General features: G+C 46.4%; 4 protein-coding genes across 4 annotated transcripts; 1 reads left to right on the forward strand and 3 right to left on the reverse strand.

Annotated features, from left to right (window-relative positions):
• Positions 1–8,136: 8,136 nt before the first annotated feature.
• Positions 8,137–31,097, reverse strand: LOC310809759 (vesicle-fusing ATPase-like; the record flags this gene model as incomplete). The annotated part of the gene is given in 22 exon segments (XM_083677193.1): positions 8,137–8,196; positions 8,569–8,682; positions 8,777–8,911; positions 9,267–9,346; positions 9,881–9,947; positions 10,275–10,408; positions 10,729–10,885; positions 11,311–11,406; positions 12,057–12,244; positions 12,448–12,522; positions 12,837–13,002; positions 13,261–13,460; positions 13,820–13,975; positions 14,428–14,503; positions 15,324–15,431; positions 15,667–15,833; positions 15,994–16,033; positions 16,269–16,368; positions 19,775–19,860; positions 24,080–24,097; positions 31,036–31,071; positions 31,074–31,097. Coding segments are annotated over 22 exon segments (2,283 nt in total).
• Positions 31,098–36,422: 5,325 nt separating this feature from the next.
• LOC310809761 (cyclin-dependent kinase 5 activator 1-like) lies at positions 36,423–37,385 on the reverse strand (the record flags this gene model as incomplete). Its single annotated transcript, XM_083677195.1, has 1 exon — positions 36,423–37,385. One exon carries the CDS (start codon positions 37,383–37,385, stop codon positions 36,423–36,425), a length of 963 nt encoding a protein of 320 aa, XP_083533321.1.
• Positions 37,386–40,802: 3,417 nt separating this feature from the next.
• Positions 40,803–48,509, forward strand: LOC310809760 (26S proteasome non-ATPase regulatory subunit 11-like). Its single transcript, XM_083677194.1, has 13 exons — positions 40,803–40,906; positions 41,996–42,097; positions 42,718–42,914; positions 43,091–43,148; positions 43,482–43,676; positions 43,830–43,974; positions 44,627–44,687; positions 44,939–45,001; positions 45,167–45,292; positions 45,681–45,716; positions 46,296–46,347; positions 46,698–46,840; positions 47,050–48,509. Exons 1-12 carry the CDS (start codon positions 40,816–40,818, stop codon positions 46,838–46,840), a joined length of 1,269 nt encoding a protein of 422 aa, XP_083533320.1. The 5' UTR covers positions 40,803–40,815; the 3' UTR covers positions 47,050–48,509.
• A 4,029-nt stretch (positions 48,510–52,538) lies between these two features.
• On the reverse strand, positions 52,539–54,877 carry prl (prolactin; the record flags this gene model as incomplete). The annotated part of the gene is made up of 5 exons (XM_083677201.1): positions 52,539–52,727; positions 53,126–53,308; positions 53,724–53,831; positions 54,156–54,268; positions 54,838–54,877. The coding sequence occupies 5 exons, from the start codon at positions 54,875–54,877 to the stop codon at positions 52,539–52,541; spliced, it is 633 nt and encodes a 210-aa protein (XP_083533327.1).
• Positions 54,878–72,089: the final 17,212 nt, after the last annotated feature.

Raw genomic sequence — 72,089 nt, forward strand, 5'->3', positions numbered from 1 at the left:
CAGAAACAGTATCACAGTGAAAAATAAAACTCACGAATACACACACATAAAATGCTGTTATGAAAGAAATATGGTCTATGTCAGACAAAGAAAACGACAGAATATTGCATGGGCATTCTGTCCCCAGATCACACCAATAAACGCTTACACGTGTTGCCTAGCCGACTATATAACCGTGTAAATGTCTGCTCTTGTCTGCAGCAGCCTCCGCCCGTGCACAGAACACGACTAACCTCTCCTCTCTGCCCTGCAGCCTCTGACGTAACCGGCGCAATGAATTCAGACAGGGACATCAGCGGCGCAGTCGAGTTATGTAACTGAACTCTTTCAGTTTATCGCTGGAGTTGGCTCTCTTTTTTTCTTTCTTCCCTCTCCCTCTCTACCCCCAGCCGCTCCCCCCGGAGAGCAGGCCACGGCCCTAACCGCTGCCTGGGTAACGCTGGAGGAGGTCATGCCTGGCCGCCGAACAAACTCCAGTCGTGACGAGAGAGACGGAGAGAGGAAGGGAGAAAGTGAGAGTAAAAGTGGGAGAGAGAGAGAGGCAGTAGGAATTTTAAGGGTGTTCTGCAAGTGTGACTTCTTTACGAAGCTGTGATGTTTCTGAAAGCACTTCTCTCTCTCTCTTTCTCTCTTGTTCACTGGTTTTAAATAGCCTAGTGTTTTTTTCTCTCTCATTGAACTCATTCATTTGGGTACACTCCCCTCTCATTCACAAGCCTAGCAGGCTATTCTCTCATTGAAGAAGGCAAAATCAACTTTTTATGGCAGAATATTACCATATATGGCCGTTATTACGGAATCAGACCGTTTGGAGAAGCGCCAATGACAATACCAGAAGTCGAATGTATCGGCTGTATTGTTGTTTTCAAAATTCTGTTCAGATCAATAAATGTATTTACCCACGAGGGACAATTGCTTAATTCTGGTACTAAAAAGTGACCAGCGAACACCAGGCATCTGACAGGCCTACAGTGTTATCGATCATGTATAATAATTAGCCCACACTCACTGTTACACTGTGGCAGCGACGTGGGGGGGGGGGGGGGGGGGGGTATACTCAAGATATAACCACCATTGTATTTGTTATGAATAGGGTTTACCCATCAAATCAGATCAAAGTGCATTAATCATATACTGAGGATAGAGCGGGGTGTAAACGGTGCAATAAAATGCTTACTCGCAAACTACCTATTATGCTACGTGAGTGTTTTTTGCCGCCTATTATTGTTTACTGCTATAGATCCCTGACCTACTTAAAACCACCCTAAACCATAATATATCAGAGTGCCGCTTCAATAGTAACACGTAACGTAATTAGTAACAAACATAGTTTAGTGGTATCACTTCCCCTTTGTATACTAGCTAGGTCATGTGTTTATTTTTGTCCAATGAAAACCATGGGGCTGTATACAGTAGCCTATTATCCAATTCCAACAGATCCAAGCGAAGTCCATTCGGCAAGTCTTTGGAAAGACATCAAACAGCCTAACCTTAACCCTAACCATGGGAAATGCATCAACATAGCGCTAAAGAACCCTAGGCTAAGACTCTGTGGTAGTAGCCATATCGGTTCATGAATTCATACCGCAACTGGTTGAGTTATTATGCAAATCCATAACCACCTTTATATGGTGGCATACATCATCCACGTGTGAAGCAATTCTAGGTCAGCTACTTAAAAGATTAATTTGTTAAAGCTACAATTGAATAGGCTAGTCTTCCATTTTGCTATAGCATAATGATGACAATGACATTTGTTGAAAGTGAAATATGAGTTGTGAATGGTGCGAGACCATTTCGTTATATCACCAATACACTCAACTAACACTTTATTAGGAACACTATACTAATACTGGGTAGGGCCTCCTTTTGCTCTCAAAACAGCCTCAATTCTTCGTGGCATTGATTCCACAAGATGTTGGAAACATTCCTTTGAGATTCTGGTCCATGATGACATGACTGCATCACACAATTCCTGCAGATTTTTCAGGTGCACTTTCAAGCTGTGAATCTCCCGTTCCACTACATCCGAAAGGTGTTCTATTGGATTCCGATCCGGTGAATGGGAAGGCCACTAAAGAACACTGAACTTATTGTCATGTTAAAGAAACCAGTTTGAGACGACTTTTGCTTTGGGACATGGTGCATTATCATGCTAGAAGTAGCCATTAGAAGATGGATAAATTGTGACCATGAAGGTATGCACAATACTCAAATAGGCTGTGGCATTCAAGCGATGATTAATTGGTATTAACCGGCCAAAAGTGTGCCAAGAAAACATTCCCCATACCATTACACCACCTCCACAATGAGAAAGTGTACAGGTGTTCCTAATAAAGTGCTCCGTGAGTGTATATCCTCCTATGGAGCATTTCCACGTAGCTTGCAACCCCATGACAAGCTGGATATGTCATTACAAAGGAATGTTTACTGTCACCGCGCAAACCCGCCGCACATTTCAAGGCAAGGGGCAGACATTGGCCTAATAATAATGAAAATATTGCATCACAAATACTACGTGCCCATTAAAAAAAGGTTTTGGCAGGTCAGCTACACACGCCCCCTGTGACAAGACAGTTTCACAATGTTTCTACAGTGTTGCCACGCTGCAACAACAGTATCACTTAAAAAGTGACCACAGACATTATCCTTGGCTAATATTTTCACACGGCGCGCAAACGCACACGCGCGCACACACACACACACACACACACACACACACACACACACACACAACATACACAACACACCGACACCGACACCGACCTTGCTAGTGAGAGCATTCAGAGTCTACGGTGAGAACTCAAGTGAGTTGCTTCTAATGGGTTGACATGAGGACACCGCTCACCTTGCCGGAGATGTGTAGCCTCGGCGCCTTCTCGGTGACAGCACCGCACATATAAAAGTCCAGTTACGTTCCCTCGCTTGCTACGTACCGATGGGGGTCGGAGCCGATAATGTTGCTTGCGGATATCAATTTTATGCACAGTACAGTAGCCTTCTGGGCTATAAGAGATGAGCACAACGTTCAAGACATCTCCAAACGCAAGCCGACCTCCCGAAATATTGCTGCGTAACGTACACTGCCGCTTAAACGGTATAAACGCGCGCTTATTACTTGTTTTGTCCAGAGTATGTGGAAATATTTTCACGGTTCATGATCGGCTGCCACGATGGGAGATGGGAAACAGCATTAGCTTCTACAGTAGCTCCACCCCCTTTACAGTATGGGCGCGTGCGGGTCAGATCAGGAGGTCGGAGAGAGAGAGAGAGTGAAGCCGTATACTGCACTCTACGGGAGGAATCACGCTATTGCATAGGCACGCTGCTGTACTGTATATATAGGCAGGCCTAATAGTCGATAGCGAGGGCTTGGCGCGCAAAGGGCCTCAGTGACGTCTCCAAATTGGACAAGAAAGTCAAAACAAAAAAAAGGATTCTGAGCCGATTGTAATTGTGATGAGTCGTTGTTTATACACTCCATTCCAGTGCCGTTAAGGATCTCAGTTAGCTCCTTTCACAACTTAATAGATCTCACCCAAGAGCCTTCTATTGATATTTACACAACTCATTTTAGCCCAAATTGCCACTCACTACTATAGACCCTTTGCGTGCTGATGGCCTTGATAGGGTCTCTGCAGCCTGGGTTTACTGCACAATCTTAAAAGTGGGCCCGATATATATTCCATTCTGCACTTCTATTGTATTGGGTATTGACTAACATGCTTAGACAAGGCTGTTCTATTCAATTATATTGGGTATGGAAGTCTCAGAAAAGCCTATTCTATTATTCTATTCTATTCGGTTTGGACGTATAGTCCCAGACAAGGCTATTCTATGCTGTTCTGTTCTGTTCTGTTCTGTTCTGTTCTATTCTATTCTATTCTATTCTATGCTGTTCTGTGCTGTTCTGTTCTATTCTATTCTATTCTATTCTGCTCTGTTCTGTTCTATTCTATTCTATTCTGCTCTGTTCTGTTCTATTCTATTCTACTCTATTCTATTCTGCTCTGTTCTGTTCTATTCTGTTCTATGCTATTGGGTTATCGGGTCAATGGACTAATAGTCGAAAAGGCCCCAGTGAGCTCCCTCCACCTCTTCCTGTCCTTGGTTACCTTCTGCATCTCACTCCAGGGGAACGATTAGATTAGGTCTGGAATAATAGTTCCAGACAGGCCCATGGTGCTGGTAGTCTGGCAAGGTGCACACGTGGCTGTTACCTTTCCTCATTCCATTCCATGCATTACAATGAGCCTGTCCTCTGATGTCTATCTCCACCAGCCTCCCCCTAGCCGGTATACCATCGGGAGGTCATTGTGACCTTCGACCCAGAGTCTTGATCCAGATCAAGGAAGAACAACATCACACTTTCTAAAAGTTGTTTTATACTTGATGCATGTGTAGCGGAGGTGGTTTGGAATCAGGTAGCCCTGCCTGAGATGTACTGTAGCCCTTATTCCACGAGGATGTCCTCTTGGTGTAACGGTTTACGTCTGTGGCATCCATGTGCACGGCCCTTGGTTTAAACCCTGCCGGTTAAACATGTAATAGAGGCTATAGATGTATTTGGATTGGCTAACAGTTGCACCCCATTTACACCAGCAAGTAAGAAAACTCAAAATAAGATGAGAGAGTTAGAGAGAGAGAGGGTGTGTGTGTTTTCTTTTACCTGTGTATCTGTGCTTTTATTGCAATAATACATATGCATGTTAACACACATTGTCAATGGTCAGAAACATAAAAAGAACTTTGGACAACAAGCACTGGTCACATGACGCGATAAATCAACAAAATGCATTATCACACCAACAAACTGGTCACATTTGGATTCAGTTGCAAATTATACACACACACACACACACACACACACACACACACACACTCTTATAGACACATACAGACACAAACCGCAAACATACTCAACACCCATTTTCTCACATTTTCACACACACACACACACACACACACACACAAGACTGAAATGTAGAACTGATTTGATTAGTAATAAAAATTTCTCATGATAACATTTTAATCCATTCAAAAGTGCTGTATTGTTTAACACTGGTTTCATACACACACAGCAGTTATACCTTACCGTACTGTACTGTACTTTATATAGACAGAAACAACCAAGCAACTCCACCACGACAACCTGCTGCCAAACAGAACCTCCGGACCAAGGGAGGAACAAATGTTGGCGGTAGAAATCGGAGGAAACGCATGCGATGGACACTACTCCTCATTCCATTCCAGGCATTACAATATGCCCGTCCTCCCGATTTCTACCCCCACCAGCCTCCCCTGATCTGGAGAAATATGAACAACGATACTGATATATTAATTCAATAGTCAATAGAACGATTTGAAATGAGTCATACTGTATTTTATATATACTATATACAGAAAAGAAATAAAAATGCACACGTCAGGAAGGAAACACATTTGCACATTAAACAGCACGACGTGTGTCCACTAAACACTTACTAAGAGCCTTTCATTTTTCACATCAGAATATTCAAACGGCTTGTTGACTTGGGTTTCATATGTATACTGTATGTTTGTGTATTATATGTAATAAAGCATACATATTATGTTTAGATTTCTATACTGGTGTGGACTCTGTAAATACAGCTAGCAAGACAAAGATATACTACAGTTACATGAAGCTTAAAACATACATGGGTTAATATATATATACGCACGATGCACTAGACAACACTCTGCAATCCATATTGCATTGATACAATCAACAAATTGGAACAGTACGACTTGCAGGTTTCTGTGATATGTCGAGAGTGACTGATGTTGGATGGATGATGATGCTGATGCAACGGTGGTTGTTGTTGCCAGTGAAACATGCGTGGATGAGCAGGGGGATACTTCTGTCTTCTCCCTCTCTGGATGGACGGATGATGAACGGAGGACGTCTTGCTCCCCTCCCCTCCTCTCCTCTCCTGGCCCGCCACGGCCCTCTGTTCTACTCAAAGAAGTTGCGTTCACTGCGGTTACTGCGTTCACTGGAGAGAAACAAGAGGGAAAGAGGGAAAGAGGGACTCAGCCTCTTTTAGGGAGACAATGCTTCACCCTCCCCTCCTTCAACACTCATGGTAAGCCACATCCGGCCCTGAGTCAAGGACATATTGGACCTGTTTCCCAGACACAGATTAAGCCTAGTCCAGGACTAAATCACACTTTCAATAAAGATTCTTCTATCTATTGAGTTGCTTTTTTAAATCTGGGATTAGTCTTAATCTGTGTCTGTGAAACCAGCCTGTGGTGCGCTTGATTTAGCTTGCAGTTTGCAGTGCTGTTTTGGGACTATTCTACTCAATCAAGCGCACCTCTAGTATTGTGATGTTTTGACTCAGGTGGGACAGTACCCAGCCTAGTGGACTGTACTCACACAACACCAACAATAGGTAGCATGGTGTTCAGGGTTTAAATGTGCTCTATAAAACAAGGACAGAACCATCATGTTGATGTTATAGAATATTAATTATAGTAATTATATTATAGTAATAAGAATGGTGAATAATCACTCTCTGTTTTTAACTGTAACTGTAGAACAATCACTCTCAGAGTTGAATTGTAGAATTAGCACTCATTCAGGGTGGGATCCTAATTTGAGATCCACACACGTAACTCAATATTCAACATAAATCTCAATGTTTGACTGACGTGAAAGTCAGAGTTATGCACACAGACCTCAAGTGAGGGTTTCGACCTTAACCTTTAACTAGCAGGTTAAATGCATATACAGTAGACCCCATAACCAAATGAACAAACCCAATTCTATTCAGGACATTTAGGAAGGGGATATTATATAGAATAGAATAGAATAGAATAGAATAGAATAGAATAGAATAGAATAGAATAGAATCAGGCTTATGAAGCATGATCATAATGCGTTATAGCAGAGGCAGTGATGTAAGATCCTCCTATGTCATGTTGTTATAACATGGACATGAGGCACAGGGGTGGCAGGTATCATGTCATGCATGTGAATCTTTGGTAACACCCTCACAATGACTGTGTCATGACAACATCAACAACCATGACATCTTGTAATGTCTGTGTATGGCAACCGACTTTGCAACACATTACATTAACATGAACACATTCTGTTAAACGTTTGAACATATTCCATTTACTTATGTTTTCCAGATATGCCGTCTTGTTTGTTAGTAATTTGGTGTCCTAACTTGATGTCTGCTATGTCATGGTTATGACTGTGCAGTAATGGTTACTTATGTACAGTAGGGCTTCTAACAGAGAGTTCAAGTGTTACCAAGTCTTCATTCATGAATGGTAATGGAGGAGTATGCTTGATAAGTAGTTGGCCTGTTTATACCAGGAAAACATATCTACTGTTTTTAAGTTAAATGATCGAGAATTTGCTCTCTCATTGCATAAAGGTAGAGCTGAGGTGGTTTTCTAATAAAGGAGGTCTACTACATTGGTGTCTATGCCTATGGCTGACTGTAGGGTACCCTTGGGTGCTACCCTAGCTAGTCTGGTAGCTAAACCTCTGGGTGCTAACCTAGCTAGTCTGGTAGCTAAACCTCTGGGTGCTAACCTAGCTAGTCTGGTAGCTAAACCTCTGGGTGCTAACCTAGCTAGCTTACCATCAGTAACAGCTTAAACTTTGATGTGATTGGCGTCTCCCAACCTGGTGATTACAAGATGAAACCAACGGTCAACGGTCAACGGTTAACGGTCAACTCAAAACAAAACCAGAAGTGGTGAAGTCCTAGTGATCTTGCTACATTGGGGGTTTAGTGTGTGATAGTTGAATTCCGACAATTCTTCTATAGGCGCTCTTTACAGACACAACCATGTGATATCTACTGTATTGTGTCTGCCATGTACCAATCAAGTAAGAAACATACTTTGATATGAAATGTGATATAATGACATTTATTTATATTATTTATGTGATTATATCATTATGTTTTCATTACATTTTACACAATCGGTATCACGTTTTAGCGTAGTATCCTGGATGGCTTTGTTGTCATGGCTCTACGTAATCAAGGCGGAGAGGGTGGGGTCTAAAGTGAATGTGAGGCGGTGATTGGGTGATTGAGGTTGAGTGGCATGCAGGGCGGCGTTGGCCATTGGTGCTAGGTACTGTACTCACGCCCCCTCATCTCTGAGGAGAGACAGGAACTTGGTGACTCTGTGCTGCACTTCCATCTGAGGGAGGAGAAGAAGAAACGAAAACAATGAGTTACAGTGACACAGTATGACCCTTGAACCCCTTCAGGGTTAAGTATGTAGTTTGCTGCCCCCGCTGGCCACACTGAAACATTTAAAACGTGTATATACTACATTTTCGAATAGCGCGAAACTTATACATATTCTTCTAAACAAACCAAACGTGAAATAAGCCCGTAAAGGCCAGTGTCCTATCCGACACCAAATTTTAGAAAACGCTTTGTTCGGACTCGGGTTCGTCGTGTGAGCTCATTCCTTGATGACTACCCCTAACCCTTACCCTTTATCATGGCCATTTAAAATGAGACAGGAGGTTGAATAATGGTCTCTGATTGGCTGTGTGCGACTGACCTGCAGAGACATCTCGATTAACATGAGGAGCTTCTTGATGCCGATCCAGACCCTCTTGCCCTTGATCTGCTGACTGATGGTGGATCTCTCTGCCTCGGTGAAGCTTCCCAGCAGCTAACACACATGGGATAGAGCTCCATTAGTGTGTGTGTGTGTATGTGTGTGTGTGTGTGTGTGTGTGTGTGTGTGTGTCTGTGTGTGTGTATACCTCCAGTGCCTCCACCAGGTGTTCTCCAGTGGCGATGTTTGGTATGTGGATGGTTGTACTGAAGGCATCCAGCATCTCCATCTCCTGCAGCACGTCCTTACGGCTGGTGGTGCCGATGATCAGCAGCTTACGGCCCTGCAGGGGAACACAGGGTTATACACACACACATAGTATACACACACACACCCACACCCACACCCACACCCACACACACACACACACACACACACACACACACACACACACAACCCCTGCACCAGTAAACACATACACACACCCACCCACACACACACACAACGCCGCATGCGCACGCACGCACACACGCACACACACACACTCACACACACACACACACACACACACACACACACACACACACACACACACACGCACACACACTCACACATACACACAGACATGCCTACGTACACACACACACACACACACACACACACAGACACACACACACACACACACCACTATAGCTCACTTTGGGTGGGGCCTTCTTCAGCAGCACCAGCAGAGCCTGGAGAACCAGGTTGGAGAAGCGAGGTCCAATGGGCACATAGTCTACAGGAGGAGAGGACAACACATTTAGACCACAGACCCCAAGGGTACAGCATATAAGCTAGGGGAGGCTGGTGGAGGTAGTAATCGGAGGACGGTCTCATTGTAATGCGTGGACCGGAATGAGGAATGGTATCAAACACGAATACGTGCCCAGCTGACGTATTCGTGTTTGATACCATTCCTCATTCCGGTCCACGCATTACAATGAGACCGTCCTCCGATTTCTACCTCCACCAGCCTCCCCTAACACAGGCGTACACAAAGCATTTAGCCTATAGGAGGCAGGGTCCTCCCCAGGGTTTTTGAACAGCGTGGCCGTTGGATCACAAGCCCGACTCGCGTTTTATTTCACGTCAAATTGCGGGGGAAAATACAGCTAAAACGCTGAAGTCGCTGAGGAACATCCTCACGCTTTTACTCTTCGCTTTTAAACAACGATGTCATCGCGGCGCCGCTCGGACATTCTTTGGGGAGAGCCCTGGAAGGCCACGGTCAGGGTTAGGGTTAAAGGTCTACAGGAGGTGGAGTACTGACCCAGCAGACGCTCGATGTCGTCCACAACTACACAGCTCAGCTGGGACTTGTACGCATCGTCAAAGATCTGTGAAGGGAGAGTGAAGGGATGAGAGAGGAGGAGAGAGGGGGAGAGGGGGGTGGGGGCACAGAGAGACAGAGAGAGACAGAGAGAGAGACAGAAGGGTGTGGTACAGAGGGAGAGAGAGAGAAAGAGAGAGAGAGACAGAAGGGTGTGGTACAGAGGGAGAGAGAGAGAGAGAGAGAGAGACAGAAGGGTGTGGTACAGAGGGAGAGAGAGAGAGAGAGAGAGAGAGAGAGAGCATGTTGTGTGTATGTTCTCAGTCAACACATTGGTATAGCAACGGCTAAACTGACTGAACTGTGTGAATGCTGTAACCATGGAGACTGTTACCTTCTTGATGGCCTGACACTTGGAGATCTCAGAGTGGCCGATCATCTTGTCTGGGGAGCAGATCTTAATGAAGGGGAACTCAGAGTCTTCAGAGATCTTGGCTGCAAGGGCGGTCTTACCACTGTGTGGGGGTCCTGGGGGGGGGGGACAAGGTTAAAGTAAGTCGCTTTGGATAAAGGCGTCTGCTAAATGCCATAAATGTAAATGTAAATGTAAGCAGAGAGCGCAGTGTGTGTGTGTGTGTGTGTGTGTGTGTGTGTTTATGTGCCAGCGTGTGTGTGTGTTTGCGTGCATGCCTGCGTGTGTGTATGTGCCTGCGCGTGTGTGTGTTTGTGTGCATGCTTGTGTATGTATGTGTCTGTGTGTGTGTGTGTGTGTGTGTGTGTGTGTGTGTGTGTGTGTGTGTCTGTGTGTGTTTGTGTGCATGCTCGTGTGTGTGTGTGTCCTGCCCTACCCTCCAGCAGCACAGCCACCAGCGGGGTGCGGTCGCTGTTCTTGGTCTGCTGGACCAGCAGCTCCCCGTCGCCCAGGACCGCGGTCACTGGGTCGCCCCACTTTATGATGCCGTTCATGATGTAGCTGGCGTAGTCCTCCTGGTTGGTACCAAATGCCTGAGGGAGGAAGAGGAGGAAGAGGAGGAGGAGGAGGAGGAGGAGGAGGGAGAGGAGGAGAGGAGGGGGGGAAGGAGGAAGAGGAGGTGGGGGAGGGAGAAGATGAGGAGGAGGAGGAGGAGGAGGGGGAAGAGGAGGGGGAGGAGGAGGAGGAGTGGGAGGAGGAGGAGGAGGGAGAGGAGGAGGAGGGGGGAAGAGGAAAAGGAGGAGGAGGAGAGGAGGTGGGGGAGGGAGAAGATGAGGAAGAGGAGGAGGAGGGGGAGGAGGAGGAGGAGGGGGGGGAGGAGGAGGCGGAGGAGGAGGGAGAGGAGGGGGAGGAGGAGGAAGCAGGGGAGGAGGGAGAGGAGGAGTAGAGTGGTCACTTCTTGGTCTGTCTGATAGAAGCACTATCTTGATTGTCTGATATATATAGACTGGTTACTTACAGGTTTGATGTCATTGTTGAGGGAGCCCATGAAGTCACTTCTGGTCACCTGCAGTTTCTCTGCTCTCTCTGTGTCTACCTCCACTGTGGCTGTAGCCTGGACAGAGACATCAACGGAGATAGCAATAGAGATATCAACAGACACATCAACAGAGATATCAACAGACAGAGATATCAACAGACAGAGATATCAATAGAGATATCAACAGAGATAGCAATAGAGATATCAACAGAGACATCAACAGAGATATCAACAGACAGAGATATCAACAGACAGAGATATCAACAGACAGAGATATCAATAGAGATATCAACAGCGATATCATTCGAGATATCAGCAGAGATATGGCTGTGGCCTGGATGGTAGGAGAGATATCATCCTGTGTGACGGTTCATGGCAATTGATTGGCCAGTCTAACCTTGATGTGACGGTTCTTGGCAATTGATTGGCCAGTCTAACCTTGATGTGGCGGTTCTTGGCAGTTGATTGGCCAGTCTAACCTTGATGTGACGGCTCATGGCAGTTGATTGGCCAGTCTAACCTTGATGTGACGGTTCTTGGCAGTTGATTGGCCAGTCTAACCTTGATGTGGCGGTTCATGGCAGTTGATTAGCCAGTCTAACCTTGATGTGGCGGTTCATGGCAGTTGATTGGCCAGTCTAACCTTGATGTGGCGGTTCATGGCAGTTGATTGGCCAGTCTAACCTTGATGTGACGGTTCATGGCAGTTGATTGGCCAGTCTAACCTTGATGTGACGGTTCATGGCAGTTGATTGGGCGGCTCTGACCAGGCCCTCCAGTTCGGCTCCACTGTAGTTCTTTGTCTCTGCTGCCAGCTCCTTCACGTCCACGTCAGGGGACAGCAGGCCAAAACCACGCATCTTATTGGTGTGGATGTTCAGGATCTGGACACGCCCCTTCTCATCAGGAAGACCTGGAGAGGGGGGGGGGGGGGGGGGGGGGGGGATAAACAAAGAGAGAGAGAGTGAGAAAGGGAAAGTGGAATTAAGTACAGTTATACAGTCAGGGAGGTGGAGAGGGTCAACATGATGGGTGAGGGGGGGTAGTGAAAGAGTGTGTGTGTGTGTGTGTGTGTGTGTGTGTGTGTGTGTGTGTATGTGTGTATGTGTGTCTTACCGATCTCCATCTTGACCTCAAACCTGCCAGGCCTCATCAGAGCATCATCTATCAGATCAGGCCTGTTGGTCATTCCTGTGAGGAGGAGAGGAGAGAGGGAAGAGAGGAGAGGAGAGAGGGAAGGGAGGAGAGGAGAGAGGGAAGAGAGGAGAGGAGAGAGGGAAGGGAGGAGAGGAGAGAGGGAAGAGAGGAGAGGAGAGAGGGAAGGGAGGAGAGGAGAGAGGGAAGGGAGGAGAGGAGACAGGGAAGAGAAAAAAGGGAGGAGATGAAAGACAGAGAAGGGAATAAAGGAGAGAAAGAAAGTGGTTAAAGAGTAGCATGAAGCAGTAGCTTGTCTCTGTTTGCGTGTGTGTGCGTGTGTGTGTGCGTGTGTGCGTGCGTGTGCCTACCTATGACCAGGATGTTATTGAGCTCATCAACTCCATCTATCTTGGACAGCAGCTGGTTGACCACTGTGTCATGGACGCCTGTGCTGCTGGCCCCCGTCCCTCTCTGCTTACAGATGGCATCCAACTCATCAAAGATAATGATGTGCAGCCCACTGTTGGCACCCAGCTATGAGGGGGGAGGGGGGAGGGGGGAGGGGGGACGGGACGGTGGGGGGGAGGGCGAGGGGGGGGGGTGGGAGGAAGGGGAGAGAAAGATGGACATAAATCATTTCTTTCAACATTAAAACATCAACAACAACATCCTAAAAACTAAGGGGCGAGATTTCATATGTTTATGATTGTATTTCTCAACATGACCAGTAGATACGGTACAGCCTCTATACAGTTGTCCTCCATAAAAAAAAAAAAGATGTCCGCCCCTCACCCTTTTCTGCTCTTCCTCTGCGTCGGCGAACAGCTTCCTGATGTTGGCCTCAGACTCTCCAACGTATTTGTTGAGGATCTCGGGGCCGTTGACGATCTTGGGCTCGCGGGCGTTCAGCATCTTACCGATCTGCCTGGCCATCAGGGTCTTACCACAGCCCGGGGGTCCGAACAGCAGGATGCCCTTCACGTGCTTACAGCCTGGGAGGAGAGAGAGCCAGGTCAAGTCAGTCAGACAGTCACACGATAATGGATAGTTTGGAAAGTAATAGAAGTAATGGAATGGAAATGGAGTAACGGAAAGTTTCGCAACTCAACATTTTACAACGTCATTTCTCAGGACGCAACAGCTGAGATAGCAGTGTGAAATAGAGCATTTTTTAAACTTTATCCTTTTTTTGTTAGAATAAAATAAAAAATAAAGAGACTAAGAATAGAGGTAAAATAACAGACATAGGATAAGAATAAGAGATATTAAAAATAAATTAATTAATAAATAAAAAAAAGAGCCTTCTATGGTAGTGCGGTAGTGAGGATGTTTAGGGTGTGGTTAGTCTCACCCATCTGCTCCACGATGTCTGGAGGGAAGACGCGGGAGGCGAAGGCTCGACGGAAGATGTCAGAGAACTCCTTGTCCAGACCACCGATGCCCATACGCTCAAAGTTCCAATCAGGGTTGATGATGCTCTGTCTCTGCTCTTTGGTCTTGGCCTTCCCTGTAGGTCAGAGAGGGATGTAAGAGGAGTCCATTCTTTTGCTTTGACCTATAGGTTTGTGCTGCCCTCTTGTGGAGTAATACGGCCACTACATCACACCACACTGGAAACTACAACATAGTCTCCAAATTATTACGTTCTGGGGGATCCCAGGACCAAGGAAATAAGATCTAGGGGATCGTATTATATGGCTATACCAGCATTTGACCACCTGTTTTGACGTAACATACGTAAGAGTTATGTGAATTACAACTTGCATGGCAGTTAGGCAGTATTAGGCATTAACTTCAAGTGGTTAAGGTTAGGGTAAGTTGTCAGGGGAAGCAAATATTAGCATAAGCAACAACAATTAGCAAGAATTAGCACAAGCGTGATTCGAACCAGCAACGTTCGGGCAATGTTCGGGTTACAAGTCGGGCAGTTTCTGGACTGAGGGAGGAGGTGGAACGTACCAACTAGTGTGAGGGAGGAGCTCTCAGCCTTCTCGAAGACCACCTGGCTGTTCCCCACCAGCAGTCCAATGTCAATCTGGAGGAGAGAAAACAAGATACCCCCACAGAGGCTCAGTGGAACAGTCCAGAGAGGTGAAGACAACACACCCCGACAGAGGCACAGTGGAACGGTCCAGAGAGAGGTACACACGTAGAAATAGAAAGAGTAGAACAGACATTCCCATTCAAATCAACATTCCATGGTGGGTGTACCGGCGGCCATCTTTTGGTGTACCATTTGGTGGTTTTAGCTTACAGCTTTATTAACAAACAACTCAGCTCAACTTCGATTGAAATGTTCAGTCGAATGATGGTGCGGCCTCTCTGTGTTCTACACATGCAATAACAATGATTACCATGGCAATAATGTATTACAATTCCGTGGCGGCCATCTTTTGGTGTGCTAGCATAGATTACCATGGTCTGAGGGATCATGTCCGCTCTGCTTATTCTATTTCTATGGGTACAATCCCTCAGGACTCAGGATAGATCTGTCCATAGACAGGCTTTAAACACCGGTGTAGATCTGAAAGAACTGGATTGGTTTAAGCAAGATGATAGCAGCCCTTCTTTTCCCTCTGCTAGGTTACTCTTTCACCTATCCAGTCCTTTTATATCCACACACACGTGTCAAGCAGGTGCGGTCTAGAGCAGTGGAGGCTGGTGGAGGTAGCTAAATGGCATATATATTATATTATATTTTATAATATATATTATTATTATATATATTATTTGTAAAATGCATTATCAGATCATTCTTAAACGCACATTCTGGAAATCCAGACAGTTATAATGTGTTTATCATAGCCTAGTCAAGGTTATGAACTGTAGCATGCCGTGATGTTATCTCCTAGTACCTTCTGCTTCTTGGTTAAGGCCGGCTCCCCCTTCAGGATGCTGGCGTCCATGGCCTCAATGTCTTTGATCACCAGACCAAACAGCTTGTCACAGAAACTGAACACCATCTGTGGAGCAGGCAGAGGAGGACATGGATTACTTTCAACATGAAACCATTGTTGTGGTATGGTATCATATCTGAACGAAGCATCACTTCAAAGGTGCATTGAAAATGCTACACCTGGATGGATCCGAAGGAGAGGGTATTGGTGTGTGTGTGTGTGTGTGTGTGCGCGCGTGCGTGCGTGCGTGTGTGCTTGCATGTGGTGTGTTTGCGTGCGTTTGTGTGTGTTGACCTCTGACCTGCTGGGTGATGGAGAAGCCCTGGTTGTTGAACTGCTGTATGAACTCGCTGGCCATCTTGTCTGAGTCGTACGGGCTGGTGTCAGTACTCTTCTTCTGGAGGAAGTCGATCTCTATGGTCATGGCCCCCACACACTGCTTGGACTTGTCAAAGTTGTAGTTGGCCACTAGGGGGGAGAAGAGAGTTTGGTTTAGAGATGTGGGTGTAGTCTCGTCCATGTTTGGGTTGGAAGACACTGTTCCATCTAAATCTTCATGAGAGAGTATGTTTGCGCTGTAACAATCGTTTTCTCTTCTCAAACTCATCAAAAAAGAACAGAACTTTACCTTCAACCTCCTGTCCGATGGAGAGACCTGCCCATTTCCTCTACGAGACGGGGTGGGAGGGAAAGAGAGAAAAAGAGGGGAGGGGGGAGAGATAGAGATAGAGAGAGATAGAGAGAGAGAGAAAGAGAGGAAAACAAGAGTAAGCAATGAGCCAAGACCCAGGTGTTTGTACTCCTGAGGTATACATTTTTACAGGTGTGTATCATTATTTACCTGCGGCAGGCAGGTGTGTATCATTATTTACCTGTGGCAGGCAGGTGTGTATCATTATTTACCTGTGGCAGGCTGAAGGCGATGGTGCCTGGGACGACAGAGTGGTGGCTTTTTACGGTGAAGACGTACTTGTGAGTGGGCGTGGTCTTCACAGTCACATGTCTAAGGAGAGGGATAGAGAGACGCATGGGCACCTATTACACACAGACACACACACACACACACACACACACACACACACACACACACACACACAAACACACACACTGGTGTTGCTGGCCACACACGCACGCACGTGCACACACACTCACACACACTGGTCTTGCTGGCCAAGACTCATGGGCTCCACACACACACACACACACACACACACACACACACACACACACACACACACACACACACACACACACACAAACTACCTCAAGACATACTGTATATAGTATCACATTAGGAACTGGTATCTTGATACTCTAGACAGTCATAATGCAGGGGATGTTGACCTAGATTATTCAGATGGAATAATCGGCACAAACTGTCGGCAAAAAAAGACACTGAATTACAGTAAAAATAGCCACAGTCTCAAAGAAGAGAAGAGACTTTACATGAAGTTACCATTTTTAAAGGGTTCATAAATGGGTTAGTTCACGAATAATTTACAACAAGTTTATAGACCAGTTATAAACCATTCACAAAGTTATAACTCAGTAGTTCAGATTATTCTATATTCACTTGGTGCTTGTAATCAAGCGCCAGTAATGTTGTTGTTTTTATGCCTTGATGTTGTAACATGATTTCTATAACTGAGTTTGAAAGCACTTTGATCCTGAAGACGGTATCTCAGTAAATGGGCTTGTTGTTAGGACAGGGCACCATTGCTGTGCTTTGTCATGTTTTCATGATAAGCTGCAACTGTCTTTGTTTGATGTTGTAGCAGGATTTCATGAATAAATGGTTAACAGTGTTTCACTTAACATTAAGGTGGCACTTAATTAGTTACAAATGTTGTTAACTCATTAATATATGTTTGTAAGTCATTAGAAAATGATTAATGGTGTTACAGTTCACATTAAGGTAACATTTCATCAGTTATAAAATGCTGGTAACTCAGGTAAATGTTCAGAATTGTTAAACTTTACATTTAGGTGGTATTCATTAGTTATAACTAATTGGTAACTCATTAATAAATGATTAGATTTTCTAAATAAGCACAGAAGATTGAAGAGTACTCACATGACGTAATTATTATTCCCACTGGGACCATACATACTGAAAAATGTATGCACTCACTGCAATGTAAATTGCTTTGGATAAAAGCGTCAGCTAATTAGCATATATATTATATATACATTATTAATTATCATTGTTGGCTTCTTATTACTTGACCCAAATGGGGTGAACACAGAGGGTGTAAGGGTGAACATAGAGGTGGTAAGGGGTAAGTAGTGGATAGATAAATCAAAAAGTAAAATCTGGGAACCTCCATGGTGAACATGTTTAAATGAGGATTATGTTGACAGGATTAGGAGTGTGGGCCATTGGGCAAAAAAAGATGGTGACAGCTGTACTGTACTTTGGGAGATTGGATGTAAAGATGCAGAGATGTGTTGAATCTGTTTGGTGTAAGCCAAATCATCCCCAAAAGTCAGGAAATAACTGTTTCCCAAATGTGTTTCCCACCATTAAAAACAGTGTTGCATAATGAAACATCAGGCTTAATTTTCGAAGCATTGATAAGTCCTGATTGCATGCACCCTATTTGGCAAGCACCAAGTGAAAATCGAACAATCTAACGATTGTTATAGCTCATTAGATTCGATTCTAATCTAATGAGCTAGAACTGTTTGTAAATGGGTTATAAATGATTTATGAACTGATTATAAACCGTGTAGAAACCCTTTACAAATGGTACCTAAAGTGTTACCGAAAGGCTATATCAAATACACAAGTACACACATTTAGATAGCTGTGTACAAGTGAATAAAGCACTGTAGACCACTCCCTCCCCTGCACTGAAAACACTGACTGGTGCTGCTGCTCCCCCCTACCCCCTACCCCCTACCCCCTACCCCCTACCCCCCCCCCCCCCCCCCCCCCTACCCCTACACACAGATGAAAAACTGTGGAGAAACAACTGACACTCAGCGCCTGTCCCCACTGCCGGGGGCTCGACGCATCGCATTAATATTTATTGACTAAGAGGATAATTTTACAGTGGGAAAAACAGCTCTGACAGGAATACAATCATTCTAGTTTTCCACGAACAGAGGAGGGGTTGGGTGAGATGGGGGGGAGGGGGGGTGTGTGTGTGTGTGGGGGGGGGGGGGGGTGTGGGGGGGGGGGGGGGGGGGGTGAGGGGGGGAGGAGGAGGGGTGGGTGTGAGGGGGAGTGGGGGGTGGGGGGGTAGGTCTTATAGAGCCAAGTAAACAAGGCCTTCACTAAACAACATCCTTTCCCCCTTTCCCCCTCCCCCCTCCCTGACAATCCAAGAGGATTCCATGCGAGGCTAATCTGAAATTAGCCTGGGATTACGCTTTATATGCTCTCCCTCAATGGGCAGGAGAGAGACAGTAATCCCACAGTAGGGAAAAGATGGCACTGGATTAATCCGGCGCTACAGAGTGATTAATCTGGGTTCGTGGTGCGTATCTGGTGTACTGTAGAATGACTGGACATACTCTGGGCAGTTTGAAGCAAACGCTCAAAGCATTTTAGGGGATTTCAGACCCAAGTCTGTGACAGATGGATTACTCTGGCCTTCCAGTAAAAACAAACGACTTTTCACTTTATATAATATGTCTGTGTTTGGTCCCTCACTGATGACTGGGTTTGTGGTGCGTGTGTGGCAGGGGAGGCTGGTGGAGGTAGAAGACGGGCTCACAAAGCATGCTTGGTACCATTCCTCATTCCATTCCACGCGTTACAATGGTAAGTGGCGTAGAATGACCGGAACCAGAATCGTTAGCAGTTCTGTATTGCATGTCTGTGGCGTTCTAGCCTCTTCTCCAAGATCAGGAGAATAGGTCAGGCTTTAGGAGACTACAGTAAGTGTGTACGTCTGGTGTTGGGGTGTGTGCGGTGTGGACAGAGCCTTGCTGTTGAGGTGTTGAGGTGTGTGCGGTGTGAACAGAGCCTTGCTGTTGAGGTGTTGAGGTGTGTGCGGTGTGGACAGAGCCTTGCTGTTGAGGTGTTGAGGCGTGTGCGGTGTGGACAGAGCCTTGCTGTTGAGGTGTTGAGGCGTGTGCGGTGTGGACAGAGCCTTGCTGTTGAGGTGTTGGAGCGTGGGCGGTGTGGACAGAGCCTTATGGTGGAGGTGTCTGTTGGTGTTGGGGCGAGGGAGAGGTGGAGGAGAGGTGGAGGTGGAGAGGTGGAGAGGTGGAGGTGTTGGCTGGTGTTGGGGCGAGGGAGAGTTGGAGGAGAGGTGGAGAGGTGGAGGAGAGGTGGAGGAGTGGAGGAGAGGTGGAGGACAGGTGGAGAGGTAGAGGTCTCTCCAGGGTGGAGAGGTGGAGGTCTCTCCAGGGTGGAGAGGTGGAGGAGAGGTGGAGGTCTCTCCAGGGTGGTTACTTACTGGCCAGACTGCAGGTCCTTCTCGCTCACAACGGCACAGTTTGTCAACGACAGGTCGTCTGTCGGGCATCGCGCCGCTTGCATTGTCTGCAGAGGAGGAGAGAGAGAGGGAGAGAGAGAGAGGGAGAGAGAGAGAGAGAGAGGCGAAGAGGAGAGAGAGGGGGGAGAGAGAGGCAAAGAGGAGAGAGAGAGGGAGAGAGGTAAGAGAAAGAGAGAGAGGGTGGCGAAGGGGAGAGAGAGGAAGAGAGATGAGAGAGAGAGAGAGAGAGAGAGAGGGAGAGAGAGAGGGGGGGGGGGGTCGCGAAGGGGAGAGAGAGAGAGGTGAGAAAAAACAGAGAGGGAGGGGGGGGGAGAAGAGAAGAGGGAGAGGTTGAGGGGAGATATTGCAGCGGAAGAATGACCCAGCATTTTGTTTTCCTCATCCACTGAGCATTCAGCACACCAAGGAGCCCAGTTTAATCCTCGCAATCGATCCTCCTTTAGAAGGACGACTAGAATGTCACAACTAGAATGTCACACCTGCTTAGGAGCTCACGTCACCCTTCTCAAAGTCGCTTTCACGTAAAAACCACTCGGACAGAATGTCAGACCAAAGTCTGTCAGCTCATTCATGAGGAGTGAGAGGCAGTCATGTTTTAAGAGATACAGCTGTTATATAGTACACACATGCCTGTGAGGCAGGTGCTGGGCCAACGAGAACACCAGGAAAGGACCAGAAAAACCTGCACACTTATGCATCATTTAACACCGGGTGGATTTGGGTTTGTTGTTTTCCTCACACGAAAAAAAGAGATTTTGAAAAAATTGCGTGCTGTCTTTTTTGGGTTTTCTTTTCCATGATCTATTAGCAAAGCACTGCAGCAAAGGATCTCAGCCTTCTAGAACCGCTCATTAGAATAGAGCCCCATCATGCAGGGTTCCGCTTGTTCCATTAGCCTGTTCGGAAGCCGAGTCACATGTACGGACAGTTTCTGTCTGACACCAGGCTGTTCTCAAGATTCTGTGGAAGATTTTAACCCCCAATCAGAGAGTAGGAACTCCAAATGATTGAATCTATGGCACATCGCAAGAGTTATAGAAAGCAAGTTGCTACCATACAAATCAGCCTTTATAGGCATATACTGTATGTGTATATATATATATATATATATATATATATATAGAGAGAGAGAGAGAGAGATAAAGAGAGCAAGAGAGAGAGAGAGAGAGAGAGAGAGAGAGAAAGAGAGAGAAAGAGGGAGAGACAGAGAGAGATAGAGAGAGACAGACAGAGAGAGACAGACACACAGAGAGAGAGAGAGAGAGACAGATAAAGAGAGAGAGAGAGAGCAAGAGAGAGAGAGAGAGACAGACAGAGAGAGAGGGAGAGAGAGAGAGAGAGAGACTATAACAGCTGGTTTGTATGCTACTACTTTACTGACTAATATATATAGTCACATATATACAGTATACAGTATGTCAGCCATTCACCACCAAAACAGATCGATGTGAATGTCAGACTGCAACTTTTGTACACAACTCCTTCATACAGCATGTCAAACCAGCCTGCCTTTCATACATAACAGCCAAGGACGCTGCGATCCATTGGGTACACAATACAAAGGCCAACGCTCCCTTTCAGTATGAGAGAAAAGGGGTAGAAGATGAAAGAGAATGTTCTGCTGATGGAAAAAAGTCTCGCGAAAAGCAGCGCAGCAGTGAATCCGCAGAAGACGGGTTGTCATGACAACAACACTTTTTTTCAACATGGACGGTCTTCTGTGGTGAATCCTTTTTTTGTTTGTTTCAGCTCTGGAGTAAACTCGGCGTTTCGTGTTTTTGAGCCTCAGTCTGGACACCACTTAAGAACACATGAGACCATGAGAAGGCATGAGAACGCATGAGAAGGCATGAGAACGCATCAGACCATGAGAACACATGAGAACACATGAGAAGACATGAGAACACATGAGAACACATGAGAGTGGTTTGTGTCTGTGACCATAGTCTTGGTCTGGGTTACAGATAATGGTCTTGGACAAAACCACCAGTACAGGAAGACAATGCCTTATTTTGCTGGCTTTTAAAATGTTAGGTCTTGGTTTCATTTCCCATGTTTTTGAGGGCCAGGGTCTGGGGCTGGGGCTGGGGCAGGGGCTGGGTCAGGGGCTGGGTCAGGGGCTGGGGCTGGGGCTGGGTCAGGGGCTGGGGCTGGGGCTGGGCCTCTAGGTCTGCGTCTGGGTCTTGAAGGCAGCTGTCTTGACTCCATTATGCAAATTGTTAATTTCTACAAAGATAGAGACATTTTCAAAATCAGACAAAACATTTTTGACATGTATTGTGTGATGATGATTTGCACAATCAAAATGGTGATTTGGCACAATCAGTCTCCCATACAGTATGTTGGCCCACTCACAGCTGTATCCTGTCATGCCAGGTACAGAACACACTCCTGTCTGATTTGCGAGGAGTCGGGCTAGAGATGAAGGGCCGGGCCGGGGTTCGAACCTGGGTCTCCTAAACGGAGGACACAAACGTCTACCATTAGACCAAAAGGACATCCTCAAGGTCAGAGGGTGACACTTGAGCTCAAATGTCTCAGACACAAGAGCGTGATCCCAAACCACCTCTGCTACGTAGGGTCACGAGCAGACAGCGGGTGTTGCTGGCCACCTCCATGTCTGGGTGCGACCGGGGGACTCTTGGCCTGTGTGTGTGACGAGGAGAATGTGCCGCCCTGGCCCACTGCAGTCCTGGCACGCTGCCCTGTCTCGGCTATAAAACCGTCACATGACTGCCCAGACTGACTCTTAATCTACCGACACTGGCCGACGCTCAGCTAGGGCAGAAAACACATACAGTACCAGTCAAAAGTTTGGACACACCTTGCCAAGACTGTGCAAAGCTGTCATCAAAGCAAAAGGTGGCTACTTTGAAGAATCTAAAATATAAACCATATTCTGGTTTGTTTAACACTTTTTTGTTTACTACATAATTCCATATGTGCTCCTTCATAGTTTCCATGTCTTCAATATTAATCTACAATGTAGAAAATAATACAAAATAAAGAAAAACCATTGAATGAGAAGGTGTGTCCAAACGTTTGACTGGTACTGTACTTCTCGGTTGGACCACAGTCCAAACAACGTAGCTCTGTAGCGTAGCGCCCTCAGTGGACTGCAGTGCGGGGGGGAGTTGGATGCTAATGAATTGTTCCGGGAGGTCGATCTCTGTCTCGTGTTCCCCCTCTGTGGATGGATTGCAATGGAGAGAAACGGAACTAGTGTACACTCTCAGAAAACAAAATGGTGGGGCGCTTAGTGGCGTAGCACACAAACACGCATACCACGGAATCGCAAGGTTCCTGGTTCGATTCCGACCCTCTTGACACGTCTTGCATGTCATCCCTCCTCTCTCTCCCATCCTTCCTGTCAATCTCTATTGTCTATCCCAAAAAAAGCAGAAATGCCCGAAAAACATTAAAACAAAATGGTTCCCCAGCTAGTCCCTGTAAGAGAACAACCATCTGAGGAACCTTTCTATGGTTTCATGAATAGTAGAACCCCTTTCATGAAAAGAGGGTTCCCGGGTTCTCCCCAGGGGTTTTTGAACGGTTTGAACATCAAAAACCGACCCGCGTTTTTTCATGTCAAAATGTATGCAAAAAATACTGCTAAAACACTGAATTCACTGAGGAACATCCTAACGCTTTCACTTCCGCGTTCGTTTTTAACAACGATGTCGTTGGCGATCAAAGACAGTTACCCTGTCATTACTAAATATATAGTTTAATTTGCCTTGAGTTGTTTATATCGTGGCGCCGCCAAGTCCACAGCATGGCACAGCGCCACTCTTACGTTCTTTGGGGAGAACCCTGGGGTTCTAGGCCAACATGGCACCAAAACAAGGGTTTTCTTCCAACTAAGAGTTCCCCTACAGGGACAAGCCTTTAGAACCCTTTTTTCTAGGTGAAACCTTAGTAGCTACCGGGGGGGGGGACCGGGGGGGTGAGAGAGCCACACTGGGGAAGCTCACAGGCCTGGCCCGGGGGGGGGGGGGGGGGGGGGGTTATATACATGAGAAGGGGGCGATGCAGAGACAGCAACAGATAGAAGCTACTTTCAGTTAAGCCGACTGCCCAATTATGCTAACAAGTTTAGCGGTGGGTGGCGGGGGGTGCCGGGGAGAACGGGACGGGGGACAGGGACGGGGGGTGGGACGGGGGGGACGGGGGTTGGGGGGAGACGGGGGTTATATACATGAGAAGAAATATATACTGAAATGACTCATAGAGTCATAGAGTCATAGAGAGAATATCCATACATACCTTGAAAAATATTACCACCTGGGGGGGGCCGGCGCAGGGGGGGGGGGAGTTGGGGGGGGGGAAGAGGACAGAAGACAGAGAGTTGAGACGGCCAGGACCACTGTCATAGCATGGGGCAGCATGGGGCAGCATGGGGCAGCATGGGGGGGCATTCACAGTCAGAGGTGGAGCACAGTGACAGTGGTGGAAAGATGAGCATGCAGGGCAGAGTTGGGGTCTTTTTTTATTTTTTATTCACAAAGCTGACAGCAGCCTCATCTGAATTCAATTCACACTACTAAGACACGCTGGTGTGTGTCTATGGTTGGCAGAATTAGATTTTTTGCTGAATGTGAATTTTGTATTTGTTAGCTACTACTGTATGTCAATGTCCAGTAATAAGACACCGTATATTTGAGTTTTTAGTCATAAATTATACATACCCCAAATCTGACAGAAGGATGATATGTCGGCCGTATAGGCTCAACAGTGTGATATCCATCTTACACACAAGTTTACATTCATTCTTCACATTATAAACAGATGATTGTGTCTTTAATGTGAGAACAAATATGAATAGATGAATGCAAAGACAACAAGGTGTATTTGAGTGGTTAATGCATGCATGTATGTATATATGTGTGTGTGTATGTATGTATGTATGTATGTATGTATGTATGTATGTATGTATCTATGTATCTATGTAAGTATTGTGAACAACTGAGAAATGAAATCATATTTTTTCCTGTCAAGCGATAACTTTGGTTATCATACAGGATACATACTAACCCCGTATATGTGTCATGAGCTTGAAAATAATTCCCCAACCACCACACTGCAAGGTGTCCATCAAATATGGCTGTTCAAGGGGATCATACTGTATATACAGTAGGAGCTGCAGTAAGTAGCATGCACAGACAGGCATACATACAGTACAGACATTACAACGTTTGGAGAACGTAAGAGGAAAACGCACTGGAACCTTTTCTGACCGTTATGGCCATGACCACACCAGATATACTGACACAGCCCCTGTTATCTGTCTGTCTAGCAGTGTACTAACACTCTGTACTCTGGTGCATCTAATCTGGGACAGATGATACTTAGGGAATTCACTGCTTCATATCCTGGTGACACACACACACACACACACACACACACACACATACGCACAGACGCAAGCACCTATGCACGAATGCTCACACACACACACACACACACACACACACACACACACACACACACACACACACACACACACAAACACACACACACACACACACACACACACACACACACACACACACACACTGGCTGCCCTCTCCCCGTCAAGTCAAAAATACAGAAAGCACCTGAACCTCTCTCCTGCTGGCGTTAAATAAAACAGTTTTTCCTTTCTTGGCGATGCAACAATCTCTATTCTAAGGCCACCTAATTAATATTTAATGAGGCGGAATCCCGGGAAAGGTATCCATTGAGTTGTCTCTGCTGCCGATCAATACAGCAGTGTTTATGTGTGTGTTTGTGTGTGTGTGTGTGTGTGTGTGTGCGTGCGTACGTGAGTGTGCGCGCGTGCTCTCTACATAAACCTTACGACTTCAATTATCAGAAGATAACAAAATTAAATATATAGTAAATATATTTCAAAACCACCAAATACACTCACTGAATACTTTATTAGGAACGCCTGTACACCTTCTCATGGTGGAGGTGGTGGAATGCTGTGGGGAATGTTTTCTTGGCACACTTTGGGCCTGTTAATAGCAATCTATCATGGCTTGAATGCCACAGCCTATTTGAGTATTGTTGCTGACCATGTGCATCCCTTCATGGCCACAATTTACCCATCTTCTAATGGCTACTTCCAGCATGATAATGCACCATGTCACAAAAGTAATCTCAAACTGGTTTCTTTAACATGACAATGAGTTAAGTGTTCTTCAGTGGCCTTCCCAGTCACCAGATCTGAATCTAATAGAACACCTTTGGGATGTGGTGGAACGGGAGATTCACAGCTTGAAATTGCACCTGAAATTGCGTTATGCAATTGCCTTACGCAACCATGTCATCATGGACCAGAATCTCAAAGGAATGTTTCCAACATCTTGTGGAATCCATGCCACGAAGAACTGAGGCTGCTTTGAGAGCAGGAGGTATTAGTATAGTGTTCCTAATAAAGTGTTTCGTGAGTGTATATGTATCTTGCTGTATACCAGTGGCCTACTTACAACTCCTCATTTCCAAAACTGAACCCACGTGAGTGTATTTAATGCTCAACTCACATTGGTCGATTTAACACCATGGCTCCTTCTCTGGCCACGCCCCCCCCCCCAGCCCAGGCTAACGAATCACCAGCGTGCCGAGCGGTGTGTGTGTGTGTGTGTGTTACGACTGGGCAAGAGGACAACATCTGAAGGTCACTCACTTCCCGTCCAGCAACCAATTAAAGTAGAACCTGGGGGAACACCTTCGGTCGACGATGAAGAATTCTTCTTCCCCCGGCCTCGACACAACCTTGTTAATCTGTCACATTGTCAGTCGGTTAGATTGGGAGGAGTGTTTGAGCTGTCCCTGACTGCACTGCCACCCCCCAGGGTTCTGTGGTCTCTAAATATAGCCGCAGCTCAAAGCTCACCATCAGGGAGGCACGGGCCCTGCACTGGCACACAGATTACTGATGAGAGGATACACTCCCACACAAGCACATACAGTACATATGCATACAGTACACACACATGCGCGCACACGCACACACACACACACACACACACACACACACACGCGCATCCACATACATGTACAGTATGCACACACACACACACACGCACATCCACATACATGTACAGTATGTACACACACACACACACACACACACACACACACACACACACACACGTATGAGCATACAGACAGAACTAATTCGTCAACATGATAAATACAGAGAGACATCCGTACAAACACGTAACAGCGCTGCAAGCTCGACTGTTATGGGATTTGTAATTGGTGGAGATATTGTACAAATATTGGCCTATTGGCTGTGTATTTCTCAACCTGGGACCAGAAGAGTTATTACAGCCTGATATTTGATGTAGAGCTCCTCTGAGATAGAAGACTAGTCTGCTGGAGTCACCGATTCTGTTTGAGAAGGACAGTCTTGAGAGAGCTCAATTATTTCAGCGTTACATAAAACCCCTCTCTGAGTCCTTAATTATAGATATCATCTAAATTTTAAATGTTAAATGTTAACGCTATACCCAAACATCTTTTTTGTATTCGTAATACTAGGAATAACACCAGGATAATTTCGAAAGCCTTTCATACAAGAGTCACTACATAAATCATGATCTATCAAAAACCCCATATCTCTCATTTGATTGACACAGTGCCATATCAGGCTAGTTAAGCTTCCACCTCGAACTGGCCCTCCTGAGCCTCCTAAACAGAGTTGGACAACTGTTTGAGATGAAGGATTACACGGGGTATCATGTTCCATTGTTCTATTGCTATTGGAATTAGAATGCTATTACTATTGGAATTAGAATGCTATTGCTATTGGAATTAGAATGCTATTGCTATTGGAATTAGAATGCTATTGCTATTGGAATTGGAATGCTATTGTCAGAAGGCCAAGATGGATGTTTATATATACGGCTCTGTATCAATCTGTTGTCCAACTGTCTGAGGTTTACCTTTGGACTAAGGGCCTGAGGAACATGCCAAGGACTTGGCCAAGGTAGGAGCCAAACAGTGTGTTGTTCGGTGTGAGGGCTTTTACCATGGACATCAGGACACACTCCCAGACCTTCACCTTACTGGATGTAGCTTAGGCTAACTGTTTGTGTCATAACTGTATAGAATGTGTTGCCATTTAGCTAGCATTAGCTGTTATCAACATTATTCACCTGTTTACGCTTTGACAGTGTTACAGTACAGTATGTATTGTATGGTTTTATGACCAACGGTTCATTCATATTCAAATAGCTAGTTAATCTAACCTGAACTAGAATGTCAAACAGAGGACTGCAGAGTCTGTTTACTCCTAGAATGCATAACACAGGTCTCAGGGAGAACAACAACCATTTGAAGCTGATCTGAGAGGATGAGGATTATATAACTATGGAATATTCTACTTTTACAAAATTGTGTGCTGTTTTCAAATTACACAAAACACAGAATCGATTTCTTTGTTTCAAGCAATATGGCCTCTCAGATCGGCAGGAGTGGCTAGGCCATAGGGGCTAGGGGCTAGGGGCTAGGGGCTATGGACTAAGGGCTAGGGTCTAGGGTCTAGGACTAGGGCTTAGGTGCTAGGGCATACAGGCCAAGAACTAGAGGCTAGGGACTAGGGGCTAGGGCATAGGGGATAAGAATTAATTTGGAATTCAGTGTTATACTGATTTGGAATTCAGTGTTATAATAGTAGGGATGGATGCTGCTTCAGCCTAGGGACAAATAGTATTTTACGCCTACCCGTGCAGGCGCAGACCAGATCAACAAACACATCCTCCACACTAATTAATAGCCCTGGGACTGCAGGGAAAATTAGCCGTCGAGCTATATCCGGTACAGTGGGTTAGACTTCAGCTTCTGAAATGTATGTTTGTTTCCAACTGTGCATAATCCCTGTCAGATTAATATAATAAATAAAGAAGTCATGTGTTGTTACATGTGTCCTATTGGTCAGGGGTTTCATTCTGGATTCGCCTCAGGTGGGGGGGTAAGGTCAAAACCTGACAGCCAGGCTAGGTCAAATAATAAAACTGAGCTGAAAATGTGTTCTCAGTTGTTTCCCCTGGTTGGGCAGAGTGTGTTCTGTCAGTGTCTGTTACGATCAATGTTCCTCCAAGTGCCTCTGACAGTCTGTGGGCAACAACAATGTGGAAACTCTGCCGGGGTGATGGAGGGTGAGAGGGAGGGATGGAGGGGGAGGGATGGAGGGGGGGGGGGATGGAGGGGGAGGGGGGAGGGGGAGGGGGGATGGAGGGGGAGGGTGGAGGGGGAGGGATGGAGGCGGAGGGATGGAGGGGGAGGGCTGGAGGGGGAGGGATGGAGGGGGAGGGATGGAGGTGGAGGGGGGAGAGATGGAGGGGCGATGCCAGTGAACACGGTTGACTCATGTCAGTGACCAAGAGAACATGTATTATCAGTCTCTCTCTCTCTTTCTCTCTCTCTCTCTCTCTCTCTCTCTCTGTCTCTCTCTCTCTGTGTCTCTCTCTCTCTCTCACACACACACACACACACTTTGGCTCGGGCACATATTTCAGCGTTCGTCTAATGGCTGTTATACAAGCCTGCGGGGACAGAAACAAATGCACCTTGTTGACTGTATTGGTGATACTAAATAGCTACAAGCGTGTCTGTTAATAACACCACAGGCCACCTTTCCAACAGAGAGGAGTCGAAACCCACGTACAGCTACATATTCCTATTCCATTATTGTGTAATAATAACAATATACAAAAGAATGCCATTTATATTAGGCTATATTCATACTGCAAAGAATCATGGCCTGCTGTCTAATTGTGGCTCTTATGATAGAGCACTGGAGGGGAACATGTTTGGTTTGACCGAAAAGTGCTTTGTCACGTAGCTAGGCTAACCAGGGGAGGCTGGTGGAGGTAGAAATCGGAGGTCAGGTTCATTGTAATGCATGGAATGGAATGAAGAATGGTATCAGACCATTCCTCACTCCATCCCATGCATTACAAAGAGCCCGGCCTCCGATTTCTACCTCCACCAGCCTCCTCTGGCATTAGTGGCAGGCACACAGCTGAAAGGTGTCGAATAGAACAGCTCCAATCAGACTTGGCTGCTCAGGTCCTGTCTGTGCCTTGCTTTGGGCGGGGGCTGTTCTGCTACTGCTGACAGCTCAGCGCTGTCTCGTTACATGCATCTCAGTAGAGACTCTTAGACCCTGTGGGAGAACCCTTTGAAGAACCCTTTTGGTTCTAGGCAGAATCTTTTTCTCGAAGAGTAGGCCTACAAAGTAGTTCCAACAATTCATGTATTGGCTGAAGGAAAAACTGCATGACAAGCTTGTGTCTCCATGTTTCATCATGGCTTCAAGCTGGGAGAGACAGGAAAGAGTTTACTCAGCATTAGGGATAGGCGTGCATTACAATGCAATGCATCACACTGTTTAAGTGGTGCTCTCTCCAGAGCCTAAATTGCCTACAGTTTGGTAGATATGGAAAATATTGTCCATGATTCAATCTGACTGCGTGTGTGCAATAGCAAAGCCTACCACCAACACAGCCTGGGCATGTGATGCCAAGTGTTGCCTGACGAAATTGAGAGTAGGTTTGTGGCGGAAGACTGGCATTTACACCCCCGCTGACAGCTTGCAGGCTACCTTGTAGGTTTAAAGCACTGCATACGTGCGTCTTGGTAGCGCAGGAACAGTTTGTCAACACAAAGAACCACAGATTATAGACAGGTTTATAGCATAATCCACACACGTCAGAGGTGTTAGAATGGACACGGTGTTCTCCGTTAGTTTTTCCGTTTGTTTATAATAACTGAATTATAACGAGCACGATTTATAGAGACATAAAATGTTTCTATAGCCCTTTTAGGCGCAGTACATCGGCTCAAGGGCATGTGAAATCCAGGATTAGCCACGAATTCATCTCAGCTAATGCAGAGGCTATAGGCTAGCTGGCTAGCGACTGTGAACTGAATATACAAGATCTGAGACATTGTCCACTACTAAAACACTATTGTCCTATGTTGCCAACAATACGAGTAACCACCGTCGGATATGAACTTGTATGGCCAATATTCTGCATTGAGAGCGAGACGTTGTCTTGCTCTGACATTCAGATGCGACGTTACAGCAGCTAAATCGCTTGCCATTTCAAGCCAGTCAAAACCCTTCGAGTAAACAGGCACCCGACATATTTTACGTTCATAATTTCTCAAATTTTACAACAATTTATTCTAAAACAAGGGACTTGAATGAACGTCAAATATCTTACCCGGGCCGCCATTTTCGCGTTTGGTGATGCCCTCAGAGATGCAGTTGTGGGTGGTAGTTCATACGGCAGCACTAACAGTGAACGGACAGCAGCAGACTGGCTTTCAACCTGCGCAGGGAGGATTCAACGCTATACAGGCAATGCGTCCAACTATGCAGCCTAGCCGACTTGTGCAACGCAGACCTTTTTGATTGGCCAATAGCAGAAGGCGCTAGAGCAAAATATCGTCGATTTTCGCGTTTGTCGTGCAATGTACACCCCTCATGTTAGATGGAGATGGGGCAACGGTTTTAGAATGCAATCTTTATTCATTTCAATTGCAATAATAGTTTTCATTGCAATAGTGGCGCTAAGCATTTTCAAAACAACGGTGAGTTTCCCAAAAGCGGCGTTGAACCAAGATCATCTTAAATCCAATCTAGGTAATGGAGGAAAGATGATCGCAGTGTAATGAAGGTTTCGGGAAACTCGTTGTTTATAGACAAACACCCCCGGAGCTGTCCGTTCAGCACCCCGGTTTAGAACAGCAACGTCGGGCAGGGCCGTGGACAGCGACGACTCCTGTCGGTTCAGTGTCACTCCGTTTCATCACCATGGACAGCTCCTCCTCATCACCTCTTCCGCCTTGTTTTACTGTTGAATACTTTTACACCTAGGTCTGCCTTTCTATGCCACAATAGAGAATGCATTGGCATAAATGTGCTATATGTGCTTCTAAGTGTTCTCCAAATGTAGCCTAATCTTTTGCAGGTTTAAATCTGCACTGTGGGTCACACTCTGAAAACAGATGTGATTTTGCTATGATATCCAATGGGCATGTCTCCAAGCGGAATACCTTGCCATGTGTTTCGGTTTTACCCCACTGCGGGTTGCCTTTACCTGCATTTGATTGAATTAGGTCAGACTATAGCCGGGCAAATCCGTTTCACCGACAGCCGCTATAAGCTGGTCAAAGGCCGCGGCCCTCATGACAGAACAGCAACTCTCTGCTGCCGTGCTGTGGCAAGAGTTGGGATGTGCAGTTTATAGGTTTTTGAGCCTCTTGTGCCAGTGGTGAGTCTATATGCACAATCTATGAGTGGCCCTAGCTCACCTTGGCCTAAACAATATTATTGAGGTGAAAGCTAGACAAGCCTCTACAATTGCCATAGCTTATGAAATCTACGAAGTCTATTTTGGCTGTATTGTCTTTGTTGCTACGTTGTAAACTAATTACTAAAAATTTTCAAAAGGTGAAATACGTACAGTAACTCATAATGTTAAAGTACAGATGGCTGATAGGCCTGGTGCTAATGCTTCATCAATGCAGTAGATCTATGTACATTTCTACATAGGTCAAAGGGATCACCAGACACAAAGAAAGAGAGAGAAAATGCTTGCAAATGTTTTTTTATATAAAGTAACTGTAACAGTTGATCAAATTCTTCTCACTTCTCACATACATAGTCATACACCCACATAGTCACAGATTGCCGCGTCATTACTATAATAATAACACTAGTATTTGCCTTGATTTGTTCAACAAAGTCATACACAACATGATTCACAAATGAAAAGGGAAAAATGTAAATAACGTCATTTAGCTTAATATGTTACACATTTTTTTTGTCTTGTATGTGTTGCAAGAGAAAACATGGCACATAGTTATGATGAGTTAGTCATAGAAGAGGACACAGGGTGGATCCCAACACCCTTCCTCCAGAATCCCAGTCATTCTGTGTTGCATTACAAACACTAGGGTTCTGGAACATGTTTCATTATAAACACAAGCTCTACAATGTGTTCTATTCTGAACACTAGCTATAGAATGGGTTCTATTCCAAACACAAGCTCTAGAATGTGTTCTATTCCAAACACAAGCTCTAGAATGTGTTCTATTCTGAACACAAGCTCTCGAATGTGTTTTATTCTGAACACCAGGGCTCTAGAATATGTTCTATTACAAACACAAGCTCTAGAATATGTTCCATTCCAAACACCCGGGATCTAGAATATGTTCCATTCCAAACACTTCCTTCCTTCCCTCAGTTCTTGACCACTCACCCTTTGCAGAGCTAAAAGGACTAAATGGGTGGAAGCAAAACGATGGAAACAAAAATATTCTGTCACTTTTTTCTGTATCTGTCACAGAGAGAGTACAGACCTTTTAGACCTACCATGATCATTATGGACTGTTTTGAAAATGTGCAATTCCACAGCATAGAGTATCAAAGTGTATGAGTATCAGTAACAAGTGTATCACTAAGACAGGGCAGTGCATTACCCCTAGCGCTGAACCCCTACAGTACCTCTACTGACAACTTCATTTGACCAGAAAGAACATGTTTTGGCTATACTATAGTGTTTGTTTTTCTGAATGTTGCTTTGTTGCTAGCTATCTACCGTTCACTCCACCAACAACATCCAAGAGGAAGAACATGTAAAAAAGCGTTGTGATTTTTGTTATGTGCATATTATTCGATGAGGTTTTGGTCTGTGATGTTCATGTTGATGTCTACTTCATAGCCAGGTCAGAGGTCAGGAGATTCTGAAATGGACGGGTATTCTTTTGTTTTTGATTACATGTGCCATGGGGTTACTCAGCTTTCAAAGATCCCTTTTTTACTCCACTAGTGGACATTCATGGCAGACTGGAGCTTTAATGGTGGTATATAGGACATATCACTGGTTCTCTCATCTCCAACACATGAAAACTCATAAAAAGGTAACGTGATTGCTTTTGTTTTAAGTCTTTCTTGCTCTGCATGATCCAAGACGTGGTGCTGTTTGTGTTTTTATAAAACAGAATCATCTTCATAACGATATGGCACAGATTCTCTCTCACCCCCCCCACCCCCACCCCACCCACTCCCATCCCCCACCCCCCTCCCCCACCCTCCATCTCAACCCATCTCCCCCTCTCTCTGGTGAGGTGTGGTCAAGTTCTCTAAAATGAAGACTTATCAGTAATTGGTTGGTTTGGTGCAGCATGGCCTGCTGCCCTCTGAAACATGTGATGTGTCGATACTAAGCAAGCATGCTAGGAAAGCAGTAGAAGCACACATGCATGTCAACACAAGTCGATAAATAAACAACCATCGGTGAGTGGGCATGTCTAGTCTCTTCAGGGCAACCAGGCCGGAGCGTCCATTTTGTTCGATCCTCAGCGGTAAGATAATACCTCAGGCCGACACTTGAAGTGTCACAATAATAGTCTCCTGTTGTCCTCAAGTGTAACATTGAGGTGTTGTTGTTGCTGTTGTAGTTGTTGTTGTTGTTGTTGCTGTTGCTGTTGTTGTTGTTGTATTGGGCTATTGGATGGAAGTCAATCAGCTCAGCACTATGTGCTCCAGAGTCCTAACGTACCATATAATGTTCTGCTACAGGAGGACAAGGCCTAGAGAGCCTCTCCACCATGTCAACACTCAGGCCAACGGTGTGGGGCGGAGATGGCAGTTTTCCCCTTGTAACGGTTATGTTTGACTATGGTCCACCGAGACAGTAGTCACGTAGCCCTGTCAATGGAGGACCCCTAGAGCCAGTGTTGTGGGCTTTAGGCCAGATCTGGGTCAGATAGTAATTGAAATCCTTTCAAATGCTTTGAGCGTTTGCTTGAGTCTGCCTGGAGTGCCAGATGGACAGTGTTAGCACTTTAGGGACTATTCCATAGGTTAATTTGCACCAGGCAAACACAATGAAGCACAGATAAGCATTTGAAATGATGAACCCAGGTCTGGTAGCTAAGGCTAGGAGATAGACTAGGATAGGGCTAGGGCAGGGCTAGGACAGGGTTAGGACAGGGTTAGGACAGGGCTAGGACAGGTCTGGTAGCTGGGCTAGGAGCTAGGCTAGGACAGGTCTGGTAGCTGGGCTAGGAGCTAGGCTAGGACAGGGCTAGAACAGGGCTAGGACAGGCCTAGTAGCTATTCTAGGACAGGGCTGGACAGGGCTAGAACAGGGCTAGGACAGGTCTGGTAGCTGGGCTAGGACAGGGCTAGGACAGGTCTGGTAGCTGGGCTAGGACAGGGCTGGACAGGTCTGGTAGCTGGGCTACGAGCTAGGCTAGGACAAGGCTAGAACAGGGCTAGGACAGGTCTGGTAGCTATTCTAGGACAGGGCTGGACAGGGCTAGAACAGGGCTAGGACAGGTCTGGTAGCTGGGTTAGGACAGGGCTATGACAGGGCTAGGACAGGTCTGGTAGCTGGGCTATGACAGGGCTGTGACAGAGCTATGACAGGGCTAGAACAGGGCTAGGACAGGTCTGGTAGCTGGGCTAGGACAGGGCTATGGTGGCGAAGTAGGGGCCATTGGCAGGTGGTGATAGTTTACAGACATGTGAGGACTTGTGACGACGTGGTCTCGTGTGGACTGGGATCATCGAGACGTCTCTCCAGTGCCCCCAAAGTCCCTGTTGATTCCACAGGGGTCCTCTTGTCACGCCATTGTTTTGTTTTGTTTGCCTCTTCTGTATCCTGTATTCTCCTGTATTATTTTAATTTTTCTTTATGTATGTACATGAGTAGACTACAGTAATGTTGTCTGGCGTTTCCGTCCTCTATGTCTTTGTTTTGGGTCAGTGAGTAACTGTAGATCAGGGGAGGCTGGTGGAGGTAGAAATCTGAGGACGGGCTCATTGTAATGCATGGAATGGAATGAGGAATGGTATCAAACACAATAACATTCCTCATTCCATTCCATGCATTACAATGAGACTGTCCTCCGATTTCCTCCTCCAGCATCCTCCCCTTGTGTATTGAAGATACTACTCCTGCTTTGACGGAGAGAAAAGAGATGTAGTTCGCTTTCAAGTGGATCTCTGAGTTCCAGACGTATAAATTATATTTTTCTGCTGAGCCACGGTTCTTTCATCTAGTCACTAGCCTTTGATGATCTCTTTCGTGTTCACTTGGAGCTAACGCTTTTCAAATCAAATCAGATGTAATCTTGTCAGATTAGACTTGTGCCGAGGTCGTGTGTCTGTCCAGTCCAACCCCAGAATGCCCTACAGCGTCTCCCTGTCACTAAACGTTCTACAGGCCGACTAACCAGTGTTTAAATGTCCCCTCGAGTTACCACACTAGATATAATCAGTAATTGTATCTCTGTGAGTTGCTGCCAGTGTCTACAATGAGTGCTGCACGAAGACAGAACGTTTACGTGCTTTATCATTCAGTTGTATTACGACATTATGTTCTCCAGATGAGAGTAACCCAGGGTAACCAAATTGCATTTCTGGAACGATAAAGTCCTGTTAATTCACTGAATTGAATTGACTTGTTTTCAGGGCCACACGTCTAAATCAAATTCGACGTCATGACGACACGGAAACACCAGACAACCCTCTTATTGAACTCTAGTACTACTCTACCCTCTCTCCGTCCCCCCACAAAACAACCCAATGTTCCTCCTATCGGTCCAGCCCTATCAACAACCGTGTCTTCTCCTCCTCTTTCTTGCTCTCGTTCTTCAGGTCGGCGAACACCTGCGTGAAGTAGTGCGGGTCGGAGTTGATCTGCAGCATCTTGCCGCTCATGCGGTTGATGATCTCCAAACAGCGGTCCCAGAAGACCTCCTTCTCGGCCTCCACCAGGAAGGGCTTGAGCGGGTAGGAGATCTCGTTGCCCATGTAGGAGTAAGACAGGTAGAGGCAGGTGAGCAGAGACGCTTGGAGCTCCCGCTCGCTCGCCACCTCAGCCGAGACCACGTCACGGCACAGCATGTAGAGGAAGACCACGTTGGCTGGGGTGATGAAGCCCTGGTCCTGCCAGCCCTGGAGGAGGAGGGAGCGGTCCACGCTGCGGAGCCACAGCACCGGGTCGGTGGGGGACAGGCGCTTCAGACGGTAGCAACGCCGGCACAGGAACTCCCCCAGGCTCCTCATCAGCTCGCTGGTGGAGGCCTGGACGATCACGCGCTTGGGTGTGCCGGCGTTGGTGGCCTGGCCCAGGACGGAGCCCGTCAGGGAGTTCTTCTTGACCGTGGCGGCCACGTTAGAGGTGGTCTTGGAGGTGGGGATGGTGGTGGAGGTGGTGGAGGTGGTGGTGTCCCCCCCCTGGCTCTGGGCGAAGGTGGAGAGGTTGGCGCAGGACTGGGACTTCTTCAGCTTCATGCTGTTGGACAAGGGCGTGTGCTCGGTGCTGCCCTTCTGCCCGTCGTCGGGCGGGAGCTTCTTGGAGCCCTTCCGCTTGGCGGACACGGCCACGATGCGTTTCCATGGCAGCACGCTAATGAGGGACTGGCGTTTGAGACTCTTGGTGTCTTTGGCGTTCTTGCTGTTCTGCACGGCCGTGTAATGGCCGACCGTCGCCGGGCCGTCCTCAAACAGGGCGGCCTTCCTGTAGCTGGGGGAGAGGGAGAGGACCGTACCCATGGTGCCTCTGGGTTTGCGGAGGGAGGGCTGGGGTTGGGTTGGTGGTGCTGTGGGGGGGTCAGATCAAACCAGACGTGTTTGGGAAGAACCAAGATGGCCGCTCACGGGGTGAAGAAATCAAACCTGTGAAGAAGAAACACAGCAAGAGCTGAATTATGAAACTGCACACAATGTTTTTTCCATGATAAAGTATAGTTTAGATTTAGAAAACTAGAGGATTATTGTTAATGTGGAAACCATAGTTCATAGTTTTCCAACTACAGTATATTCAAAAGGATATGTTGCTCTTGGAAATGTGTTGATAACTATTACTTATAAAGAAAACTATCTTATACAGCATATTCATCATCATGGCAGTGACAAAGGAGCGTAGGCTACAGTGTTCGGATAATATTAATTATATTTACGTTTCGGGTCATAATGCAACTTTGTCAGGTTTTCAAACAATCATGTGTGCAGATATTCAGTCGATTCACATCTGATCAAATGATCAAAACCTTCTTTCAAACAGTGATTTCCAAAATGCATCTGATTACCAAATGAAATTCCTTTAAACCTCTCAATGCATCCCTTAGTGTTTGCATGAACAGGTTTCATGTTAACAGGTGAAGCTATGTTACTGTTATTGTTTTTTTCTTTGCCACAGATTATGCCTGAGTAGTAGGCCTAAAATTGCTTCTTCACGCTGCTAGATCTTCACAATATTTTCCATATAAGTGTTAAAAATGTGCAATACAAATTATTTGACTTCTTTTTTTTTTTTTCTTTTTTTTTACAGATATGTAGCCTAATAGGCCTACATCAGCTATTTATCCTTTTATATCCTCATCATAGCCAACTCAGCGGGCTTCTCAACACACTATGCTCTCATCATTATTATATAAGGACCTAGATAAGGCCAGAGAAGCATAATAAAGAAATGTGCGCAAGCATCCATCTTAGCTCTAAAATGGAAGCCTTGAATGAAACACCCTCCCCCTCAGCACACGGCTGCTCTATAGATATAGATATTATATAGTTCGACAATACATAATTATACTGTTATGAATTATAAATGATTTACCGGTGGTATATTGTGGTGGCATTTAAATCCTATTTGGCTAAATAAACCGTTAGAAAATGCGGTTGGAAATCATTTCTAAGCAGGCCTATGAGCTCTATAATTTCGAAAAGGTTGGAATTTAATTATTGATTTAAAAAGACAAAATAGCCTACAGTGTTGGCTATTCATCTACAAAAAATAGTGAACTATTTTTCTATTGGAATGAAACACAAGCTGCAGAATAACAACATCATGGCATAATAGCATAATTTCTTACCTTCAAATCAATTTAGTCTTTCAGTATAATCCATGTAGCACCACTCCTCGACTTTAGGTTACTGTTGGCCAATGTTTTTGTAAAAGTGATGCTATTCAGCCGATGATGGTTATTTTTCACTCCGGAGCCGCTGACACACGAGCGAGTTTAGCATCCGCTGTCCAAGGTCCTGGGGCGTCTACGGTGGGAGCAAGACGGGTCGCAACAGTGTAATTACAGTAGTCTATATGCAGATTGACGTTTCCCTGTTCTAATGTTTTCCTCCTGTTAGGAGTAATGGAAATCTCTCGCTCGTACAGGGTAACACAGATGCACAGTGGATGCGAAATGTGTGACACTCGCTATTAGTATAAAAATGTCTTCCATTGAAGAGCAACAATCTATATCACGGCTGTTATGTCAGTTCCCGCGACGACTATAGACAGCGGGTTATCTCTCCCAAACACACCACGGGGATAAGCAGCCCAGAAGAAAAGGAAGATCAAAACAAAGAAAAAAGAAAACGCCGAGAAAAATGGCTACTACGAGTTCTAAAAATAGAAGGCTTAGGCTACCCTTTAAGCAAACCAGCAAAAATCTCGACGCTTTGATGCAGGCATCTGCAGATATTCGGGTTGGTTGTGAGGATGATATGAAGCGACCCCATTGGTCGACGCTGGGATGCTGTTGCTGTTGTGTCGCTGTCGCAATCGTGGTGCTTGCGAGGGTATTGGCTGTGGACTGCAGAGGAGTCTACCACTGGGCGCTCTGTCCATGGTTCTGAAACCGCTGTCTCCAGCTGTTCGCTCTATATGACACAGGCCATGCATTCGTCAGTGTGGAGGACTCTGGACCTTGTGAACCCAGCTGTCATTGTTAGCTCAAGATTATCCCGTTCCCCCAGATAAACATTAAAACAGAGGAGATGGATAATACATCCTGCGACGCGCGGCTTAATTGTATGCAGGCTGGCACGGGTCAACATTTAAACGGAACATTGTTAGGCGATCACTTCACGCGTGCGTTTAGAAGGGGATTATACAAGGTTTTTTTTTGTAAATAAATAAGCGGTGCGGCTCCCCCCTCCACACCTGCCTGTAGGTGTTGCTATAGGAATAGCCGTGCTATTTGCTTTAAGCCTATAAGCCTTTATGGTCTGCTGCTAGAAGGTCGTCTCACCGATGATGAGAATAGCTTATGCTATAAGACGACAGTCATAGCCTACTTGATTATTTATGTATCCATTACAATTAGGCAAAATAGGAGGAGCACTAACCCTAACCCTAACCCTAACCCTAGTTTGGTCACTAACCTAGCTGATAACCTAGCCTATAAACCTGTCGACATAGTGTATACACCTGTCTGCATTGTCTATACACCTGTCTGCACAGTCTTTACACCTGTCTGCATCGTCTTTACATCTGTCTGCATAGTCTTTACACCTGTCTGAATAGTCTATACACCTGTCTCCATAGTCTTTACACCTGTCTGCATTGTCTATACACCTGTCTGCATAGTCTTTACACTTGTCTGCATAGTCTATATACCTGTCTGCATCGTCTTTACATCTGTCTGCATAGTCTTTACACCTGTCTGAATAGTCTATACACCTGTCTCCATAGTCTTTACACCTGTCTGCATTGTCTATACACCTGTCTGCATAGTCTTTACACTTGTCTGCATAGTCTATATACCTGTCTGCATAGTCTTTACACCTGTCTGCATAGTCTATATACCTGTCTGCATAGTCTATATACCTGTCTGCATAGTATATACATTTGAGTTACAGCACAGGTGTTTTGTTTTCGCCTTGGGTATTTTCCTGGCAGAGTCAGGTGGCAGTCAGGTTTCTCAATGATCGGTGAAAACATACACAGTCCAAAATGTGATCGGTGGAGCCTGAAATAAAACAATAAAAACGTATTAGGTTAAAACTTTTGAAAGAACGTTTGTTTTGTTTAGTTGTTTCATCCCATGCCGAAAAAAATACAGGTGCAAACTCAGGTGCACGGTTGCTAGGCATCACTACAACATCTGGCCCCGAATGTGCGGTTCCACCAGATAACGAAAGAGGGCGCCGAGATTGACGCTCATGAGCCAACCGGAACAAGCTGTCAGAGCGAGGAGGCAAGATGGCAGCCGCGGCAGTGGCTGAGTTTCAAAGAGCACAGTCTCTTCTCGGTACAGATCGGAATGCGTCTATCGATATTTTGCATTCCATCGGTGAGTATTTAGAGCAAGGTCTTGCAGTGGCTAAGTGACCCGAATGTGTAGTGACCAGCTAAAACAGTTTGGCTCTCCCTTTGTTGGAGCGATTGACTAAACATTAGCTCGCTCGTTAGCTTGGCTAATAGCTACCCGGCTAGTTACCGGCCTATCCCATGCATTGGTCACAGTGAGTCAGCAGCAGGGACACCGGTAGCTAAGCTAGCTCATTGATTGAAGATGGTTAGCCAGTTTGCTAAATTAGCGGTGGTTGTCGTTTTTTTGTACTTATTGGCTGTACTTGTACTTACAAGGCAGCAATATGATATTGCAACTGGCTAGCTTACGATTTCCAAGCGAGCTAAGGCATCACATGTAAAACATTCCGAATCTGTGACTTAACTTAAGCTATTACTGTTTAGCGGAACAGAGACGCATACATGAAGTTGACATCTTGTATTTATAGCATCTCTGGCGAGCCAGCAGTTGTCAGCTTTAATTTCCATAATTCAAGTTAATCTTGCATTGTAGCTATAGCTAACTAAAGTTAGCTAACTCCAGTGTGTTTGTGTTTCGTATTGTTATGACAGCATGCATGCATGCCATGGCCAGGTCAGCTGTCACAGTCTGTGCCTCTAGTTATACATGGACGCATGTTCTGCGTCTGTGAAGACATTGGCGTGTCCTCTCTGCCCCGGCTTGTAAATGGACCCCTACACCGGCTTTAGATCCAGCATCAGTTATTACTGTCAACTGAAAGCGGAGACTCATTGATGAGCATCTTACTGACGCTATGCAATTTGAATCAGCGGTGTGAGAGAGCAGGTTTTAATTTCACTGCACATCTAGGCTAGATGCTCATGTTGCTTGATATCGACAACAAGTGTTTTATTGTTTTTTTTTCATCTATAGACACCTAGCAATGGTTCCCGATTTGTTCTGTTGTATCTAGCCAACCTAAAGCGTTTGCAGTTGTCTTGTGTCTCACCAAGTAAGCCAAAACAAGTGTGTTCCTAGAACAAGACCCCATAAAGTTGGGTACATTATGGTATAAGTGAAGTGAAACTTGTTCCCCATGCTGACGTGACGTGCCTCTCTGTGTTCCAGTGAAGCGGGACATCCAGGAAAGCGATGAGGAGGCGGTGCGTGTCAAAGAGCAGAGCATCCTGGAGCTGGGGGGTCTGCTGGCCAAGACAGGCCAGGCTGCAGGTAACAATCCCCAGATAACCCTCCCAGGAGGAGTCCCTCCTCTTTTATCCTGGTTCTGGCACTTGGTTGACTCCAGAGTGTGGTGGAGGCGGCATGTATCCTAACTGAACCGAACTGAGCTGAGCTGAGCTGTACTGGGCTGGCCTGGTTATGCATACACAATAGTTTCTGTAACAGTGCTGAAATGGACAATGTGGAAAGAAAAAAAACAGCAAGCTCAGTATCGTTCATGTTGGCCCTGTATTGTGTAAACCTCGGGCCCCAAGATGTTGAATCTTGCTAAGCTTATGCTGGACGATCACAGGTGCATACATCACCTGTGCTACTAGAGTGATGGTGACAGACGCAGAACCAACAATATAGGCTACCTGTCTTCTGTCATCTCTGAACCTAGTCTGTGCTGAATTAGCCTTTTTTTTTTTTTTTTTTTTTTTTTTTGCAAAGTTCATTTAAAGAACACACTTGACACTTGAAAGCTCACAATGCCTTTCTCTGGCCCTGTTCCTCCCTCTCTTCCTTGTTATCTCTGTCTCCCTGTCTCTCTCCCCCTGTGTCTCTCTCTCTCTCTCCCTCTCCCACCCCCTCCCCCTCCCCCTCCCACCCCCCCCTCCCTCCATCAGAGCTGGGAGGCCTTCTGAAGTACGTGCGGCCGTTCCTCTGCTCCATCAGCAAGGCCAAGGCGGCCCGGCTGGTGCGCTCCCTGCTGGACCTCTTCCTGGACATGGAGGCGGCCACGGGCCAGGAGGTGGAGCTGTGTCTGGAGTGCATCGAGTGGGCCAAGGCTGAGAAGAGGACCTTCCTCAGACAGGCGCTGGAGGTGAGGGGATTGAATCCTCCATCATTAGCATATAGTTGACAGTGGACGGTGATTTAGCTGGTCAGACACTGGGTGCAGCTTTTGGCTGCCAGAGTTATTGGTGGTGGTTGATAGCGATTATGATGATTACGTAGATCGTAGATGTCGTCAGTGACGTTTTCTTATTCTCTCTCTAGTCTCGTCTGATCGCTCTGTACTTCGACACTAAGCGCTACCAGGAAGCGCTCCATCTAGGTAACTCCCTCCCTCTTCGCACTGACTGACCAATGGCTGCATCCTCTTCCCTTCATCATGTGTGTGGACCTATCATGTCCTCTCCCCAGTGAAGCTGGATTAAGCGTTAGCCTTTCAGTGTTTTGGTCACAGAGAACTTAGTCAAGGCATAATAATGGAAGAATCAATCAATATTTATTTCTCTCTCTCTCTCCAATCTCCCTCTTTCCTTCTCTCTCTCTGTCCATCCCTCCATCTCCCTGCCTCTTTCCACTCCTCTCTCTAACCCATCTCTTCCTTTCTTATGTCTCCCTCACTCTTCCCTCTCCCCCTCCCTCTCTCCCTCTCCCCCAGTCACCCAGCTCTTGCAGGAGCTGAAGAAGATGGATGACAAGGCCCTGCTGGTGGAGGTTCAGCTGCTGGAGAGTAAGACATACCACGCCCTCAGCAACCTGCCCAAGGCCCGCGCCGCCCTCACGTCCGCCAGGACGACCGCCAACGCCATCTACTGCCCGCCCAAGCTCCAGGCCGCCCTGGACATGCAGTCAGGTACGCTGTCCCCCTCCCCACCTCCACCTCTCCCTTGCTTTCTTCTTCTTTTTTTATACTGTATTATTCACTTGGTCAGTTCTATTCTAACCTGCCTTCTCTCTCTCTCTCTGTGTGTCTCTGTCTCTCTCTCCCCCCCCCCCCCCTCCACAGGGATCATCCATGCAGCGGATGAGAGGGACTGGAAGACAGCCTACTCCTACTTCTACGAGGCCTTCGAGGGCTACGACTCGGTCGACCACCCCAGAGCCATCACCGCTCTCAAATACATGCTGCTCTGCAAGATCATGCTCAACTTGTATGTGTCTGTGTGTCTGTGTGTCTGTCTGTGTGTCTGTGTGTGTGTGTGTGTGTGTGTGTGTGTGTGTGTGTGTGTGTGTGTGTACGCACAAACACAGCAGACATTATATCACCTGATAGGATATGATGTGTCAGTAGAGAACCGAAGTCTCTGACGCCACTGGGACCGTTTTTACAAAACTTGAGGGTGAATGATGCGTCTTGCCATAGAGATTCAGCTTTTTTTATAATTACACTGATTGGCCCATGGGGGGTGCTATCGTAAACAACCGAAATTCAGACATTACACTGATTGGCCCAATCAGGGGGCGCTATAGTAACAGAAATTCCACACAAGGAGGAGTGCTACATCATTCGTGGGGGAACAACATGTTTCCTGTAGACTTGTTTATGTCCCTTTCACATTGTCTCTTCCAGTACTGTTTCAGCAACGACGGTGCGTGTGTAACCAGGCCAGGCCCAGTACAGCTCAGCTCAGTTGGGCTCTGTAGTGTAAATAAGGGTTTAGTGCAGGGGGTTCTCAAACTTTTTTTGTCTTGTGACCCCAGATTGAGATCAATAATTTCCTGTGTCCCCAACAACGTGCAGGATATGCCAACAGATAATAATGACTTCTGGAGGATTGACGTGTCTCTGTCTCTGTGTTGCAGGCCAGAGGACGTCCATGCTCTGACCAGTGGTAAACTAGCCTTGCGGCACGCTGGCAGACAGGTATGTACCCCAGGTGAGGCTGGTGGAGGTAGAAATCGGAGGACGGGCCCATGGTAATGCATGGAATGGAATGAGGAATGGTGTTTGATACAATTCCTCATTCCGTTCCATGCATTACAATGAGCCTGTCCTCCTATTTCTACCTCCTCTGATGTCCCCCTACCCCTCTTGTACTGCCATGCGTGTAGACCTACAGCTCTTGTTTGTGTTCTGCTGCTCACTGCTGCCCCCTACTGTCTGTTTCTCTGCAGACAGACTCTCTGAAATGTGTGGCTAAAGCCAGCAAGAACAGGTCGCTGGCAGACTTTGAAAACGTGAGTGTTTTTTTTTGTGCTGGATTTCAATGTTTCATACTGTATTACAATGCACATTTGATCCTCCATTATATACCCATTAACCCCTCAACCCCCATTCCCCCCTCTACCTCTCCTTCATTTTCTCCATTCCTCTTTAACCCCTCAACCCCCCCCCCCCCCCAGGCCCTGACAGAGTACAGAGCAGAGCTGAGAGACGACCCCATCATAAGCACACACCTGACCACGCTCTATGACAACCTGCTGGAGAAGAACCTGATCCGCGACATCGAGCCTTTCTCAAGGGTCCAGGTACCCCGTCCCCCGTCTACTGGACTGTGTTCCAGTCTGGAACTTTCTGTTTCATTCTATTCTATTGTACTCGATTCTATTATTTCCATTCTCTTGTATGCTAGATTCTATTCTTTCACTTTATACAACTCTACTTGAATCTATTGTTTCATTATATTCTACTCTACGCTGCCCTATTCTATACTATTTCATTCCATTATATTCTTCTCTGTTCTATTGTTTCATTCTATCCCGTATTCTACTCTATTTGTTCTCCCAAAGTAAACAACGACTAGATCAGTTAGTTCATCCAGATGAACGTCAGGAATGTTAAAAGTTGTTTATTGACAGAAAACGTTGAGCTGGTGGGTCTCTTCCCTAACTACAGTGCTTCTCTGTCCCTCCACAGATAGAACACATTTCCACTCTCATAAAACTCTCCAAGGTAAGAACCTTTACCTCACCTTGCTCTGCTCTGAGGTCTGGGGTCAGTGTCCCCAAAGCTTCGTAGCTACAGTCGTACTTTATCTCTTTTGAAAACCCAGGCCCACTCCTCTCCTAGACCGGCGATGTTCTCCATTTAACACATTTCCTTCTTTCACGCGCGCAGAAGACGGACCTGTAAACACCGATTTTACAATTGTTACTGTCTCGTGCCTTTGCTGATTGGCTGTCAGGAGAAATTAAGTACTATTTAAGCTACAAAGCTTTTGGGAAACTGACCCCTGGTCTATTGAGGTGGAATCTCTCATCCTTGACCCTTCTATAGAGACATGTCTAATGATGTATGTAGATATTAACTGGTGTCTGTCTGCAGCACCCCTCCTGCTTTAGCTGGGTTAGGGTTAGGGGTTAGGGTTAGGTAAAGACAGAAGTGGCCTCCATGTTTATTGACACAGCGTTTGTGATCATAATAAATGTGATTAAATATACTTTAGGTACTGTAACTTGTCTGTTGATGTGTAGCTATAGTAGTAATACGTGTTGTTGTTGTTGTTGTTGATGACCTGTGTCTCTTCCACAGGGAGATGTCGAGAGGAAGCTGTCACAGATGATTCTGGACAAGAAGTTTCACGGTAGGTTTGTGTGAGGCCACAGCACCACCAGTCTGTGAGTGGAGAGACCAGCGCTTTCTTCCTGTGTTAATACCCTTATAACAACACCATCAAGCCCACAAACCCTGTTCTTATGTCTCTCTGTCTCTCTCTCTGTCTTTGTTTCCCTCTGCCTCTCTCTTTTTCGTCTCCACATTTCTCCCCCTCTCTCTCTCCATCCCTCTGCCTCTCTCTCTCCCTCTCTCTCTCCTTTTGCACTCTCTTGTTCATGGTCTCTCTCCCTCTCTCTCTCTATCTCTCTCCCTCCCTTTCCTTCTGCCTCTCTCTCCCCCTTCTCTCTCTCTCTCCACCCTCCCCCCCTCTCTCTGTAGGTATTCTGGACCAAGGCGAGGGTGTGCTGATCATCTTCGACGAGCCTCCAGTAGACAAGACGTACGAAGCAGCCCTGGAGACCGTTCAGAACATGAGCAAAGTGGTCGACTCGCTCTACAACAAAGCCAAGAAGCTCACATAGGTCAGTCAGCCAGCCAGCCAGCCAGTCAGGCCCCCACACAAGATATCCAGCTTCCAGCTAGAATAATTAAATGCATTCTGCTATTGTTTTACATGTTCTAACCAGAAATAATGTGAAAATGTAGAGTGGAGTTTGGATATTGAGCGAGAGTTACGCATACATTTCCTGCCTGCCTGCCTAACTTCCTTCTCTCTTTCTCTCGTCCACAGAAGCGACCACCAGTATCCCAGCTCAGAGCGTGCTCAGTCTGTCTGTGCAGCTCCTCAGTGATGCGGGGGTGGGGGAGGGGAGAGGAGAGGAGAGGAGAGGAGAGGAGAGGAGAGGAGAGGAGAGGAGAGGAGAGGAGAGGAGAGGAGAGGGAGTGTTTGGACTTCAACAACCCAGCAAGCAAATATACCAACCAAGTGACCAACCAACCAACCAACCAAGCAACTCACAAACTGGTGGGTCTAGGCTGTCCCCCCCCCACCACCTCCAGCCTCCCCCCCCCACCACCACCACCACCCCGTCCCCCCTCAAACTCTGACTGGGGAGGACGGGGGGTTCTGAAAGAGCTCCCCAATGAACATTAAAGCTCCCCAACAACGGACATTCCTTCCCCCCCCCCCCTCTCCTCCTCCTCATCAGATTTCTATGTAACTGGGCAGCCTGCCCCTCCTCCTCCCTCTCTTGCTGACCATCAGGGAAACTTGTAAAAAAATAACAATAAAGAAACATATACATGTATAAGACATCAAAGAGATCTGTCTCAGAGTATGATCGGTGGGCTCATCTGCCCAAAGATTCTCTTCTGTTGGCCAATACCTGTCCCTCAATCTTTTGTTATGGCTGAGACCCCCCCCCCCCCTCCCCCCACACCTACCAGCTTACCAGAAGAACGGTTTGATACACTGGCTAGTCCTGCCCCCCCCCCCCCCCCCCCCGCCCACCTCTGGGAACATTGCCTTCTGACCCCACCCCTGTCATCAACACCCGGACCCAACCACACCCAGACGGCATTCTGGGTTAGCCGGCATCGACGACACGTCTGACCGTCCGCTGGGAACACGCCACAGGAAGAGGACGGCACCATCCCGTTCTGAAGCGTGCAACGCTATTTGTGCTCCTCTCTGCTCTTCCTGTTTGTATATAACGTTGCAAAGTGTTTGTTGTCGCATTCCAAATCGACCCCTGACCCCTGAACCCCTCATGCACTCACGTAGATGCTGTATAAGAGGATTGGATTGGTGTATGGTGATGGGGCCAAATTTCCGACCAGCCAATCAGGGGGCACGATTGTTATTATTACCATATCGCTTTGATCTATCCGCTCCTCTGATAGGTACAGGAGTGCCTGGGGGGGGAGGGGCTAGGGGAGGATTTGGAATACGCCAAATGTCCACTCATAGCCTGTCATGCCCACGCCCCCTCCTATGTTTTTTATAACGCTAAAACTGAATAAAAATCCCCCACAGAGAGCTTGGTCACACACGTGCTTTTGTGAACGATGCTTGGTCTGTATGAAACCAGTGAAGTGTGTTTATGATCCTCTCTTGTGTACCAGGGGCTCCTGTGCTGGAGGAAAAGCTGTACGGTGGGGATTGACTTTGACTTTTACAGGGACTACTAAAGAGCATTTCTCACGTGACATAGAACAAAACAAGTACTAATAAAGATGTTGAAGAATGTCTACACCTTAATTTTGTTCAAAAGGAGTGGAAACTGTTTGGTTTTAAGGGTTATATACGAGAGAAATCTTGTATATAATTTCATAACGTTTATATTGTTCTCTATCACAATGACAAATTCATTTAGTCCAGTGGTTTTCTCCAAATGATTTGCATATACTGCAACATTATGGTTATGCCATAGAGTGGTAATAAGATTGTATAATATTATAATATGATTATAAGATTGTATAATAAACAATAAGATCTTATTGATTTTACATGACTAACTATCAAAACATCAACCAGTTGCTGGTGGAACTGTAAGCAGAGACACATGAATTCCTGTCCGATGGAAAGCAATTTCTTTGAACATGGTTGTGTTAGGGTTAGTGTTCAACAATCTCAGTTCAAATCTCAACTATCGTTCCTTGCTTCCTGGCAACCTCTGTCCTTCCCTCCTTCTCAAACTCATTGGAGGAGAAGGTCTGAGGCTCCTCCCCTCAGATATTCTCCTCCAATCGGTTTTGAGAAGGAAGCGAGGGGAGAGGAATCAAGGAATCAGAGATTCAAACTCTGATAGGTGAATCATTACTGGCATGTTTAAAGCAACAGGGGGCGCTATTGGATTGTGCTGGACTCTCAGAACAAGTTACATTTCTGAAGTCAGGCCTGGTATTAATTCTTTATGAAAAAGGTTTTGAATCCTCCCTGCCAATGTAGGCATACACTATTAGATTAGATTAGATTCAACTTTATTATCATTGTGCAGAGTACAAGTACAGAGACAATGAAATGCACTATGTATAGATAAACAATTACATTTTTCAGTTCTGTTATTATTAATTATCCCTACATTTGATTCATTTAAACTGGTATTTCCCCCTATGCTGCTGACAGGTTTGTCATAACAGTGTCACCTCACATACAGGAGCCTACTGATGATCCGCTCTCATAATAAATAAAATACTTTTATAAGTATATCATAAGTTATAATTAGAATGGAATCCTTTATTTCCAAAGAGTTTGAGAGTTCTATAATTGTCTATTCATTCAGGAAGAGGTCTATAAAGAATGACAAACGTTTGGCGTAATTTTCTGCCCAATAAGATCCAACTATAGGAGCCTTTTTTACTCGTGACTTCCCCTAGTGGAAAATGTTTGCAGAGTGTATCTTTAACATCAAAACTTACTTTGAAAATCAAATGACCAAAAGGACAGTGCAAATCTCCAATGCCACATTTTGGGTTTTTTTAAAAAGAAAGTGGGGGTCAAATGGGACCATATATACCATATACTGAAAAATGTATGCACTCACTGGAATGTAAGTCGCTTTGGATAAAAGCATCAGCTAAATGGCATATATTATTATATTATTATTATATAAACAGAAAAAAGTCCTCATAGGCCAAAACATAAGTGTGTGTGTGTGTGTGTGGGGGGGGGGGGGTCACACCTACAGGTCCCCTACTCATAGTGTGACTTAGTTAGTCCATATCTTCCTTATAGTAGGGCGTAGGAGCTGGGTGTGGAGGGGGAGGGGAATCAAGAGAGTTCTCTCAGCTTTGGGAGGTATTGTAAATGAATAACTCACCTTCTTTGTTAAAGAAGTAGAAGCTTTAGATCAACAGTGCTATAGAGACTGAATGGACTGTTTCCCAGACACAGATTAAGCATAGTCCTGAAATACATAAATCACACCTTCAATGGAGACTCTATTGAAAATGCTTTAAACATATTCCACTGTTGTATTGTGTTTGTTGTGTTGTGAGTTGTGAGAATGGTCGTACGGGGAGGGGGAGGTTGAGGGAGGGGCATTTTGAGAAGTGTATGTTGTGAGAATGGATTATGTATGGAAAGATCAAGGGAGAGTGGTTGACTGTTTTTCAAGTTTAAGTATGTTTGTCTGTATGTGTGCATTATGTGTAAATAAAATACAATTCTACAAAAAATGGGAATGAACTCTAGTCCTCGTCCTCCCCGGAGACCCCGCAGCTGCAGGTCACATATGTGTATCTAGAATATAATAAACCTGTAACAAATGCATTGTAGGCTACTGGCTTCTGTCGTTAGGGGGATTCATCGTGGAGTGGAACGCACATAAACAGCCACTCCAATGGATTGACAAAGTCAATCACCAATAACTCTTCAGTACAGTTACACCAAGTACAGATCCACACCGACAACTGTTTGTGTCGCAAACATGACTGCGTCCAACAAAATCATGTCATCAATCTGACAGTTTGGTGATTAGTGCCTGCGAGACCCTTTAATAACGCGCATAAGCGCGATTGTTGATTCAGTCGACAGAGAAACGGGTGACTTGTAAATTGTATCCCGTTTAATGTCTTTTCTTATATGTGTTCAATACCGCCCGTGGTTGAAATAACCGCTGGATGGCCAAATTCTCGTTGAAAATGAACAGGGAGAGGGCGCTTCTCCCGCTGAACGGCCTGTTTGTTCCGGACAATCACATCAGTTACATCGCCTAAATAGGTCAGTCAACCCCGTGAAATAGCCCTAGGGTTATTGATTTATTTAGGGCCTATATATGGTATGGTCATATAGAGTCGGCTGCCTGATCTAATGAACAGCATAGACGCTGATCTTAAAGTTCAAGTCAGCTTTGCGGGTTTTTCCTTATACGTTTAGGTTTGACGGTTGAGCGAATTACGGGTCAATGGAGATCTAATTCATTGCGGCATTGAAATAACTAGACGCTAAACCCTAACCTTAAACTTAATAGAGCATCATAGCGAAGTTTAGTCCGTACCATTCGTCACTTGTTTTAGGCTAAACGTTGAATACAATGTTTATAATGTTGAGGACCTCTTTGATGAAGGATGTGATTGTTTCTCTTGGTATAACATAACGTTGTGGTTTTATACGATGTATTGATTTCTGTATTTTACTGTGTTGTGTTTTTTAATGTTTTGTTTAGAAATTGTATTTATATACTTATATAATATGGACAGGTTACACCTGCAAAAGAGGCCTAGGTCTCAGTGTGTTTACCCTGTATAAATAAAGGTTAAATAAAAATGTAATACTCACATACATCCTCTATGATATGATTAATTCGCGTCAGATGTGGGCCTATTGGCAAGTGTACAATAAGCCTAACAGTGTATCTTTACATTGAAAAGGAGATTGGATCTCAATGAGACGAACCTGGATAAATAAAGATGAAATAATGCTGTGGAATGTGTCGGAGTGCGGAAGGAACGCACGTACAATGCACTTTTAATTGTGTCTGGGCTGACAATAGGACTTGGAGTGGAATCAATCACCGACAAAATGTAGCATCCTATTGCTAATTACACCTAAGATCCTCTAGAAACTAGGTCCACAACACATGATTTATATGAAAAAGAAACTACATCCACAATGATTTAAATACGGTACATAAAGTATGCCTATACAATACAGTCACAAACCGGTAAACAACAACAAGTCACAGAACTGGAGATCAGAAAAGAATTCCCGGACAGTTTTGTGACTGAAATGATTGAAATTGACCATGCATTGTTATGCAAGAAATGTTTTTTATTGATTTTTTTGTGAAACAATATATTGTATCTAGTATATGTAAACGACGTTCTATGAGTAAATTGAGAGATAGTTTGAAGTCATCTAAAGTGCAAATGTCATACAGTAGTCATCTCTTGGGAATGTGTACCCTACCCTATATATATCTTCTTGAATTATGCTTTTTTTTTTCAATTGCCAATATTAGGTCCCTTAGCTTATTGCATATAAAACAATACATGTTATGACATCTAAATAACATAAACAATACAGGACATGTGCAAAATATTCATGCATATTCAATTTAGTATAGCCTAAAAATATGAATCATATTCATAACACAAAGCATAATCCATAATGTCAGATATCAAATTGTGCAAAACAGTCAAGGTGCGTGACATCATAGCTACAGTAATTTTTTATTTTTTTTCCCAAATCAGACAATGTAAATCGATCCCCTTCTACAACCATTTAGGCTCTGACTCCAACCGTATCTCAGAGCCAAAATGGCCGTCGTTGTACACTTAGCACGTTTTCGGTCGCGTCTTGGTAGCCTTGCAGCGGAGGACCTTGAGGAAACTGTCGATCTTGTGGGAGTCCCTGCGCAAGCAGGACAAGAGGAAGTTGAAGTTGACGAGGCGGGAGGTCTTGTCCTGACCCAGGTCTCCCCCTCTGAAGGGGAGGGGGGAGATGCTCTGGGAGGAGGGGCCCATCTAGAGAGGAGAGAGAGGGAGAGGGAGAGGGAGAGAGAGGGAGAGAGGGAGATTGAGAGAGAGAGGGAGGGAGAGGGAGAGAGAGGGAGAGGGGGAGGGAGGGAGAGAGGGAGATAGAGAGAGAGAGAGAGAGAGAGAGAGGGAGAGAGATAGAGAGGGAGGGAGAGAAAGAGAGGGAGAGAGAGAGAGGGAGGGGGAGAGAGAGGGAGAGAGAGAGAATGAATACAGAGAAAGGGCAATTTACAGTGGTCACCTTGTGTGAAATGTTTGCTTGTCTGATTCTTAAAGTGAGCACTCTATATACACACACACACACACACACATACACACACACACACACACACACATACATACACACACACACACACACACACACACACACAGTATCCGTCACCCACCCTATTGACCAGTATGTCCAGGCCGTCACCCAGGCTCTTGGAGTGCTCCTGCAGTTCCTGGATGTTGCTGAAGATGGCGCTGTTGGATGGGTGTGGCAGGGAGGGGGCCTCTGAGGCGAGCAGCACCAGGGGGTCCACCCAAGCCTGCAGGAGGGAGCGAGCCAGGGACAGCAGCTCGTTCTCCTGGGGAAGAGAGAGGCCAGAGACTGGGTTGGCTGGAGCACGGTGCTATTGTGACATCAGGGGTTGTTCCGAGTGTGATCCAGGCGAGGCTGGCGGAGGTAGAAATCGGAGGACGGGCTCATTGTAATGCACGGAATGGAATGAGGGATGGTATCAAACACGTGTCCGATTTCTACCTCCACCTGCCTCCAGTGGTGAGTCAAACATGTTAGAAGAGAAGTAGAGATGTCGGTATACAGAGGTGTGGAGGGGTCTACTCAGGAAAGCAGGGGAGGCTGGTACCGTGGTACCATTGCTCATTCAAACATACGTGTTTGATACCATTCCTAATTCCGTTCCATGCATTACAATGAGCCCGTCCTCCGATTTCTACCTCCACCAGACTCTCCTGAGGAGGGTAGGGGGCTGTACTGACTGAGACTCTCAGAGCTTGCTCCTTGTCTTTGGGGGTCTGGAGGGAGTAGGTGTGGCACATGGACGGGCGTGGCATCAACAATCTGCCCATGGGCGGGAAATGAGAGTCCTGGGAGAGGGAGGGAGGGAGAGGGAGGGAGGGAGGGGGAGAGGGAGGGAGGGAGAGAGAGGGAGGGAGGGAGGGAGGGGGAGAGGGAGGGAGGGAGGGAGAGAAAGAAAGAGAGAGAGAGAGAGAGAGAGAGAGGGAGGGAGAGAGAGGGAGGGAGGGAGAGAGAGAGGGAGAGAGAGGGAGGTTGAACATAATCAGAACACAATCGGACAAACACATCCTCACAATCTTTAGAACCTAAACATACACATTAATCTCACACACGCACGCCCGCACGCCCGCACACCCGCACGCCCGCACGCACACACAGTGATTGGTACTGACCAGTTCGCTGGTGAGGGTGGTGCTGAGAGAGTGGAGCTTGTCGGAACGCTGGGAGGCTCTCTCCAGGAGGTCACTCAGACCAATGGCATGACAGGACACTACCAGACATAGAACTACAGCAGAGAGGGAGGGGGGGAGGGAAAAGGAGAGAGGGAAAGACGAGATAGGGAGACACAGAGGAGAGATGGGAGAGATGGGAGAGAGAGAGATAGGAGAGAGATGTGGGAGAGAGATGTGGGAGAGAGATGTGGGAGAGAGAGAGAGAGATGTGGGAGAGAGATGTGGGAGAGAGAGAGAGAGATGTGGGAGAGAGAGAGAGATGTGGGAGAGTGAGAGATGGGAGAGAGAGAGTGATGGGAGAGAGAGATGGGAGAGAGAGAGGTGGGAGAGAGAGAGAGATGTGGGAGAGAGAGAGAGAGGTGAGTGTAGAAAATGGGATGAAGAGAGGAGGGGGTTAGTACAGTTTATCAGTTAAGACTCAACAATTTAGCTCCAGAGAAAACCTACACATAGGAACCAAACACACACTCACATACAGACAAACTCACACACTCATTCACTTACAGACAAACTCACACACATATCTGCATCTAACACACACTCACAAACAGAAAAACTCACACACACATCTGGGTCAAACACACACTCACAAACAGACAAAGCCAAACTCAGTTCATCTCACCTGCTAGGTGGAGCCTGGTACCCTGGGATCTGCGAGCCATCATTCTATCTCTCTTTCTTTCTTTCTATCTTTCTTTCTTTCTCTCTTTCTGTCTTTCTGTCTTTCTTCTCGTTCTTCTTTGCCTCTGTCTCCTCTGCTTCTTCTTCGACTCTTTTGCTCCCTTTCCATCTCCTCTCCACTTTATAGTGTCCTTGTCTTTGTCTTTGGGTATGCATCAGTCTGGTGTGTGTGTGTGTGTGTGTGTGTGTGTGTGTGTGTGTGTGTGTGTGTGTGTGTGTGTGTGTGTGTGTGTGTGTGTGTGTGTTATTAGGAACTAGTTCTCTCCTGTCCTGTCCATCAGTAATGAGAAACATTGTTTGAAGGATGTGTTCAGGATTCTCATCAATACTCACACAGGGAGGTCTAGGTGGACTTGGAATGGGTGAGGGAGGGTCGAGGGAGGGAGGGGTGAGGGATGGGTGAGGGAGGGGAGATGGAGGGAAGGGTGAGGGAGGGAGGGAGGGGTGAGGGATGGGTGAGGTAGGGGTGAGCAATGGGTGAGGGAGGGGGAGGGATGGGTGAGGTAGGGGTGAGCGATGGGTGAGGGAGGAGTGAGGGAGGGGGAGGGACGGGCGAGGTAGGGGTGAGGGAGGGTGAGATGGAGGGGTGAGGGAGGGAGAGTTGGTGGGTCGAGGGAGGGTGAGGGGTGAAGGAAGGGAGAGGGAGGGGTGAGGGAGGGAGGGGTGAGGGAGGGTGAGGAAGAGTGAGGGATGGGTGAAGGAGGGAAAGGTCAGGGAGGGGTGAAGGATGGGTGAGAGAGGGGGGAGTCGGAGAGACAAAATCCATCGGAAACTACCGACGACAAACATCCACTAATAAGGTTCATGAATACAAACATTGATTCCAGCCTCCAGGTGAGATATGTGTCTCGTAACTGTAATGTTCTTGTAATGTCCCTTCATTGGGCTTCAGACAGCTCTCTGTTCCTCTCTCCTCCCCGGCCTCCCAGGAGGACGGACTCATTGTAGTGCATGGAACGGAATGAGGAATGGTATCAAACAGCCAGTGGTGTGAGCCCGTCCTTTGATTTCTACCTCCTGCATGCGTGTGCGTGTGTGTGTGTGTGTGTGTGTGTGTGTGTGTGTGTGTGTGTGTGTGTGTGTGTGTGTGTGTGTGTGAGAGTGTGTGAGCCATGACAATGTTTATGTTGATGAGCAGACTTCAATGTAAGACACAACCTATAGGCTCTGAGTTCTATATGTCTGTAATACCTGTCTTGGCCAGCAGGGGGTGGTGATCTTCTCTCCACACTGTGAGACAGCATTATTATGTTCTATGACTTTGACCCAATCTGTGTGCTATGCATGTTATGTGTGTGAAAGGTCTTGAAGAGTATGTGACCATATGTTATGTGTATGGTGGCTACATGCATGTGATTTTGTTCCTTGCTTCTTGTACATTGTGTGTGTGTGTGTGTGTGTGTGTGTGTGTGTGTGTGTGTGTGTGTGTGTGTGTGTGTGCATGTGGTTGTGAAGGCATGTGCATATGTGGGTGGGAAGGCATATGTGTGTGTGTGTATGTGTGTGTGTGTGTGTGTGTGTGTGTGTGTGTGTGTGTGTGTGTGTGTGTGTGTCTGATAGAGAACTCAAAGTGATAGTCACATGTCGCTCTCTCTGCCTGTGGCAGATGTGTTTATAGGACAAATACAAACAGTTCTGTATGCTATAATACGTCTATAGATAGTATCTGCCATGACTAGTCTCACCACATGGACCTTCACCCTACACATTACCCACAAGTCTTTGCTCCTGGTGCCCTACCCCCAACTTCCTCCTTTCTTTCACCATACCAGGTCTCACACACACACACACACACACACACACACACACACACACACACACACACACACACACACACACACACACACACACGTATGACCTACACATCTGACATTGAATCTAACTTCCTTCCCCTCTGGGGAGCCTCTCTCAAACCTAGCAACGCCCCCCTCCCTCTCTCTACACACACACACACACACACACACACACACACACACACACACACACACACACCCACACACTACACCCACTTCTCTCTCCTTTCAAAATGTTCCATCCCCCTCAGCAAGTTTCCGCACTTGGTATGTTGCCTCTAAAACAGTGTGTGGTTGTTGTGTGTCAATGTTTCTGCTGCGCTGGCGTTGTTTTAGAAGAAGTAGAGAAGTAGAAATGTGGGCATGCAGAGGTGTGTATGGATCTACTCAGGAAAGCAGGGGAGGCTGGTGGAGGTAGAAATCGGAGGATGGGCTCATTGTAATGCATGGAACGGAATGAGAACGGTACCATTGCTCATTCAAACAGTGGTAGTGGTAGACCAGTGGTAAACTAGCCTTGGGGCACGCTGGCAGACAGGTGTGTACATCAGGGGAGGCTGGCAGAGGTAGAAATCGGAGGTCGGGCTCATTGTAATGCATGGAATGGAATGAGGGATGGTGTTTGATGCCATTCCTTATTCCATTCCATGCATTACAATGAGCCCGACCTCTGATTTCTACCTCCACCAGCCTCCCCTGTCACGGAGAGCACTACAGAGCCGGGGGGAGTTTTGGCCTGTCTCGTGTTATGCAAGCAGGTGATGAAACAGCAAATAAGAGGACAAATGAAGGAGGGAGCGAGTAGAGAGACAAAGAAGAAAAACAAGAATGAGAGAGAAAGAGAGGCGACCTGAAAAAACATATTTGAATGTTCGGAAAGGCAGGGGTGGGACTTTGACCTTGCAACAGCGGTGTACCCGACCCTCTTTGCGCACACGCACACACACACACACACACACACACACACACACACATACACACACACACACACACACACACACACACACGTTAACACCCCTCCCCTCTCTCCTGCCATGACGAAACAGTTCTTTGTCATGTCCTGTCTGTGTGCTTACAATCTTTTCATGGGGCCTCTCTCTCTCTCTCTCTCCCCCTCTCCCTCTCTCTCTCTCTCTCTCTCTCTCTCTCAGAGTTGGCTCAACAAGGTTCTTTTTTTTAAAAATTTAATTAATTCACTCACTCTTTTTCCACAACTCTCTCTCTCTCTGAAAAATGGTTGGCACTGCCTCTATCTCTCCCTGTGTGCACTCTCTCTCTTTCTTTGTCTCTCTCGCGCTTCCCTCTGCTCTCTCTCTCTCTCTGTGTGTGAAAGAGGTTGGTGTGGGCCCCCTCTCCCAGCCAAAAGGGGTTGGATCGGCATTTCTTCCAAGTTTGTGTAAAGGAAATTCCTCTGCCTTCCCTTGGGCCTCTATACATTACTGCACACACACGCACACACACGCACGCGCGCGCACACACACGCATGCGCCCCCTCAGTCCATAGGACCATATTCACTATAGTCGAGGTTTAGGAAACCAAGCCCCCCTCTGCAGTTTTCAACGGCCTCTCCGATTCCTCGACAGACTCTCCCTCATACAGGACTAAGGTCAGTCTCCTGCACTGATAGGTAGGATTTAATGCATTATGTTTGGAATAAAAAAAATCTGTTCTGGAGTCAGTTTTCACATCTCTTCGGGGACTTTTAGTTGCAAGCCACAATGATCTCTCTGCTATGCTGTGGTCTCACACAGGAATTCGGGGGTTTTAATGAGAAGACAAAGCTACATGCATTTCATGTTGGGAGGCAAAATAGTCTCAAACCCCCCAAAAAAGAAGACAAGTTGATGATAGTATACAATAGAACAGAGTAGAAAATAAATGGTGTTTTCACCAGCCAAGCACTAACTTTTCTTCGTCGCTATGTTTAGTCAAGGCTTTTCCCCATTCATACAAACCCATGTAACTCGTGTAATGGGTGTTTTGCACATGTGCTCAAGTCGAGAATCTCTGCGTAGAGCACATTCTGTACAAAAGAGACTTCTCAAAAAAAGAGTTTCTTATGCATGGAAGTCTCCGGTTTGTTCCGGTATAATCCTGGCTCCCCACACAGGACGTGTAATTAGGTGGGTTTTAATGGAAATGTAATTAAACGGCGACTTGAGCCTCTCGAGTGTTTTAACTGAATATGAATATAGTGGAATCGGATCTATTTTGGGCGCACTGTGCGCCGTGTCTTGGAGAAGAGGCGAGGGGGGTTGGGCACAGGGGGCGGTGGCTCAGATATTACATGAACATTTAGTTCTGCACGGATAAAAGGTAGGCTTTTTCCTCCGCACTTACCGTTCTTTGATGGGTTTGTTTGGACGGTGGGATGCCCCACATGTCTCGTTTGATGGTAGTTTATTAAAACACCGCGCAAAATGTAGACTTTAGTGAAAGTTTGGTTACTGTGGTATTAGCCATGGGGCTAGGCTACGGCAGAAAGACTTCATTTCCCAGAGTCCTTCAGTCGTAAAATCGCAATTGTAATTGGTTACAGGTGTGTTATGGATGCAAGGGTCGCGCGACAGGTATAAAACGTAGCTGACAGCGCATTGTTGACACTGACTACAAGGGGACCAGGTGAGATCGTGCGCCCGGCTGTTATAGAATTGCAACTGTAGCAGATACCGTTTATGGTTATAGCGATTTCGGGGCGACTGGGTATTCAGAGAAGTTGCAGTGTGTGAAATGGAGAGACTGCACATTCTTTATTTGTGCTGCTAGCGGAGCGATTACTGCGGCAGGCTTTAAGTTCTGATGCGCCCTCGCGTAATGACTGTTTGTGCATCTGTGTAGCCTTTAGCTGTGTGTTTTGGGAGTCTGCCTGAGTCGAGTTGTATTAGTTGAACTGGAGAACCATTTCTTTGTCCTAGGCTATCTGAACTCGTTAACAGTATTTGCGGAAGATTAGCATTTTCTCTCGTTATGAATATTCATGCTACTGCAAACTAAATTAAAACTTTGTCTACTTTGAACTTGTTCCGTCTACCCTACTGTTGCTAACTCCACTGGGCAAATTGCGCAACGTTACTTGGGTAGGCCATGATATTACATAAGTGTTCATCATCGCTTATCTTCGTTGCAACAGTGACTTAAGAAAGATAATGATAACTTCTAGTTTACGGGTTACTGAGGCTCGTTTTTACCAACCTGCCAATGGGCTTTGAAGATGACAAGGATATCCCTGTGGCCCGTGCCCTTGAATTCCATGGATTTGGTCACGCAAGGGCGCGCGGGTGGGCCTCACCCCTCACTCATTTAGGAGTTCATAGCAGATTACCCTATACGTGCAGTGTGTATACGCTTCTTTTATTAACTAGATAGTATTTTACCTTCAAATTATATCGAAACAAGTATTGGATCTGATCAGTTTGAAAGTGTTTCGAACAGTTTGTAGAGTCTTGCACTCAACACATTTGCGGGGGTGACCCTTAGCGTACGACGGTGTGCGCTGATGTAGATGTGAGGTAATGCTCATATAAGCCAGTAGGAGGCAGTCTTCCATAGGTCGTTTCGTGCAGTTCTTTTTGCCTTGGATGGATTCAATGTATCCAATGTGTACGCTGCTCTGTCGTTATTGCTCCGAAACGTGCGCATCTTACTTTTCCGTACAAATAAAATGGCTGCGCGTCATCGTAGATGAAATGAGGTCGCTTAAGTTAGTGTCATGTTTCCAGCATAGTGAATGAGCTGTACAGTAAGGAAATCCACTTGGCATTTAATGGTATTTTGAGGTGTCATTTTGCTTAACTGAACGGCAACTACTCGCTTACTTTGACCCCCTGTGTATTTCCAGTTGATTTATTTTCCCTATGAACTTTGTCTGGGTCACTGTCCCTCAACCCCACCCTCCCCCCTACCTTATGTACACATGTGTTCTGCCCTCTCTCATTTTCTCTCTCCCCTCCCTCCCTCCATGTGTGTTCCCTCCCCTCCCACTAATACGCTCTTCTCTTCTCTCCTCTCTTGTTCTCTCTCTCCCTCTCTCTCTCTCTGGCACACGGACCCACAGGCATACGGCGGACTCGCACTCACACAGCAACACTTTAGACATGTCGGACTCCGAGACCGCCGCTGCCCCAGCTGAGGCCGCCGTCCCCGCTGCCTGCGTCAGCATCAAGGCAGACCTGGACAAATGGTACGTGTACAGCGTGGGGGTGTGTGTGCTTTCGCCATTACTCAACCGTGGTGAGCAGGATACCCGACCGCGTCAGCCGTCGACTCTTGAGACGGTCGGTGGTTGGGGAACCGCTGCGTTCATCAGAGTTTCTGATGCGTCCTGCTTGATTGCCTGGAGGCTCCCAAGTGTTGAGTAGCCTTCAGGAAGGCTGATTTGTGGCGTTTGCACCTGCTGTCTCCTGTCTGCAGGGTTGGGGGGGGGGGGGGGGGGGTTATTGTGCAGCAGGATGTGTTGGCTTTGGGTGGTTGTGGCGGCATCCTAGCGTTGTCGTGTTGCTAAAATGGAGGCTCTGTTGGTTAACGCGGAGCATGGCGATCACAGTTCTAATTGAAGGGCTTTCTAATGTAACCAAGTTTGACACCTCGGTGGGGTGTAGGTGGAGGGGGGGGGGGGTTAGGGACGCTGTTGCACACGCCTGAATGGAGGCAGGGAATTTGCCTACGTCACATTGCCCTGTCCCCCCCACCCCCTCCCCTCCCTCGTTAGCCCGCCATGTCCGTCCTCTCGGCTTCCCCGGCCTTGCTGTGTCAACATCACCGTGTGCTAACTCACCGCCGCTGCATTGTCTGACCTGTGTGCACCTTCATCACCCCCCATCCTCCTCCTCCTCCCCCACCTATAGGATTAGCTGAGTGAGATTGTTGTGGGTGTTTTCTGCCCAGGTACAGAAAACACGGCCTAGCGGTTGTGGTGTGTTAGCGATGATGTCTCAATGACAGTGCAATGTCACAGCCATGTTCGATGTCTGATGTAATGCATTTGTTGTCCTCGTTGGCGTTTTACTGTCAGTCCTCATGTTGACCCGACAACCTCACACCCAAACCCCCCCCGGTATGTTCAGACCCTTTCTTTGGTGTTTTTCCCGGGGTTTCTCTGTGGCTAGGCTCTGGTGGCTAGCAGGCTGCACAGGCCCTGATTAGGCCTCATCACTCTGACCACCAGAGTGGGAGGGAGATAAGGGGGGGGCGTTGGTAGGGTTGGGCTAGGCTAGGATCGCTGGCTCAGGGCGTTGGAAAGTTTTCAAACATGCCAGTGTTCAGTTGGTTTCAGTCTTGCAAGTTGTCAATGTCATTTGAGTTTCGGGGCACTGTAGTCTGAATGAATGGAGTTTGATGGTGTGGATACTTGTAAAGAGTGTAAGACAAAGTCCAATCTCCTGTAGGGCACTGAGGTCAAGGGCACTTAGGAGTATAGACTGCATTTTGTGAGACTTGGGTCATGTTACCTTTTGTGGTGACTTAGTTAGTCAGTTAATGTTTGCGTACCATAACAGGTTGCTCAATGCTGCTACTGTACTTACAATGTAGGGCACTTTGAAGTTTAGTCTAAACTTTAGTGTTTTACGATGACTTGAGTTGATGTTTGAGTACATGGCACTTTGGTCAATGCCACAGGGGTTACTTTTTCCTGGAGTGCAACACTTTAGAATGGGTCTTTCATTTTATGATGGCTACATGTCACACCTAATGTAAATGATTGATTGCCAAATGGACCTCTTAAGCCTATAGGCCAAATACTTGTCTGGCCTATAGTTAGTGTTTGAGTACATCGTACTTGGCTGAATTTGACACTAGTACTTGTTGAAGTTTAGTCAACAGTGATTCTGTGGTGAAAGCTGGGTCTAAATATGGTGGATGTTGAACCTGTAGGCCTGTTCACCCCCCCCCCCCCCCCCCCAGCCACATGGTCCTTAAGAGCTTTTCATTGAGGGGACCAGGCCGTAGCTAGCTACAGCAGCTAGCGACCTCCACGTGATAGCCGTCTTGTGCAGCTACGCTAGCTTCAGCAGGTTGAGTCTGGGTAATGTATACCACCGGCACAGAGTATTTATAGACCCCACTCTTAAATAGTCATGCGTGGACCATGGGGGGGTGTGTGGCGACAGGGAGTGTGTGTGTCTGAGAAGAGGCTGTATGTGGGTCTGTGTTGGATAACATGTTCCTTTGCCAGATCATGTTGCTGCTGAACCTGAAACCTTTCCTGACAACCCCAACTTCAAATAGGCACCTTGAAGCAGAGGTGGCCGTTTGGGACGGCGGCGGCCATTTTGCCTGGCCTGATTGTAGCCTACTGAAGAGAAACTTGTTCCAATATTCACACTGGTATCCTATTTAGAATGAACCAGTGTGTGCAGTCTTTAGGGCGTTCTAGTGTGGGTAATGGAACTGAACGTTAAGGATTATTATATTATTTTGACCATGGTGGACTTCCCCCAAGGTCACCTTCACAGCTCTCATGAATTAACTTCAAGATGTTGTGCCTGTCCAGAAATAAACACTTGCCCCGCACGGCTACTTCCAGGAAGTAGTACCTCATAGTACACGTCACCTGACATGCTGCCACCAAAGAGTCAAAATGGGGAAACAATGTCACCTCAGAAGTTCTTTGAGTGTGGCTTGCGGCCTGCTCAACAGAACACGACTTTGTCCTTGGTTCGTAGTGAGTGAGTCTTGTGCCACTGTTGCCGAGGTGCTAGTATCTCCTAGTCATGATGACACATGTATAGATTATACATGTCAATGTGTGACTTGTATGGCTAACAGCCTGTTAATATTAACCATGCATGTTACAGAGCTGTACCTATGACCGTTTAGTGTAGGTTCTGTTGTACTTTGAGATGTGGCTCTTTCAAAAGAGCACCTCGGTAGAGGGAGGGTTGTACTCACCCCACACACCCCACTCACCCCCGCCTCCGGCTTGTATGTAGACACGCATGTACTCGCTCCGCTTCGTGGAAACTGTTCCAGTGTTGAGACAGGAATGCTGTGTATCTGCAATTGGAGCCCCTGAGCCACATCCCAGCCAACTCACAACAGGCCCAGGGCTTCCAACTAGTCTGTCAAGGCACTGCTGTTTGTTTTATCGTGGCTTTGATCTCCTCGTCCTTGCTCCGTGGAGAATGCTAGCATCGGTGCTAGCATTCTGCTTGTCGTTGTAGGTATTTCTTCCATTGAGGTAGCTGGTGAACTGGTCTCTCCAGAAACGCCATAGCGTGCTTGGTCACGTGCTAGATGGCGCCCTACGTAAGGGGTGTTAATGGGCCCTTCAGACTTCAAAGCTAGCCTAATCTAATGTTCCGCATACTTGCCAGTGTTCCTTTTTTAGGGAACTTCCATGTGTAGTTTAGTCTTTGACTCATTTGCCCTCACTTTGTTCACTGCTACAAAGACCCCAGTCTTGACTAGTGTTGCTCTCTAATGCAGAAAGGCTTGTTGGCTGTGTGATACATTATGTATAAACTTCCCTGAGGAGTGGCCCCAACTCTAAATAATTCAGCCTTCATTTCCTGATTGTTCAGAGTTTTCCCCTCGACCAGCACTTGGTCAGTTCGCCCTGTGTGAACCCGGCTACTGCCTGTGCCACCCTGCCCCTCCCCACGTCCCCCCCCTAACTTGCTCAGTGATGCGGCCTCAGAAGCGGCGGGTTGCCATGGCGACCGGGCTGATGCCGTAATGCACCCCCGAGCGTGGAGTGGTGATGTCATGATATCCCCTCCCCATCACACACACGCACTGCAGATCGCTCTTGCATGCCAGTCTATCCTGACGCACTAAAGGGTGATTCTTAAAGCAAATATGAGTCTAATGTAACTACTTTCTGACCTACAGTTGGCTAGCCCCATTCATTCACCCAGTGCCATTCTCTTCCAACTGGCATTGGGGGAGGGAGGTTTTGTTCGTGTTACATAATCAAATCTAATTGGTTGAGTTGGCACGGCCCCCGGAGCTATACTCTATGCACTAGTGTGGGTCCTATGGAGTGGAAGGTCACAATCTAGCCCTCTTCTCCCCTCCCCCTCTAGTTCAATATCATTTGATTATTAAAATGGCTGCTGGTTTTTACTTTATATCCGCTCTTACGCCCACCGCCCCCCCTCTTGTCCCCTGATGGTACGGTCCAGTCGTAGTCATAAGCACTGGACTGTTCCACTCTTTCTAGTAAAGGGGGGGGGGGGGTTGCGTTTCGAGGAGGTTGTGGTAGGATTATCTCACCAGAACTGCCTCAGGGACAGTTTGTGTGCTGTGCTGCTGTTGGGTCATCTCTGCGCACACCCCCTGTCTCTGGCTCGGCAGGGATGACAAACCGCTTTTAATCTGCAGAGAGACCAGCTGTGTTACATCACTAGCAGCACTGTGTGGGGGGGGGGGGGTTTAAATGGATATCCTGAGAAGGTGGTGTGAGCCGTGGATGGAGTGATGGGTATCCTACGGGGGGAGGAGGGGACCTGGAAGTGCCCTCTGAAATGGGGGGGGGGGGGGGAGAGGCGCGGCTCCGATGTTTTGTCCTCTACCTGCTTTCCTCGTCATCTTGCGTTGCCACACAATCGCTCCCTGACGTCCACCCATCTCTCCTTTCTCTCTCCCTTTCTCCCTCCGTCTCTTCCTCGCTCCCTTTCGCCCCATCACCCTAATGCACTCTGGCAGTGTCTGCCGCTGTGTTTGGTGCCGAGTGCCTGAAATAATCTCTCTCGTTCTCCCCCCCCCCCAGTCAGGGAGGGGTCAGGATGACGACTGCGTGTTTATAAAGTCTTGTGTTTCATTGAGTTGTGGCCCCCCCCCCCCAGAGTTCACCCCTTCATTGACTGTTTGGGGTGACAGGAATAGTGTGCCCATACAGTCAGATCCTTGCCTTTTGTACTGACTTTGTCCCCCCCTCCCCCCCCTCCAGTGTGTCTGCCAGCGGTGCGGAGGGCTGTAAGGATTTGATCGAGGCGTTCGCCGCCTGTGTGAAGAGTGCAGCGGAGGCGTCGTGAGGAGAGGACCTCGACTCACAGGAAATGTAAGTAAGAGTCTCTCACACCCACACTGGGGATGCATCTCAATACTACCCCCCAAACCAGGCCCTCATCACAGGCCCTGTCCAGAAACAAGCCCTAGCTCCTCCCTACACCTGGACACTTGTGTAGGTCTGAGAGGATTTGATGAGTGGAAGCAAGGTGCTTCAGATAATGGAGCAACTGCCATCTTGGTTATACCTATCCAATCCTAACAGATCTACACAAGGGTAGGGGTAAGGGGGGGGCCAGGGTGTAGGAGGCCAGGGTGTAGGAGGCCAAGAGTAGTTTCTGGACTGAGCCTCAATGTTGATACAGCCTGTCTTATCTAGTCACCAGTTAGTGGTCATGAAGGTTTTACTGACAATTACTATTGTCAGTGCAGTGATGCACTTTGGAAATGGCCGACTAACTGAAATGCTAAGCTGTGCTGGAATGTGCGTAGCCTGCAGCCACAGGGCCTGGCGTAAACAAGCCAACCACTCTACTCATGCCAGAGCTGCAGGTCTGTTTGTTAAGCGTTTATGCAAAATGACGACTGACTTGTTCATCTTGTGTCTCCTCTCTCTCATTCTCTTCCTCTTCCACCTTCTCTCTTTTTCCTCTTGTTCATTCTCTCGATCTGTGTCCCTCGCTTTCTTTTCTTCCACCCCCTTCTCTTTTCTCTCTCTCCATTCTTGCTCCAGGTCCACTGCACTGAGTCCTCCACGTTTCCCAGCATTCCCTTCCGCACAACAGCACTGGACTGATCTATGAAGATGACGATTATGATGATGATTCGAGCGGGGTTCGTGTTTGGCGGCAGAAACTACATTTCTGTCCCCTCCCCCCCTCCCTTCTCTCCTCCCTACCCTATCCCCCACCACCCCCTCTGTGAAAGTTTAAACGCTGTCTTCCGATATGTGCCCCTGCTCCCACCATGACTGATTACATCGATGTGTAGACGATTCCGAAGAGCGGCGGGCTGTATGTCAATTGTCCATGTGAGATGCCTACATTTAAATGGAATAAAAGTCAAAGGATTGGTATAAAAACGTGACTTTGCTGCATTGCGTCTTTATTTGAATTTCAACTGTCATTACAAGTTCTCGGAACAAGGTTTTTCCTATCTTTTTGCCTGTTAAATGTCATTCTGGTTTCCTAACTCAAACTCTCAGGTTGAAGTGTTTTTATGCTTCTAAAATGCTAGAATGTTCTAGTTCTAGAATGCACCTTTATTTGGGTAGGAGACTACCTTATTGTTCTCTGTATTAGTACATCCTCCTCAGGGACCTGTTGTGGGGAAACCAAAGGGCACTGCTGACCAGCAAAACAATGTTGCATTTCCCAACCCTTTAGTCTCCCTATTCAAAGGTTTAGAAGACCTGTGTGGGTTTTTAGAACTACTTCCAAATGCCCTCTCTTTGCACTCGTCTCTTTTTAAGAAGAGACTCTCCCTTAATCCAGCTGTATTTAAATCACTGATTGTCTTTTCTACTGGGTTTACCAGCTCTGGGGGGGAGATTAAGGGTTAATCTGTCTGATCTCTTACTCAGCCTGAGACCGTGATTGCTCTAGTATGGAGGATGGACAGACTGCACACCACACAGGAAAACATTACACCACCTCCACCATGAGAAGGTGTACAGGTGTTCCTAATAAAGCGTTCAGTGAGTGTATGTATGCATGCACGCACGTGTCTGGGGTGTGTATATATACACTCACCGAACACTTTATTAGGAACACCTGTACACCTTCTCATGGTGGAGGTGGTGTAATGGTGTGGGAAATGTTTCTTGGCACACTTTGGGCCTGTTAATACCAATCATCGCTTGAATGTCCACAGCCTGCTTGAGTTTTGTTGCTGACTACTTCCAGCATGATAATGCACCATGTCGCAAAACAAAAGTCGTCTCAAACTGGTTTCATGACAATGAGTTCAGTGTCCTTCCCGGTCACCGGATCTGAATCCAATAGAACACCTTTGGGATGTGGTAGAATGGGAGATTCACAGCTTGAAAGTACACCTGAAAAATCTGCAGGAATTGCGTGATGCAATCATGTCATCATGGACCAGAATCTTAAAGGAATGTTTCAAACATCTTGTGGAATCAATGCAATGCAGAAGAATTGAGGCTGTTCTGAGAGCAAAGGGAGGCCCTACCCAGTATTAGTGTAGTGTTCCTAATAAAGGGAGGCCCTACCCAGTATTAGTATAGTGTTCCTAATAAAGGGAGGTCCTACCCAGTATTAGTGTAGTGTTCCTGATAAAGTGCTTGGTAAGTGTGTGTGTGTAATATATATATATATATATATACATACACACACACCCCAGATGCGTGTGTGAGAGTGGACTGCAAGGCTAATCTGGAGGTGTGATGGCATGTCCTGAGTGTTAATATCTGCCCTCTGTGGCTAGGGCTAACTGCCATAGAACGCTGACTGACACAGGGATGCCTGCCCCCCTGGAGCTAGGACTAACTGCCATAGAACGCTGACAGGAGAGAGGTCTGCATGCAACCACTGTGTCGGTGTGAGAGATGAGCAGTGTGACATTGAAATCCATGCCAAATGACAGAGCTGGAAGGGTCTCATAAGACGAGTCTAATAACTCACACCACCAAGGCTTATAACACCATAGTTATGTTAGGGTGACATCTGATTTGGTTTGCGCTATGGACTGAAGTCTGTGTGTGTGTGTAGGGAGGGAAAACATCTGTGCACATGCAGGGGGTGGGAGTATGTGTGTGTGTGTGCGTGTATAACTGAACTGTGACCAGGCCAACACGTTTCCAAGAATGTTCTTCTTGTATCACCATGTGAAAGGACAGACCTTAACCCCCTCCTCCTGAGACACATACTATACACACACACACACACACACACACACACACACACACACACACACACACACACACACACACACACACACACACACACACACACACACACACACACACACACACACACACACTCTCTCTTTCTCTCTCACACACACACACACACACACACACACCAGTCAGCATTCAATCCAGACATACCTACCGTAACCTCACAGGACCCCCGAACTTCAGTGGGGTGCCCAAACAGATGCCCGAATAGAATTCTGCTGAGGAGGGAGGAGATATTTCGGTGTGTCCCCCCGGAGCTATTCCTACAGACAGGGGAACAGGATGACGGGTGATGAGTTGTTGGGCGCCGTGTGTGTGTGGGGGGGTGGGGCAGGGAGGGAGGGAGGGATGAGGGTGAGGCAGGTGGGGGTGGGGGGGAGGGAGGGGTGGTTCAGGGTGAGGCAGGGAAGGGGGGGGGGGGGGGGGGTGCTACAGTTTTACCGGTTTTCCCAAACGTTTAAACACATTTCCTGAAACTATAGCTCAATTTCTCAAAACTCTAGACACAAAACTGAAAAGAGTGAACCATTTAGTCAAAACTCTGTTCTCTCTTCTCATAACTGATTCTTTCCACCAAAACGATACACACAGCTATCATATGAATATTTCTTACAGAGCATCAATTAAACACTCGTGTGAAACTTAAAACACAACCACCAAAATACTGTTTAAAATGTATAAAATTGGGTAGAAAGATTGTTTCCCCTCACATGTACTGCGATGTTCTCCCTGGCCAAGCAGCGGGGGGAAAAGTATCTGTGAAAAGTATATACAGTATAGGCTACACATTTCATAAATGTAAGTCAAAACAACATTAACTATACATTTCTCTAAGCACTGTAGATATCCATAGAAACCATAAAGTTACATGACTGTAATTACTGTAGGGAGTATAGAAGACTGAAGTGGTTATTTATCTACTCTCATCTCTAAATGCCTGGATAACTGAGGCCTCTGTGAAGCGGCTCAAATTCGTCTGGACTTGCTGCTCAGCTTCGGTCACTGTTAGGCCATGATTGAGTACATGGTCAACAAGTTGCGCGGATTTCATTAGACATATTGGCTCACCTTCCTCTTCCTCTTCTTCTTCTTCTTCTTCTTCTTCTTCTTCTTCTTCTTCTTCTTCTCATTCTTCCTCTTCCTCTTTGTTCTCCATGCTGCTCCATTTTTCCCCCCAACACAGTAGAGGTCACCTGAGGCCTCTTTTATGCTCTGACACGTGATTGAAGTGTTTTGCCAATAGAGTTTGAACAGATGAGAAGTGAGTGAGACCAATTAAGGTGTGGCATTTTGAAGGCCAGTGTTAAATAATGTGCTAAATGATGTGATTTGTGTTTAGAGTTTTGCAGAAATGTGATTCAGAATTTCTATTTGAGTGAAAACAATGGAATTGTGCTTAGAGTTCAGCAGTCTGGAGTCTTGTTGTTGATACATGAGCTTCAAGGTTTCAGACTTGTGTGCATAGTTCCATTTTGTGTGTGTAGACAATGGAGAAAAACTAAACTCCTGTTGGGGTGCATCTCAATAGTGTTCAGAGGTTTCCTCTCCTTGTCAGATAAGTGAAAGCAATATAGTGGAAGGAAGAGGCTAGTGGAGGACAGGCTTGGTGTAATGGCATGGAATGGAATAAAGAATGTTATCAAACATGTGGCTGGTGAAGGGCTGGTGAAATCGTACAGGCTCATTGTAATGGACGTGTGTTTGATACCATTCCTCATTTCATTCCTTGCATTCCAATGAGCCCGTCCTCTGATTTCTACCTCCACTAGCCTCCCCTGGTGGAAGGAGGCATACTAGGGAGGGGATCTACCTTAACCTCCCGCCTTCTACCCTCCAGGAGAGTACAGGAGAGGACACAGAGGGAGGAAGCCTCATTAGACCATTGAGATCCCCCCCTGTTCAACTTTCACCCAGGTTTTTCAAAGGGTAAGCATCGTAGTAACTTGATACCTGACCTTGTTGACCTAAGCAGGTCAACAGCCTGAACTTCATAGTATCAGGTTAGGTTCAGGTTAGGTTTATGCCCAGTGGTCGCTAAGGTTGTGGGTTTGATTCCTGCCAGGACCATATATATATATTAATATATATATATATATACAGTACCAGTCAAAAGTTTGGACACACCTTCTCATTCAATGGTTTTTCTTTCTTTCTTTTTTAAATATTTTTTTATAGATTCATATTGAAGACATAGATAGATAGATAGATAGATAGATAGATAGATAGATAGATAGATAGATAGATACATATGCACTCACTTTACTGTAAATTGCCTTGAATCGAAGCGTCTGCTTAATGGCATATATACAGCAAATTCCACAGTCTATAGACAGTCTGACCCCTGGTGGTCATGAACAGAACTATATCGTGTGATGGTATACACCTGCTACGATGAAGGAACACACTTATCATACTTTGATTTAATTGACAGACACTTTAATGTACTAATATAGAGATGGAAGAGAAATAGAATACATCATGGAATTTCTTTTTTGTATTTTCCACTATATCACAGAAAACGTGATGAGGAGAATGAGAAACTCCGTTAATTCCCTGTGAGTGGATCGTGGGTGAGTGCTGCTCTCCTGTGGACACATGAGGAACTGCACTTGTGGTGATCGGCACTGTGATCATTATTTATAGATGCGTCCCCGCCCATCCCCATCATATATATATTTTTTAATCTGTGTGGAATTCTTTTGTAGTCTGATGATAGACAATAGGGTGTTGCGGAGGGGTGAGGATGGTTGTTTGTTTTTGTCTTGTTGTTGTTGTTGTTGATTGTTTTCCCATTTTGGTTTCTGTGACGGTGGGGAATGGGACTGTTTGAATGAGAAAAAATAAAAGAGATCAAATTTAATTTTGTCCATCTATATGTTTCCAAGTTTTTTCTCAATAAAAGGATTGTTGACTCTTGTGAGAATTGTAACATTGAGTACAAGTAATGAAGTAACCAATTACCAGCAGTCAACAACATGTAATTATAGAATTGTAGGATTTATATGCTTCCCATAACGGTTGACTTAATGACTTAAACAACACCCAAGACTACACTGAACCATTTTATTAATACGTCTATGCACTTAACACATTAAATACATTCACCGAGAGAGAGAGAGAGAGAGAGAGAGAGAGAGAGAGAGAGAGAGAGGAGAGAGAGTGAGAGAGAGAGCGAGCACGCACCATCAAACTCCAAACGTCAAACCACCATTAGAGATTATCCGTGACTGTGATATCAACCTGTCTGGATCTACAGATTAAGATTAAGGGATTAAGATTTAGAGACAAACGTCATATCAAGATATTCTGCAGAACAAAATTTATGGCTGACCTAAATTAGAGAGAGGGGGAGAGAGAGAGAGAGAGAGAGAGAGAGAGAGAGAGAGAGAGAGAGAGAGAGAGAGAGAGAAGGAAGAGTATAGATTATGATGATGACAAAAAAGAGTCCTTTATTTCAAACAATGAGAATCTGACAAGATTATCTTATTGTGTATTTACTTCAATGGTAGAGATTTTTGTCATGTTTCCTATCA

The sequence above is a fragment of the Argentina silus genome (genome assembly GCF_951799395.1).
Source record: "Argentina silus genome assembly, chromosome: 9".
NCBI lineage: Eukaryota > Metazoa > Chordata > Actinopteri > Argentiniformes > Argentinidae > Argentina > Argentina silus.

What these genes read in the sequence shown, in the direction of transcription:
- LOC310809760 (XM_083677194.1), top strand. Translation starts at nt 40,816, where the DNA reads ATGGCAGCCGCGGCAGTGGCTGAGTTTCAAAGAGCACAGTCTCTTCTC. An exon ending in CGATATTTTGCATTCCATCG is followed by an intron (nt 40,907 to 41,995) that starts GTGAGTATTTAG and finishes TCTGTGTTCCAG; the next exon opens with TGAAGCGGGACATCCAGGAA. An exon ending in TCTGGACAAGAAGTTTCACG is followed by an intron (nt 46,348 to 46,697) that starts GTAGGTTTGTGT and finishes CTCTCTCTGTAG; the next exon opens with GTATTCTGGACCAAGGCGAG.